The following is a 64,271-nucleotide window of genomic DNA, read 5'->3' as shown; positions in this document are numbered from 1 at the left end:
AAACAACATGCAAGACAAACTGCTCTTGATTCAGAGAAGTGAAATGGCACCATCTAGTGATTTACAGATGAGAAAATCAAGTCCGGAAAGTTGTCCCCTCCTTTACTTTGTCATGACACCATACACACAAGTTTGGAAACAATAGCAAAAGGAAATGTAAAAATAAACATGAATGTTGGAACACTTACTATAGGACATGGAATTGAAAGTGATATTACTCAAGGATTATTTTCCTACCAACTAGATACCCAGCCATTAGTATATTAAAGTGGTTTTGAAGGCACATACAATATAAATTTAATAGTCATGTACTTATGACCCAAATATCTTCCCGGGAAAGCCAAATGCTTTTTAAGCAATGTTAAGAAAAGGTTATTAAAGAGTTTTCTGTCAATTAATGACAACACACATAGCCATCAAACTCCATGAATAAAACCCAGTAACTTTGGATGCATTTAACTCCTCAATGATAAAATGAAGTAAGGGAGCAACCTCTTCAATGAATAACACCACATTGTATTTGTACAGGCACCATGATCCTACGTGTATGTGTTCACTGAGCCATATTTCCAGTGGTTTGCCTAAAAGCTGCCAGCATATTTTGTACAGAGCTACATTTTAATTGCTTCTGTACAGATTGCATACATTTAATAAAACTTCTAGGAATTCACCCACTAGGAAAAGACAGACAACTTGTGTCTCTTTATTTTTTTTCCTCTGTGTTTTTCTTAAGGGAACACATTGAAAAAAACCTTAGTCACATTTTTATCACCAAGTCATACATTTCTCAAGAAGTCATATTCCCTCTCAAGGACTATCGAGGAGGGTTCTTCCTTTAGGAACTGCTATAAAAAAGCAAAGGAATGAAGGAGGTTGTGTAGTGCAGATTCTATACTCTTCATTTTTCACAAATGTTTCCTCTCTCATTCTTTGCTAGAATTGGGTTTGTATTTAATAAACAGAAAGAACAGCTTCTTGTTTGCTAGAAAAATTAAGTCTCTAGCAACTTAAAACAAAATAATCCCACCAAAACCCACCACTTAAACTTTTAGGGTGTCTTACCATAAAAAGGGTTGAAATTACAGTGTCAGAGAATTCCCTTTTTTTCACACACTGTGAGACCAGAAATACTTTGTGAAGACCATTAGTGATCTGCACTTCTGCTGGCTTCTGGCTTACCCATAGCTCTATGGCTGGGCAACGAGTACTACCTATTCATAACAAAAAACCAAGATAAATAGTTTAACTGCTTATTACAACAAGGTTGAAAGCCATTAAGAAAAGCGACAGGAGAGCTGGCATTGCTCTACACTGCTGCAACCCTCAGCAAGAACAAATGAAAAGAAACTTATTAGGGAAATCACAGAAGAGCAAGCTACTACAAGCTGCTACAGGTATATTCCAAGAACATATGGATGAAATGCTTTCTGGTTTGAACATGTACTGGGTCAAACAATTTAATTTTATCCACTAACTTCAACATATGCAGCTGGCTGAGATCAAATTATTTCTCTATTTTTATGAACCGCTTCAGCACACAGATCCCCATTTTAGCTTTAGCAGAGCACAGAAACGTGTATTTGAACAGACTGCTCTTCCTCTGTCAAAAGTGATTTGGGTTCAAGCCGAAATTTCTGCCAGTAAGAATGGTTTTCAGATGACACACAGTCAAAATGGGACTCCTGTAATCAGTCTCTTGAGAACACCTTGCAGAGCTGACTTTAACTTTTTTGAAAACCCATATGATTTTCAAAATGTGATTTATAAAACACTTGTATTTGCAAATATATGGGAGTATTATTTATAAAAATCAATTGTCACTTGTTTTAATCATCACAGAGAAAAACAAAGTAGAAGTCCCCAGACTCTTTTTTGAAATGAGAGGTCCCTTCCAACTCCTACCATTCTGTGATTCTGTGAAATGGTAACTTTTCCAATCTCAGCTACAGATAAAGTCATGCAACTAAAACAACAGATGTTCCTGGTCATTAAAAGGCAGTAAAATAAGAAAAAGACATGTTAAAAGATCTTCTGATTAAAAAATTTTGTATGAATACCCTGAAGGAAAAGGCATGCAAATAAGTCAAAGAGAATACACGAATAAATATGCCTTTTTAGGAGTAGTTGTTACGGTATTTTGCCTTTAAGTAGGTTTCACTGAACTTCTGATAAGCTAACGTTCACCCACTGAGTCAGTTACATAATTAAAAAGAGATAGCTTAAACTGCTCCCTAAAATGAAAAGGAAAAAAGATACTTTCTACTACTTAATGCCTAGTAATAAGGGAGTTCAGTAACATGTAAATTTTAGGACCCTGCATGTCTTAAAGTAGCAGAAAATTTCACAGGAAAACTTGTATATGTTCCAAACCTGGCTTTTGATGTAGGTGGATCTCTGCAGGGGAGGATGAGCTCACGTGTTGGAAACCCCTGTCCTAGATCAAGAATTACATATTTGCTGTGGAGTCTTTCAAGAGGCACTTAAGTATTTGACATCTTTAAAAACAGAGAGAGCATGAACCTTTACATCTTGAATTAGTGAAATATAGTGAGCATGGTAGTATATTATCAGGGTGCAGGGAGTCTTTGGTGACCAACTGAAAATCAGAAGCACAGAGAATTTTTACTAATAGGTAGCATCACTTAAAAATATTCAATGGCAAACACACAAAGATAGTTCAACATGCAGAGGTGCTGACCATCTCAGGCACCTCTATGGCTCAATCTTTGATTATACATTACTAATGTCATCAATTAATTGGCATAGTTATCATAGTTATCATCTTAGTTGCACAGGTAATGCTTAAGGCACTCTGACTGACTTGTTATTTCTTTGCATGCTACAGACATAATAAAGCCTCTACACCAGACATGCACATCTGTCTGTCAGCTGTGAAAAGTCCAGTGGAATCGGGAATTCATTGATATGGAGAAATATGCACTAATCAAAATTAGTGCTGGTCACCCAACGCAAGACAATTTGGAAAGATTTTTGGAATACACATCAGAGTTTTCACTCATTATTTGAAAATTGGAAATAAAATTAATACCTTTTTCTCTTGCCTTAATATACGAAACCAGTCCCTTAAAAGATGACTGGCCGAAACAACCTCATTGCCATTTTGCATATGCCACCTGAATTGTAAGAAGCTACCCATAAAGGACATTTACTGTTGGAGATATTAAAGATTACCCTTCTGTCATAAAAGGGTAATTACAGGATAAGGGTAGTATCACAGAATGTCAGGTATGCAATTGGAGGTCAGTGAAGCAAGCTGTCACTTTTGCACTCAACTACAGTCACTCACCTGACCTTTTACAAAGCAGTCATAAGACAACATGATGTTAAAGGCGATGATACTGCATCTCACTTCTCAGAAAACTTACCTATTAATTTTGTGTTCCCATTTAGACTGAATTTAAATAAAAGGGAAAAAAAAGCCCACTTCTAAAGGTCACATTGAGTATTTCATTCTATATCCTTAAGCAAAATATTCTTTGGAAAGTTTATTAGCATTTAATCACTTTGATCTTAACAGAAAAAGGTGCAGTGTTATCAGTTGAAGAAAACTGGCTGGCAGTAGTAACAATAACTGAAGAAAACTTCCAAATACGTGGTTAAAAGGCAGTTTGCTCTAACTAACTTTTAATTAAGAACCATGATAAATGAAATGTAAACCACTTTGGTTTAAATTATCTTCCTTTCCAAGAGGGCCAACCCTATTCGCTGTATTTGATCTCCAATTTGGATCATAGACCCAAATTTAAAAATTAAAGTTCTGAAGTTTCACTATTTAAGGCTGCAATCATTTTCTTTTCTACTATTAAATCTCTCTCTTGCGAAAGGATGCTGCCACAAGTGAACTGAAGATATTGAATACTTTTAGCTATCTGTCCAGTATGATTTCACACCTAAGAAACCTCCAGAATGGTAAGTATTACAAGATTTTCTTCAAAAGTCTGTCACAGGTAAAGCAGAATAGTTTCTGGGGTAGAACAGAAAACACCACACCAGAGATCAGTACTTTTTCCACACTGATGCTTAATAGCTACCAATTTGCAGAGCAGCAAACCACACGAAGGAAGAAAGCAGTGGGGAGACCAACCAGATGAAAGTCTTTGAATGAAAGAAGTTGGGGGGGGACCCCAAAGAATTGTTATTCAGATTCCATTTTCCACTATCATCTACAATTTCTAATACAGAACTCCATGAGGCAAATAATTCAGTTAAAGAACTGCAAAGTAAATATCACAAAATAAATAAACACTAAAGAAGATTGTATTTCCTATGACATAAAAACCCATTTAAGAAAATCTAAATTAGCATTTTCATCTCTGATGTGGACAGGGTGGTTAAAAAAGTTAACTCCACTCATTCATGCAAACTACATTACTACTGAAGACAAAGGAAGAGGCTAATTACAATCCGTGAGAATATACAGAAATCCAGGACCAGCTTCTGAAAACACTTTTGGTAGAGTCTGTTTCCTAATAGCCTCGGTTCTTGGGAATACCTTCCAGGCACCAAAAATGTAACAACAGTATCTTGCAATGAATTAAAAAGTGCATATGAAAATGGAGGGCCCATCCAAACAGCAGAGCCAGAGTAAGCCCAAGCAGGCCAAGAATTGGACTGCTTGCAGCAGGACTCAGGGCAAAGCCTTCAGAGTGACACATTGGGAACCTCTGCAGAGAAGCCAGCCCCACACGGGAGCTGCAGCAGGGCAGAGGCTGTGTGTCCCAGCACTCCAAGTGCTCATCCACCTGTCCATATTGCTGTCATGTAGCACCGGGAGCTTCCTCGCGAAAGCTCCAGAAGTAACCAAACCTCCGCCACTGCCACACAGAGATCCCTGCTTCACTACCCCCAAACACTGCGGCACGGTGCCCCACGCTCGGCCTGTGCCTGCCATCCCCAGTGCTTTGCCCCAGGAGTGTGACTCAGGGGTGGGATGGTGAATGGGCGCAGGTCCCGAGGATGCATGTGAGGGGCTCGGCCGCAGGTCTCTGAAGGCCGCCCAAGCCTGCGGGGCCTTTCTCCAGGACTCCGCCAGGCCAAGTTTTCTGCGGCAGATGCGCCCGAAGGCATCCAAGCACCGGCGGCCGCAGGGAATCCCAAGAGCGCAGCCCTACAGAAACGCCTTGAGGAGAGTTCGGGCCCTGAGTGAGCTGCCGCGGCCATCGCAGATCACCGTCCCACCCCCCGGGCTGGGCGAGACGGAGCCCGCGTCAGGGCGCGGCCCTGGGCGAGGGGAGCGGAGTCGCCCCCAGGCCCGGCCGCCCCCGCCTCTCCCCCGGCGGCAGCGGCCTGCGGGCGGGGCGCCCCTGGCGGCGGGCGCTGCTGGGCAGGAGCCCCGGGGCGCGGCTGCCCGCTGCGACCAACGCGCACGGCCGGCCGAAGAACAATTCCGGGATTACCTTGTGCTTGGCCGGTGTTTTTTTTCTCCTCAGTCGCTGCGGCATAACGGAGCAGGGTATGCTAACTAGGACACGGCTCACACACTTCCCCATTAACCGAACAGTATCGTTAAAGGACTGTGCATCCCCACACTGGGCAACTACATCTACCAGTGCTACTCTCAAAAATTACTTACAGTCTTTAAGACATGGGGGGTGGCCTTTTTTCCTGCATTTTATTGGCTCGGAGAATAAAAGTGAGTTTTACAAAGTCCTTGCCTTTAGGCTGAAAAAGCTCAGAAGTGAGGTTAGCAGCATTAGAGCTCGGTCTCATTGGACAAAGTATGCTCAGGCTTCCTGGAAAAATAATACTGACCAGAGCTAGTTAGTTGTGACAGGGCCCGGAAAAAACAAAAAAAGGTAAGTAAAGACTTTCAGGTATCCTTGAAAATTTAACATTCAACTTCAAAAAAGACAATTAACTACAAGTGCAATTTTTAACGCTAATTTATTATTTTTTATTAATAAAATATTAATGCTCTTTTCTTTAGAGATGAGCACACGGCCAGTGGTCCAAGGAGTATGAAAGAGTACAGGAAATCTCACAAATTGTGACTATATGCAGTTGAGAAAGGTCACAGCTTGGCTGTTCTGGAGCTTGCCTTTTTCTGCATGGTCACAGTAGCAGCATCACCTTATGCTCTTCTGTAAAGGTGTTAAAGTCAGAAAAGTTAGAGAGCAGAGAGGTAACATTGCCCTGAGAAATGAGCCTTTTTCAAGCTGTCAATCTGTGACCACTGCCTCACACAAAACAAGGCCTCACAGTTCCCATCACAGTATCACACTCTTCTGCTTCATCACTCCAGAGAAGTCTCAACTACAGTAAGTGATCCCAATAATCAAGTCAAGAAAGGTACTTAAAGAGTAAGTAACATTTACAGAATTCTTGTTCACTATGAAATCGGCACAATGTACTCCACTGTAAACTCACACATGCTTTACACAGTTCATTAAACATGTTCATTCTGGATGAAGACGCTTATATCCTGCTCTAAATTTACAACTTTATTTCACAAATGGAAGGAACAGTACGTACTAAATATGTGCTCAGAGGAATTTATGTAACATTTGTTCACAACAGAAGCTTACTGCTGATGTGATCTTCTGAACACAATAAGGTAACTTCAAAACATCCTACAGCACTAGAAGTTATCTACAGTATGTTTTGCATACTATTTCATGTCCTTTAAATTTCTAGATGGCAGGAATAACATTATGCAACAGAAAAGCTTCATCTATGCACCTCTTGAAGACTAGAATCTTTCTAAAGGAAAATTATTTTGAGATATTACATTGATGACTTTGGTATAGTTAAGAATTCTAAAGGTCCTCTTGTCAATCTCAAGGGCTTCTTGTCAATCAAATTGGAAAAAGACTCATTTAGAAAAAAGGTAACTTACCAGATTATAAACGCTGGATATATTCTACATGTGTACCAACAACTTGCCTCTGACCTACAAATACGCACTATTTGTACAGTAATTGCTAGTCTACAACCAAAAATGGATCCAGGAACTGTAATAAGTCACCATTTTAAGCAGTTATGCTTGCTATTGCCTTTGAGCAAACAGAGAATGCAAATATATTTGAAGTGTTTATTGGGATGCAGATATGCGCCACTACTGTGAGAAATGAAGCACTTGAAGTGATTTTAGGACTGCTGAGCACCTATGATCAGTTCAAATCAAGCAGACCTGCAAGATTATGTTTAAACAGTTGGTCCTAAAGCAGAAAACTTGTCTGCCAGAAGCAGTCTGAAAAAAAACCCCACAAATAAACCCAAAGACCCACAACAAACCAAAACATCGTCAACAAATAATGAAGTGTACAAGAATGCAGCTTTCTCTTGCTTACGGTAGAGACAACACATACTTTCAGCTCAATACAGATCATTAGATGAACATGTAAGAAGCACTAACTTTAGAAGCTAGTTGTCATCCATGTTTTTCCCATTTATTCCTTAGGGTGTGCACTTGGATGTCACAACAATTAATCTTGTGTCTTGGGTAGACAAACCCATTCTTAGGGTCACTAATTTTTGTACCCATTGTGAGTTACTGCCAAACCACAATAATTAGAAAGGCAGGAACTACTGCTTATATAATAAACAAATATTTCTGTCAATATTCAGTGTTGAAGGAAGCTGGACTAACAATATTTGTTATACTAGTTCATTGTATTTTTGCCTGAGGTTACTTGAGTCATACCTTTCATATAGCACTGATTTAAAACAGCAAAGAAGAAAATTGTTAACAGCTTAAGGAGGGAATTCTCAATTTGGTGCTTGTGTTTCTATCTTTACTGGCATTGCTCAGAAGTTTCTTTGGAAAGATATATCATGACACTAAGCATCTGGAAATAAAGGTTCCTTATGAAGCTGAAGCACTGAAGTAACAGATTTCAGGAATCACTACAGGATTAGAGGGTATTTTAGGAGAAATTTGAAGATCGGTCAAGCTTAGGAACAAGCAAAGTCATACAAAAAAACCTGTGTGGTTTGCCACTGAAGTTAAGCAAAGCTCTACAGATGCAATTCACCTGGACACCTTTCTAGAACAAATGTATTGAAAATACAATTGGAAATGCCAACTGTATAAAAATTACAGGCAATATTTCATACAAAATGCTCCAAATACTTTTCATTATGCAACTTTTATTTAATACACACATTGTTGTAAAAAAGTTCACATGGAATAATAAAACCACTGGAGTGCCAAGTTTTTGTTAGGGGTTGGGTTTGGTTTTTTTTGTCTATACACATCAATACACAATGATTAGGTTTACAAGTTAACCACATGACAAGTTCACTTTTATCTGCAGGAGCTTTTCACATTACACCTTTATACCAGAGATAAAATGTGCTTAAACACACACAGTAGAACACTTCTATTTCAAAATTAAGCATTTTCTCAAGGACTATATTTTTTATTCTGAATTTAGTAGCTATATAGCATTAAAATAACTGTAATTGAAGTTTTATTTGCAAAAATGTTTGTAAGGCCATAGGAACGCACTAAAATACTTAAATTCACCAAAAACAAGGAAAGAAAACCCAATGGAAATCCTGCTTTTGTGGAAGGAAGAAATACAAGTTTTATTTATAAGAATGAGAATAGCATAAGCAATTCAGTGAATGGAGGAGAAAAAAAAGCTATTATCACCTACAGACCAATCCTTAAGAAGTTTAACATTGCAAAGTTTCAGTTACATTAATAGATAATCAAATAACAGATGCATTTTCACAAATAACGCTTATGCATTTTACATATTATTCGTGTACTTTCAAATCAATTCACAATATTTTAATGTGATATGTATAGCCAAGAATCTTTTTATTCACTTGTGAAGATGATCCACTTAATTCATTTGACTTTGTAGCAGACTAGTATAAGGTACTTCTAATGGGAAAAAGGACTTTTCTGGAAGAATAACTACAGTTAATTAGCTTTTTAGAGACTGTCCCCCCAAATAGAAAAAAAGTGAGCTGCATTAAGTTTGAAGAGTGGTTTAAACTTTAGCAATAACAGAACTTCCAGAAGACAGTGAGTAAATCAAATATTCTACATACACTCAACAGAAACTTCTTGTGCATGTTTTGGCAAGCACAGACTGAGAGCTAAAACTGCAAAGCACTGAGACCAGTTTGGCTTTTTTTTTTTAAAACCACATAGAAAATATTGGTTAAGATACAGTGCACGGATATAGGGCTGAGGAAAAGACTCCTTAAAACTCCATAGCATAAGCAGCATTTTTGTTTTATCGAAATCCACCACAAAATGTTTGCCCTTCCTGAAAGGTAAATGGCAATTTCTGGAACAAAACAGAAATACATTTGCCGCTTAATGAGTAACAATTATATGACTTTCATTCTAATGGACATTAGAATACTAACTAGCTGACTGAGGTATAGTTAAGAATCCTTCAAAATTTAGATTATATAGTCTTGAGCAAAGTAGCAACAGAGACTGCACAAAATCCATCATAGTGGTACCAGAAAAGCCTGTAGTACCCAGCATCTGATGCGTAGGCAGAACATACTTTTTATCACCACCCGCTTGTCTGAAGGGAAACATAGCTAAAAAAATTCCCACTAAAACATACAGCTGATTTGCACGCTAAGATACAGCACATTTTTCCATGTCTGGCAAGGCAGACTGTACACAGAAAGAGGTCTATACTGACCAGAAGTTAGCACACAGATAAAGTGCAGCCACTCAGCCATTTAATACTGCTGGAGAAGAGGGGTGAGGGCAAAACAATGAAGAAAGAGAGAAATCTGCATTTTACCTTATCCATAAGACCACATGAAATTAGAATTCTTCAGTTTCAGCAGGGAACAAAATTGCATTACATTCTTCTACAAATAGAAAAAGATGAACTTTACATGAACATTAAGCAAAGTGAAATATTTACTGCATTATTTTATCATGCAAAAAGTGAATTTCCTATGGTCTTACCTCACATTTATGTACAGTTTAGCACAGCTAAATGTAAGAAAATAGCAAGTTTTTTTTCCTCCCCCCCCTACCCCTTACAGAGCAGATACCCCAATTTGCTGCTGCTTCAAGAAGCATTTCATAGACTCTGCTACTTACAGGCTCTTTCAAAGGGAAGTTCATGGAGACTAATATTGAATGAACATTTAACTACACAGCGGAGACAGGAAAAAACAATAAAAGCATTCTGTAAATGGTGCCAAACACAGAACATGTCAGTTTTGGTTTGCAGACAACCCCTGAGATAAAAATCAAAGTATTACGACACCAAATAAGTCAGAGGTAAACTACTGAAAATAAACAACATTCATAATTGGTGTCACAACACTTTCTGTATAGAAGCACTTTTTTAACCATACAGAAAAAATAACTGCTTTAGTCTGCCCAAGAAAAACATCAAGGGTGGACAGGGGGCAGTTAGGGTTGCTTTTTTGTCTTTTTTTTTTTTTTCCTCTTCACTAAACCTCATTGCCGTGAAGATTTTTCTGTTTTAAGCACTGCAACAGCAGTTCATGAGATTCACCATCTAGTTACAATGATTATTTCTGTTCAACTACATATGGGGACAGGCTGACAACTGCTTACAACTTTGTGGAACCAGCTAACTCATGTTAAACCTTTTAAAACCAAGTCTTTCAGTCTGACACTATTTTGAAACACAACAGGCCAATATTTACAACAGACCCAGAGATGACAAATTCAGTACCTGACTCCACAAAATGAAGCTGTTCTCCATGGTAACAAAAAACTCACTGCTTACAACTCTAGGAAACGTAGTAAGGCAAAAGCAAGCACAGCAGACCTTAACCTTGACAGTGACAGAATGCACCTATCCCCCAATAACAAACATGCTGGACACAAACTTGTAGTTAAAGCTCACAATGGTCCAAGTTTGGCACATCAACAGAACTAAAGCACCTGTTTTAATTGCTCATTGAGGAAATCTTTCAGAAAACGATAAAAAAGTAGTAGAACAAAGACTACACAACACTCAGTTGAGTAAAAAAGGCAACTACGTTTCAACTCTGCTTCTAACAGTCTAGGTCACTGTACCCATTTTGAATGAAAAAATAACTGCTTAAAGAGATCAAAGAGGGCTTCACACATTCAGCATTAACTGTATAACTAATAGTACATTATAGCCCTAATGTGACCCTTTCCTTAGTGCCAGGACCTCAGAAACTATAGCAACTGTACAGGAAGCTAGTTTTTGGGCACCTGATGTCAAGGGTCAATGCTTAGAAACATTAACAAACGATCCTTAGAATTATAATAGAAAAGGAGGTCACCTTTAGAAGCAGTCATCTCTGAACAAATGAATCCAAAAAGAGGTTACTCAAAACTCATGCATTCAGCTTCCACAAGTCACTTAAGTGATAGTGATGAGGCTAATTTGTGATGATGGTTTCAACTCCAGAGTGTACTTCATCATCAGAAACAAAAAAAGGTGCAGCTAGTGTGAGCTAACAAAGGGAAGTGAGGAAAGACACTGTTTATTCAAACAACTGAAAGGTGCATCTGTGAATCAGACCTGTGACTGGCAATTCCAAACACAACTCTGCTAAGCCTGGTAAAGAAAGAAAAGCAACATACTACATTCAGAATAGAAGCCATAGCTTCTGCATGAACAGATTTGCGCATCCGAGACACAAAATCCCTACAAATTCTTAAACACCAATTGTTACAGTAATTCTCATCACTACAGAGTCAGCATCCATACTGAAGTCACGGCCACAGGTGTACAACACAGAAAATAATGGAAGTAAGACTTAATTTTTTGCCTGGCTCTTCTGCTTGAAAAGAAATTTGTTTAAAAAGAGAAAGAAAAACTTGCACAAATCTGTTCAGAATCTTTTTTACAAGTCAAACTGTGCAAATACAAATGTAAGATTGTGCTGTAACAGGCAGTAAGAGGCCAATATGGGTGTGCAAAGTTAAAAGAAACATAGCAGCTTTTGCAACAAGCAATAAAACAGAAAGTAAAAAAAGAACACGAGTTAACTCTTGCATTTGTGTCTCCACTTCATAGCTTCCGCATCTGAGAAAGAAGAGCCTGACAGGTCAATAGGCTTAGTGAGCAAAATCCACTTGGTATTTTGTGTATCGCAGTCTACGTTCAATGGAGCTCTCAGCAGCAGCTTGGTGGTATTATTTCTGAGGCTTTGTGACCCTGTGCTTTCAAAGAAGCAGAAAAGGTTCTAAGTGTGCTGCAGTCTATCATTAGAAGTTCATCAAAGTAGCGTGCATCGAAAGAAGCTGCTCTTCTTAGATCGGTTTTCTGTTATTTTTACTGGCCCACCTGCCCCTGATGAACTGTTGTCATTCTGAAAGAGAAAAAAGAAAATCAACATCATAAAACACAAAAAAAAAAAGAGTCCAGCTTTGCTAGTTAACCTCCTCTTTTCCCTGCCTTGCAAAGCAATAACCAAAGCAGAGATCTGCTGCAACTTGAGTTCCTCAAGTTCTCAGTTACCCAGAATCTGTTAATCACTCAATAAAATTGCCTATTTTAAGAAAAAACATTTATCCAACAATCCAGATCTCAAGTATTAGCTAAAGGAGCACCTACGAAATTGGACACTTAAAAAAGCAAGGATCACAATGTTATGTTTTGAAAGAACTCTTCAGTCTCAAGCTGCTCAGTGATCACGTTCATGTAAAATAAAGGATAATTACGTGCTGATGTGTGATAAAGTGGGATAAAGTTCTGTTTGCTCAAATCTGATCTAGCATCCATTATAATCCTCAGGAGGTTTTTGGTAGGGTTACTACTGAGCCAATTCCTACAGTAGTCATTTCAACGTATCTAGTTTGGATGCCAACTGGAAATACAAACCATTTTTCTGTTGAGCTTTGTCATAATATCCCGTGCAAGTATGAAAAATGCCTGGTGAGGAGTAGAAAGGAGAAAAAAAAAAAGAAAAAATAGTTAGTCAAAAGACACATTAAAGACAATATAGATTTGGATAAGTCAGACACATTAACAATACAGTATTCTGTAGACCACTGCTAACACTTGAAGTTGCAAGGCACTCTACGTAAAATAGCTATTTTACTTACAATTGCAATAAGCATGCTTTAGGAAAAAACAACAACTTATTTTTAGCTTCCATCCCTGCAGTCTTTGAAACAAGTGAAGAAAGTTTACCATCACATATCTCTTGGGGAAAAAAAAAAAAGTTGCTGAAGAACATACTGCATACACTAACATGTTTTCCTCCCCCCTAACTGTATTGTGCATGGCAACTAGAAACAGAGAGAGAGGTTTGAGATTGGCATGTCTGGGAATTCACATTAAGGTTTGTCTGCTTTTTGTCTTCTAGAAGTTTTGCTCCTGGGCTATGATGTTATTTGATTCTATATTATATTATGATGATCGGGGGACTGGAACATCTTTCATACGAGGAAAGGCTGCGGGAACTGGGGCTGTTTAGTCTAGAGGAGACTGAGGGGAGATCTTATTAACATTTACAAATATCTAAAGGACGGATGTCAGGAGGTTGGGACATCCTTTTTTTCTATCGTAGCTAGCAAGAGGACAAGGGGTAATGGGATGAAGCTGGAACACAAAAAGTTCGACTTAAACATAAGAAAAAACGATTTCACCATGAGGGTGAGGGAGCCCTGGCACAGGCTGCCCAGGGGGTTGTGGAGTCTCCTTCCTTGGAGGTCTTCAAGACCTGCCTGGACATGTTGCTGTGTGACCTGATCTAGGTGAACCTGCTTCTGCAGGGGGGTTGGACTAGATCTCTAGAGATCCCTTCCAATCCCTACCATTCTATGATTCTATTTACACTTGCAACATCCCTACTGAAAAAAAAACCCAAACAAACCACCCATAACCTACTTTGGGCAAATCTCAGTATCTCAGATTTTAATGTATAAAGGAACAAAAACTTCTGTAGCAGAAACACTCTGCAATTCTCCAGAAGCAGAGCAAAGCAAGATTTTAAGCTATCTAGAAATATCAAAAAGTTCCAGAATGTATAAAAAACTGTAAACATTTCCCCTCTCACTGTGTTTAGAATATACCAAAGACAGAAGCTCATTTAATGCAAAAAAAAAAAAAAAAAAAAAAAAAAAATCACAATGAATAAAATTAATTCACGTCTGATCACGAAAATATCACGATTGGGTCATCTCTCATGAGTTAAGCATTTTGTGGAAAGGAGACTAAATTGTTACTCATTGAATGTCTAAACCAGATGTGGTTTTTAATGCTTTCTTTACTGTTTGTGCAACAATTAAAAAAATACTGAAATAGCCAATAGTCATTTGGAGTAAGCACAAACTAATGTACATTTTATGACCTACTAGAGTTAAAATGAAATTGTAGTCATGCCACAAAAGAGCAAGTCAACCACCAGGAGGAACTAACAGGAAGAGAGACGCTTATTATTAGGAAACTATTGCTCTCCACCAGTGGTACCAGCTGCTAATGTTCACACTTCTGTTATCTGCTGTACGAATCATAAAGACACTAAGAATCAGGTCAAGCACTACTCCAGATGCAGCATAATGCAAATAAGTCCATTCTAACTACATGATACAACAATCATATTGCAATCAGAAAAAAAAGCTTGGCTGGCACAGCATCAGTCATGTTAACTATCTCTTTAGTTTCTAGTTATTTTGTTAAATGCATGACCTGAATTAAGCACATGGTGACTTCTGAAAGACTTCTGAAAATCCTTTAATCTCATCAATCCACATGGAATAGCCTTTGAATTATTAGGTACAGGAACAACATTCTAGAACAAGTCTGCCTTATCTGAATTAATGAATCTTAATGTAACTGTTTCTTGATATCATATTATTTTCTTGTCCACTTTTCATAGAGTTAAGATCCTTCCTCCACCCTCCCTGAGGTGATAAGAATGATTTATGGTAAGATAGACTGGAGATGAACTACTCTTCCTTCCAATTCTATTTCCCTATGCTGTTATAAATAGGAATCTTGTAGTTTTAGCACAAAATTTATTTTTGGGAAAACAGATTGCAAGTCTATAGATAATTTTAAGTCTTTTTTCTCCTCTAATATCTGCTTATGACAGTCTGTCCTGACGTTCCAGGTTAATATACAAATCTTCAGCCTCATCCGCGTAGCATGTATTTAGCAGTAACCTGAAGGCTCCTTGACACAGTAGCATGTAATTCTGAAAGTAGAGAATCTTGAATCCAATTACCAGTACAAAGCATTGTTCTAGTGTTACACCTATTATCTGTCCAACAGTATTTAACTAATTATAGTGATTTAAATAGCAAGACACAGAAGTCTAAAATCTAAAATAACAGTAAACGACTCTTAATACTCATCTGAAAAACAATTCCAGACATGACCAGAAAACAAGAATCGCTGATTTTACAGTGCCTCTCCAAACATGTAACAACACTGGAGATCCCAGGAGCACAGCTGGAACTTCAGGCCCCAGATCACGTCAGAAAGTCCAGCAGATCATGAAACATGTCTCCACAGTAGTAGTTCAATAAACATAGCTAAGCGTAACACCAATCTCTTACCTCTTCCACATTTATGCTGGATTTTGCACTTGTCTCCAAAAATTTGATTCCATAATCAATTGCTAACTGGAAGAGAAGTTAAAGTTTTTGAAGTTCCTTTGTAAAAGGAATGTTTCACAGAAGTATATAACACTGTAGATGCTGTATGTTGCGTTAAGCTTTAAAAACAAAACCAAACTATCTTCATTTCTACTTTAGTTGTGTACATAATAGATTTTATAGTATTCTTACTTGCCTGTTTGTTCTTCACACCAACTAATTATTTAAGCTTAAGTAATAATGATAACGACAGGAATAAGTAACCACCATGGTGAATTGAGTAAAACATGATCAAACTATATACAAAGCTTTATATTGAGATTTAGAATACTTCATGCTATAGTAACATTCTTTACAGTATCTTCCTCTCAAGCCAACAGCATCATTAAGTTTATTCAAACTTGATGACAAGTGTTATTTAAAAACAAAACAAACCTCAACTCAATCTGTCATCCTACATTACATAAAAGTTTTTGAAACAAGAGGTTTGAGCCCATTATCTCTCATATGCCTAAAACATACCAAATACTTATCCCCTCAGCCAAAATCCTAAGAAACATAGGCATCTAAAGAAGGTAAGTCACGAAAAATTACCTTCTCCCCTTTTTCTTTCGAGACTTGTCTTTTTTCATTCATATCACATTTGTTGCCCAGGATCATTCTTTCTACATCTGAAGAGGCATGCTGAAAGAAAAAAAAGTAATCTCTCACCAACAAAGTGCATCATTATTTAAAAGATTCTAGTGTCAAACTCATCCACAACTGAATATTTTGTTTTTAAAAAGCTACCTAATGTGAAAGGATTACTGAGAAAGAGACTGACTTTTGACATGGGTAATTTAATAACTGAATATTAAAATAGGTTGAAATTTGCCAATAGTCAAAAATATAGGTAAATAAATAGGTAAAATTTGCCTGAATATTACTACACATCAAATACAGTACCATGAGCTCTGAACCAGGTTATGCACATGCTCAGGCATTTGGCTCTTGTGGAAATGTAACAGTACCATCTTTACTTCAGTGGCACATGGACACCTGCGATATTTGGTTGGAGTATCATGATGTGGTATATTTGCATTTTTAAAGTAGATTATTAACAAAAGAATTTTTAAGCAATAATCACTTCAGCTAGAGAACTTCAACAAGAAAACTCTTCTGGCCCAGTCACTATTGGATCAAATTGGTCACTAACACAGAAATTTTGCTTAAGAGCTAAAGAACAATACTAAAAAAAAGTCCATGGATTTTATGTTTAAGGAAAAAAAAAAAAAAAAGGAGAAAACCAGTAAGGTTCTGTTACCTAGCTACAGCTTCATTGACATTAAGCCTTCTCCTCTAACTTCATAAGGAGCTATCCCTACTTGACAGTATGTCCCATTAAAATCATAGAATGGTAGGGGTTAGAAGGGACCTTTAGAACTATAGAATGGCAGGGTTGGAAGGGACGTTTAGAGATCATCTAGTCCAACCCCCCTGCAGAGCAGGTCAACCTAGATCAGGTCACACAAGAATGAGTCCAGGCGGGTCTTGAAGACCTCCAAGGAAGGAGACTCCGCACGTTCCCTGGGCAGCCTGTGCCAGTGCTTACAATAAGGTAGCAGGAAGGAATCTTACCCAAGACCAAACAAAAAGATCAAAAATCTCTCAGACACACAACAGAATAACAACTGACTTTAGATAGATCTGTCATAATTTCAGTGAAAGGTAGACACCTTAAGATCTTGCTCCTTCCCATTCTTTAGACCCAAAAGTGAAAAAAGAAAAGTCAAATAGTAAGAGCAGTTTCAAAACAATTTATGCTTAATTTATAAACTTTTCTACCTTCTATTCTGAGATAAATGGGATATTTCGCCATTAATAATCACCGTTGCATTCACTGCTCAGTCTAAAATTGGCCATATGGGTTGGCTGCTGTAATGAAAGCAAGTAATTACTTGATAATTAGTTGAACGAGTAAGAAGTACTTTCCAAAGCACCTACCTCCTCTATGTTTCTTATCCAGTTTTTAATGTTGTCAAAAGACTTTTCATTTGTGATGTCATACACCAGCATAATTCCCTAAATAAAATCAGGAAAATCTAGTTAGACAAGCTCACAGTATTGGTTGACTTTTGATGTATGCCTTTGGTTTGATCAAACTTGCTAGAAATTCAACATACTACTTAAGCACCTATAATCCTTTCTCAAAGCATTATGCCATTGCTGAGAATTTACTCAAATATTACTATTTAACATATTTTGCTGCTGTTTAAGGTCAAACACATGACCTATATGACGTTTAAATTATTAGCCTACAGTCAGGAAAAGTTTAGAAACTCTACTACAACAGCAACCAGGATTTTTAAAGTCAATTTTAGAAGCAGAACCTTTAAGCAGTCAAAGATGACAAACCTGTGAGATCCAATCTGCCAGGGCAGTAAATACTTAGAGCAAAGCTGACACAAAGTGCTCTCCCAGAGGCTTTAGCTCCTTCAGACAGCTATGTACATACACTAGCATGGGCTCTCAACAATTAGCAAAGCATGGGAAACCACCCAACAGATGCATTAAGGACAGATTGCCAGATTGACCTCCATTCCTTATTGCCTTTCCAGTCATTCTTTGTAGAACAAAGAAAACTGACTGGGAGGTGGGGAGAAGACCATGTCAATGCCAAAACCTTTCTAAGTAGGGAAGCTCTAACAGAGTCACAACCAATTACTCTTTCTTCCCATCTGTGTTTTTTAACAGTGGAGTTGTTTGGACCCAAAGCCAGACTATGTATGGAACAGACCTGTTCATACAAAGTGTAAGAACCTGCAGTAGCAGCACACCTAGTGATCAGCAAGTTGAAATTAACAGTGTCCCAACATAAAGTATCTCAAATCACTACATTAAGAACCATTACAAGCAGTTGTACCACAAAGACTGAAGGCTCTAGGTCAGTCATTCTCAATGGAGGAAAAAAATAACAGTAGCTTTTGTAGGACTGTAGACTGTATTTGTAGCCCAGATTTTGCATTCTCTACTGGCTGAAGGAAAAGTAATTTAGTGAAACAGACTTTTAATATTAAAATAATTCATGACCTATTTTTCAAACATTTTAAATATTAAGGGGTTGACTGCATTAAAAAAAAAAGTCTGATTAAAGCTTGGCAACTGGCTTCTTATTATAATCTGTAGAATTTTAATTCCATTAAGAGACAATAGGTCTTGAAATTTTGTCACAAAAACAGGACTAGACAAAGTACCAGTAGGTTTAAAAAATGAAAATAAAAAAAACCCACAAAACAAAAAGCCTCCAGTCAAACCACAAATTTTATTCCCCACCTCCAAAGTGACAATTATCCAATTCTTCAGCTAAAGACTTATATGGTGTAACCTTTCAAAGAGCAAACCAGTTACACTAGTTGTGCCTAGCGTTTTTCTGAAGTGAGAGTACTCACCATGGCTCCTCTGTAGTAAGCTGTCGTAATTGTGCGGAACCTCTCCTGGCCTGCTGTATCCCTAAAATTCAGCGAAAATGAGTATTTGTTGGAGGTGATCTTTACACTCTTTTGTACTTAGAGATATCTTTTTAAACTGAGTAACAATGTATTGATACTCATTAAGAAAAAATACCATGTAGAAGCTGTTTACACAAGTTTCTTAACCTCTCACCATCTTCCTTGTCCTCAAGCTATCCTCTTTATATCAGTGGTTATAACAGCTCCATAAATATGGCACAAAAGCATTTAAGTTGTCATAAAAACAATAAAACTCTGCACTACACAGCCTGTAGATGCAGCTCTGATGCATTTGAGTCCAGCATTGAACAAAAATTAAAACATGCATCAGTGAAATATGTTAGGAAAGTGCATCTTCTCACACAGTTGGCTATTGAAGTCAGCCACTATACCTTAGTGTGCTAATATTTATCTTAGATGACTTCAAAGCAGTATCCTGTAAGTGAACAAGATGACCAAAGTGTTTGGCTACCAGTCACACCTAGGGGGAGCAGAACCCCAAAGGCCTGACCAAAACCAGTTTTTTTACTTATACAGAATATTTGTACCAATTCTGGCACTTCACTTCCTTAGTCACAAGAATGCTGGCCTGCATGTTAGTATCACAACTATCTTTGCTAGAACTTGAGAAATCAACATGAGCCCTATATTCACCAGAGTACTTAAGCAGTTTGGCATGGGTAATAATGCTACTCCAAAAATACTCACCTGCTGCTATCAGGAGACTCATCTCTACTAACCCACTATGCAAGGAGTGGGAGCATTATCACTCACCTTTTCCCCTCTGAGTACAGCTACGTATCAAAGTATCAGAAACTATTACATTATTAGGTTGCACATCTTAGTTTACAGCTCTGGTGTTAAGATTTCCTTTTCACACAGTATAGCTAAAAAAGAGCATTTAAGAGGACAGCTTTTGATAAAATGGGAAGCTACTGTAACATTTGCATGTGAACAGGCTGTTTCTTGTGTTACTCAAGCAAAACTACTCCAAGAACAAGACCGAAGAAAGCACAAATCTTATGGACAGTCAAGGAATAAAAGGTACAAAACTTTTGGTACCCCAAGCCTCAAAAGCTATGACGATTAATACAATCCTCACTGAAAACTTACAGTACTTTGGATTACTTACCATATTTGTAGCTTGATTTTCTTTCCATCTAATTCTATTGTTCTGATCTTGAAGTCAATTCCTGCCAGAGAAAGGGATACACTAAGTTTTGCAATAAATGAAAAGGAAGTGTTCAGTTTCTTTTTGACAATTTGGTAAGAGCAAACTTAGGCAAAATAATTATTCTTAAGTTGTCACTGCTTCCAAACATTACGAAGTGCTGAGGATGCACAAAGGTTTTCAGCTGCATCCAACATGTCAAGGGTAAATTATTCTGTGCTCTGAAAACAGACCAAACCCAGACTCATTACTAGCATTAATCAAGATTATGAAAGGAAAATTTAATCTCAAAAACTTTCTACTTTATCCTGATAAGGTCAACAGATGCAATATGTAGTTTTTGTAACTTTTGACTAGTCCCTGCAATTCAAGTCAATTCCCCAGAATCAATGCTGTCCATGAGGAAAAATACATACTATGACCCCTTACTTCCTTTTCAAAACTAGCATCCACTTTTAAAAAGTGATGTTTAATGCAATCTAATCACATATCCAAGTAACAGATAAAGCATCACAGGATATAAAAGCTGTACAGAGTTTCTGAAGGCAGCTGAAGTAGACCACAGATAAAGACATAGATCACCACTTTGGTAGTAACTTAGATTTTCTAGGAAGCTCCAAAAGGTATTAAGAAAACACTTCCCATCTTCCCATCCACCTCATCCCCCTTACACTTCCACACAGCACCCACTAGTTCTGAAATTTTGAAGACATATTTAAAGATATGGATTAAAAAAAAAAAAAAATAGAAGGACTTAATGTCTTCTAAGGTTTAGAGGAATCAAATGGATCTATGAATTAAAGCCAAGATTTCCAAACAGACTAGCTTTAACCCTGCACTATTAACTTTTGTGTCTCTAAACCTGTACTATAGCATAACTCAAACTGAGACTGCCTAAGTCCCACTGTCAGATTTTTGAATTCTGGGACAGCCACCCTCATATAACCCCCTGATCTGTTTTGAAGCTAAAATCTTATCTTTTTCTTCACTGATCTTAAATAGTTACTTGGTATTTAGTCATAGTTAGTAAAAGAATGAGAGGGAGGGTGTGTGTAAGGTTATTTTATTTAATTTCTTCTCTCTTTGGATGTAATTTCAGTGACAATTATCAAGACTATCTTATTTGAGAAAATGCTGTTTCTAGCTTTAAGAAGTGATTCATCACTTAAACAGGAACCTATGGGATTTTTTAGTATACTGCAGTAGCATTTGAATCTGAAATAAGGACATTCATTAGCTATTTGACTTTCATTCTTCTTGCATGTGATATTAATATTTGAATATACTGGAATTACCAATTTTCAGCTACTTAATCTTGATGTGCTGTGGATATGTACTTTAGCTCATTAGTTAGAATACAAATTATGAGCAGGAGTATCACATCAGCACTTTTCACAATATATGAAGTTAATTGCATTAATTTAAAATGCTATGACTACTGCTACAATTGCAATTTCTCAAGATTCCCACTAGTAGATTTACAGGCAAAAAGTACTTTCATTAATTCACATGCTTCTAAAAATGACATAATAATGATGTGTACTCTAAAAAAGTCCTTACATGTAACAAAAGTTTGGCAAATGTTTCCATTTCACATTTAATAGTGTTTTTTGGTCTCCTTTACTTTAAAGGTTTTTCTCCTAACTAGATGCAACACGTGCAGAAATCACAGGTAATTGCATTCAGGTCTGAAAACAAATAGCTTTTGCTCATTTTTCTTTTGGCCTCAAAGATCATAAAGCATAAATACAGATTTTCTGGAAAGAGTATTGTGTCATGGACAACAGCAAATTAAATCAATTTTAAAAGCTCCTTCGTGTCTACACCTGAAGACTTAGAATTAATTCTAACAACTACCAGGAAAACTAGGTTCAGAGACTACTGTGATTTAAAGGTAGTTATGTATGTACTGTGAACTACTGAAGCCAAGACATCAGCAAAAACAGTGAAAGACACTTGTAGGCATAGTTTTCTGAGAAAGCTTGTTAGATATTGACTAGGCAGTTACACTGCAGTTTGATATCTTTGTGCACCAATCCATGCCTTGCGCAGACTGGTTTCTTGCAGTCACTTCCCTCATGACACCAAAATGATATATAGAACCATTGCTTTGATCACCTGTAAAATTCAGAATCTGCACCAAAAAAGAAAAATCTTGTCAGAACTTAACATTTCTAGTAGGAACTTCACCAAAATGCTCAAAAAAAGATGAATGTCAAAGCTAAAGAATAATATAAAAGGGAAGGCCATAATATATGTTATGATACTAACAGCTGAACAAATGCAACTGCAACCTTTAGAGGCTAAGATGAACTAGAAACTGGTGTTTCCTTTGTTCTTTCACTTCAGTAACAGGAAGTGGTGAGCTGCAAACATTCATAGAGCAAGCCTGGTGACATGTGCTACCACTTCCTGCCAAGAACACTTACATGGCTAAGCAGGAGCAATGCTTTGGTTACAGTTACATTTAAATTATGCCACATAAAACACTCCAATGATTACAGCATGTCAAAAGCAATTATTGACAGAAAGTTTCCTTTATTAATAAATTCTTACTTTGCACAGTCACACACTGGTACAAAAAGTTTGAAAAGATACTTCAGTCTAACAAAGATGAGTAATTCGTGAATCAGAAAGTTCAACTGCAAAGGATCCCACAACTTCCACAGTTTTAAAAGTGTAATGTGCAGTGTTGTTTTCTTCAGTAAGCAAAAAAAAGCCCAGAGACACATGGATGTCTATCTGAAGTTGGATTTTAAAAGCTTTTAGAAAGCAGAGACACAGATTAATTTTCAGAATGCCAAGGCTAACAAGATAATTCTTTTTAACTGCTAAAGCAGAGTTGTCTCATTGACACAACTGTGCCCACCTAGCACGTCAGAACATACTAAGTATGAGTAAGCTGAGACCTGAACTGTGCATTGGTTAGGTCTGTAATTGCTTGCTTTTCCCTTGCAGCACGGAGTAAAAGTAGCTGGGGGTTTACTGTTCTTCAAAAATCCTTTTCAGATCCTTGTTAACTATAGGCCAGGGATGCATCCTCTCCCCGACTTTACTGAGGATATTTTTTCCCATAGCTTACAACAAAACTGTTGAAGAATATACTGAGCAGACAAATCTGCACACTAAAAAAAGTCAGGGACATGATGCCATATTTACCTTGTATTGCTATGCAAAGCTCTTAGAATTAACCAGCTATGCCATTGTCAAACACCATGTAGCCAAATACAGAGCCCAGGGAGACTGCGTCACCTACACTTCTTTTGGCTTCTTTAAGCCAAGAAGTTGGGTTTATCTCAAACCAAAAGTTCTTCTGCCACTTCTTCCAGCACTCCACTTCCTACTTACACATTCGTCCTTATTCCAGCCAATCTAGGCAGTCTTTACCCACAATTAAACTGTAATGCAACCATTTTAAAGGGACGTTGGGAAACTACTCTGACACAGTTCTTACAGGAAGGTAGGGACAGCTGAGTAGGGATGTTGAAAGACTTCATTTTGCTCCATTAGTTTTTAAAACAGTAGCTTACTCTCACTGTATCACTGTTACTCTTTTGTTCTCTTATCTGTGACTTTAACCCTGTAGTCATCAAGAGCTGGAATCTCAGGTTTTTCAATGCTACAGAATCAGTTTCAGCTAAGTGTCTACTAAAACTTTTCCCTTCACAGTAACATTATTTGCATTTACAGACTATCTTGTTTCTTAAACACAATTTCTGTTGCACAAAATGCTATAGCACAAAGAAATCAAAGAAAAGCATTCAGGATGAAGCAAATAAACTGTTACAACAGTACCAGCAAATACATCTTCAAGGTAAAGGTTTTTCTGGTCTTCAGTCTGCTTAGCAAGTAAATACTTGGATTATTTGAGAACATGGCCCTTCAAGTAATGAAAGATAGCAGAAAAGAAACACATACAAATTAATGTAAAAAACCTCAGGAAGTATAACTAAAATCACTTAGTAGCCACTATCAAGCAAATATCAGACATCTTAGTATTTAGCTGTATTACACAGTTAATCAGTATTTTAATCTTTCACCTGGCTCAACATTATTTTGCAGCAGCTGGACCTTACATATGAGAACGCTGTATGATCAGATGACAACTTCCACTGATATTAACTCAAGTTGATTTAATAGGTTTCCCATTTCAGTAAGTTCATAAGAGTCTGTATATTTAATAAGATCTTCTGGTGCAGCTGTAGCAAGAAATCAGCCAGGAAATCAGCCCCTTTCAGGATGCAAATAAATGTTAATCTCTATCTACCACAGTAGAGTATTTCTCCATCTCCAGCAAAGCAATATTTCATTAAAAAAAAACCCCAAAACGCTCCAATGTAAAAGCATTTTTAATAGTTTTGTTGGGATTTTTTGTGTTTGTTGATTTGTTTGAGCTGAGCTTGCTCTAACTTCACAGCATTGGTCCTTCCTATCCTACTGTGTTTATTTGTATGGTTGTAGGGCTTTCAATTTTTTTCAACTAGCAGAGCTAGAAGGGGAAATTTTTGCAACATATACTGCAAGACACAGTACACAAGTCTTCAAGATATACAAGAGTAAAGATCACTTTTCTGCAATCACTCATGAGTTAAGGCTGAGTTAAAAGCAATTTAGAAATGAATGAGCAGATCTGTAATTCAAAAAATGGAAGGAAGAAGATGCACGACTGAAAATCAATATGCTTCACCTTCAGTTTGCTGAATTCCGAGAGTTACTTGGAAAATACTTCTCCATATAGGCTCTGCTTCTTGTGAACAGCAAGTGACTAAGTTGGAGAGATGAATATCAGAACTAGTAAACAGTAGGTCTTCTATAGCACAGCAGTAGGTATTCTGCTGATTCTCCAAAAGGATAAATTTGAATTTGAGAGTGCCATCACAAGCCTGTCATCTCCAAGATATTACAGCGGTATGTGTTACATAATCAACTGCTACCAGCACATTTGCTTTTCATTATACTTTGAAGAGTTGTAAGCCATTGGTACATGGAAGCTCATTTATATACCTTGCTCATATTAGCAGTGATCACATACGCAAGCTCCCTGTGGATGCAGGTGAACAGAGCTGAACAATTTCAACAATTTCCATGCAGATTCCGAGCACAGACAAACCTATAGGACAACACTCTTCCAGAAACTTGTTCTTTTCCATATGCATCTAATAGCTGAAGGACATCAATTTGTTCCCATAGATTTTCCCCACAAGTCTACCCAGGATTTCTATTTTTTTATTTTATTCTCAGCAGTTGGTATTGCAGGGTTTGGGTTAAATACAAAACTGGGGAGGTTTAATGCTGTTTTTAAGGAAATACTCTCTTGTGCTACATCTCAGTCTATAAAAGCAGATATATGAAGTTTCAGAAATGTGCTTTTAGATTAGCTCTTTCTTGAAGGATTTCAATAAATATAAAAAAAATGACCAAGTAGGAAACAAGATCGGTGTAAAAGGCAGGGTGGGGAACACTTGCAACACAGCCATGTGTCATACAGCCTCACACAAAAGAACAAAGTCTAATCATTTTGAACTTGAACACTTGGCTTTAGTCCCTAGTAACATCTGCAAAGCATTTTCAGATGATCTCAGCAAAGTCTTGTATCACTATGTAAACTAAAGACGCAGTAGTCTTTATTGCGACTATTCAAAAATACAGCAGATTAACATGGAGTAACACACCAGAGTGAAGGTCAACATTTTTTAAAATTGTAAGATAAATTTACTCTAAAACTATACAAAAGTACAATCAGTTTTATTCATCCTTTCACACTGGAAAGGGATAAAGCCAAGTTCTATTCTTTCTAGTCAGCCCATAAGGATCCACAAAACACTACTAAACTCAGAGAGGGCTGAATACAGTCCTTCAGGTTAACTGGCCTTTCTTCACCTTACTATTCACCCATACAGAGAATCTCATATCAGTGTCCTACACAATGATACACTGAGCAATGTTTTGCACATTTAAAGACAGTACTACAGTAAGGTTCTTAAGTTTAAACACGCTATAGTGGCATAATAAATGTATATAAATGCCTAAAGCAGGTAAGACAATAAAGAATGACAATGCCATGTGTGTATATATAACAAAGGCAGTTTCCTGCTTGTAAGACCTTGAAACTTAGTACCATGATCAGATCAATACTCCTACTGCTAAGCAAACTACCACTTCCTTCAGCATGTGTCTCCTCAGCTACAGATACTACTCTAAGATTCCTTAAGATAAACTATTGTCTATTTGAAAGAGAACAAGGGATTCAGAATACAACTTGTAATCACCAAAATCAGATCAACCTGTACTTCGAAACACTAAGGTTTTTGACAGCTCAACAACCTATAATGTAATCTGATTATCACTCCAAGACTTGAATCCAATGTTTCTGAGGCACTTGCTTGTACCAGTGCTGAGTTCTGCCACCCCAACCATGCACTGCAGTGCTCCCATGTGAACTAGAAGCTTCTGCAAAGCAAAATTCTCTTTTCAACATTTTGAGCTTGGAATTTCCAGATTGTTTTGAGCAGTCTTTGAATTGCATGATTTTAAACACCAAAACATTTGATCCAAGTTTAAAGACTATAAAACAAAACAATAAACCAAAACAATAGTCGAAACTTATTACTGCATGACAAATAAAGTTACCAACTGTTGCAACAGTCCACTTGAAAAGGGCTGGGTCCCTGCAGAATATCTTTTCGATTTTACAACTTGGGTAACTACAGCTCTACAAAAGTGCACAGAAATTCACCTCTCTCTACTTTTTGATCTATTTTGAACATAAAGTAAGCTACACTTGGTGGTAACTCAGTTTCATATAAAATAAGTTTGAAATAGATGAAAATTGCACTAATGACACAGACAGTAAAGCTTGTTTATTTTAAAGATTATTTATAGACTGACTGTCTCTAAGAGGAATGCACTAACTTAGCTGCTTTGAGAACATACTCTTTTCAAGCTGATGTGCAACTGGAGAGCAGCAAATGTTAAAAATTAGCCAACAGACTTGACTTGAGGCTACAGTTTCACAGCTAGCTGAAACTAAGGTAGCTGCTACCACTGAAGAGTCATGAGCAAATCTTTTTCAATAAGGTTAGTTTACATCCAGATGAGTTACATAATTCAGTTTACCATCATCTGGAATGACAACTGGTGGCATAACTTAGAGAACAGGCAGAGTCACAGCTCCCCTCCTTTGAGTAGCAGACCACAGACTTCACTGAAGTAATTATTAATACAGACCACAGGATTGCTCACAAGTAGCTTGCAATCAACTCCAGTGTGGATTTTACATCAGGATATTACTTGACCAGCTGCAGCTCCATGCTAGTACAGGAATCACTCTATTTCACACTCCAACTACAGCTAGATATGGAACAGAAATGGCTGCAGCCTCCTAATTATCCAGTCCCAAACTCAATTAACTTGTAACACAGCAATGGAAGATTTGTGCATCTGTCATCTACTTTGATGTTCTTCTTTCCTTCAGGTCTCTGCAATGTGCAGCATATGCCTTTCCACCCAAAAAGAAAAAATCCCAACTCTGCCACATGTTTCAATGGGTAACACCACCAGATTTTCCCATTTAGAATGTGTCTTAGGAATGTAAGTATTTGATAATTCTCTCAGAAGTCCACTGATTAAGATGATATGACATGATTAATTCTTATCAAAAGCAGTTTAACAGGTAAAACAAACAAACAAAAAAGTGAAACTTCCCACTCCAGAGCAGGAAAAGACAATCCCACATCTCCTGCTTGCAAATCAAACACATTTGTAGATTTAGAGAACAGAATATGATGTCTTGAACCAAAATAACTCTCCATGAATATTGCTGTCAATAAAGAAAACCCCAACCTTGCTTAATCCAGAAGATAGCATCTTAAACACCCAAAAAGTCAAATAAATACCTTGTTAAAAAATCCAATGTAACTAATACTACCCTATCATCATGATTTAAAGTTCATTGTTTACTATTAATGTACTACTCTTCAGTTGTGATGATGAGAATAGGTCAAAAAAGGTTAGGCTTGGAGTTTTTTTCAGTAATTTTTGGTCTAGATGGACCTACATGACTGTTCAGTGAGAAATGCAGATGACACTTCTTTTTAAAAAAGCTTCTTAAACTTTTTGGCTCCCACGTCATCACTTGATACTGAACTGGTTACTTGGAGTGAAGAAATAAAGAGTGTTGGTGGCCATGCTATTGTCTGTTTATAACAGAAGGGCTGCTACATGAACACTAAGCATTCAGAGTGTCCCAGAACTCATAAAGCAAAGGAAGGATCGGTAAGTCATTGATCACTTAGAAATAAAACACCTTTGCATGGTACAAATAATGTGTTTTACCTTCAATTCCAGCAGTACCTGATAGGTGCTGCTTACATATCCCATCAGCTGCAGATTCAAGGCAACCATGGAAGACTTGACTGGAACAGTTAGAATGTATAGTTAAACACCACTACAGCCCAATAACTTGGGCTGCCAAGCACCCTCTTGACAGATTCACGGATATGAAGATAAGGTCAGAGGAAAAAAAGTTGAACTGGGTAAAGTTAAGGCATGTATAAATTATGCACAACCACAATGAAGACAGAAGTCATTAAAAAAAAAAAGATGAACAGTGACTAAATTTTTAGAAGTTTTATAGGAATGCTGGAACATTCCACTCATTAAACAGACAAAATCTCAGAGGGCAGAGACATGCTAAAAATGGATGGAAAAGTACATAGAATATGGGTGTTACCAGCAACATACACAGAGATAAAAAGGCAAAAAAACCCACAAGCACACACCAACAATGGTAGTGTGACAGTTCTTAGCTCTGTAACTGATCTTCTGGCCAAAAGTTTTTGGTTATCCAAGAAGATCAAAATGTCTCATCCAGTAAGAGTTATCTTTGTTAAGATAAATCATCTAATTAGGAATTTCAGTTTGGAGTCTGAAATATGCTCTTGTTTTTAGGAAAAAAGTGTATCATGTACCTAGTGAAGCAGAAAAATCAGGCCAAAAGTCAAAGCAGATGGTTTAAAGTTACTGAAGTTATTTTTAAAGATGGAGCTCTCAAAAGACTTTGGAAACATCGTTTCTATCGGAGGCTTTTTTAGACCCATGTTTTTACATACGGTAACTATGTGGGGTTTGTTTTGTTTTGTTTGGGAAGCAAAGTACACAAAAGGATAAAGGGATGATTTACTTAATTTTTTTATGTAAATGATGAAATAGATTTTTTGAAAGGCTTTTACTACCTAAATTAACATGCAAAACCATTTCACTTATTAACAAACACCATGTTTGTTTTTCTGCTGCATAAGTTTTATTTCACTATATTATGCAAGGTTCTTCTAATGGCTCCTTCATCTCCTTTTCCTGCATTGCATATTCTAAGTACTCCTCCTCTAGCCACTTCTGCTAAGCCACAGAAGGTCTCCCAGCCAGAAGCTACTCTGACTTGCGTATCTTTCCTCTTCCTTCCGTGCTTGAGTTGACACAGATAGCTTACTTCATCTTTAATCCCATCAGAAGTCACACCACACTGACAAGTTCTTTTATTTCAGTAAAGGAAAGCTATTTCTCTCTGGCAGATGAAAGAAAGGAAGATTATTTTTTTTTGGCAGGAGCAGAGAGGGGGTTAAACAGTGTATGTATTTCCACTTCAGCTTTGCCCAATTTCTTCAACTCAACCCGTTCTTCTCAAGTTACAGATTTGGTGCCAGACTCCTAGTGACATCTCTGCTTTATACATTCTTAGATGTTGTCATACACATAAGAGAATGTCACTGATATTCAGCATCAGGTTTTTTCTTTGGTGCCCAAAGAAGAAGAGCCTGCATAACAGCAGCAAAGCTAATACAGATCATATTAAACTTGGTCAACTGTTGTCCCCCGCAGAAGAAAAGTCTTCTGAAATATGCAGTACTTGAATTGCCTTTAAAACTATATACAATCTCATCAGAAGTGTCATAGATTACATTGAAGAGGAAAGCTTACTATAAATCACAATATTAAACTGGTATTACATGCCATTATTGGTCAAAAACCCTTTCAGAGACACTAAAGTCCATCTTACTGCAAAACCCTTCTTGGGACAGGAAGTTGCTGACTTCAGTTTTGCATTCAAGTCAGGCAACTAAAAGCCTCTGGATCAACTCTGCTTGTTCAAGCATGGTACACAGTGCACCTCCATTGAAGTTGCTATTACTCAATAGTTTATTTACATTAGAAAAGGTATTTACAGTCAGCTTGATGGACTGGGCACTTCAGCTATGGTAAGATGTCATTAAAGACAGAAAGCAATATAACATCCTTTGAATTACAAAGAAACATCTAACTTCTATCACAAAACATGAAACAAAGAACCGCTATAAAGACTGCATGTCTTGTTCATCACCTATTATGAATTTCAGTTAAATTCAGTTTAAGATACATTTCTACTAAAAGGATGTCCTCTTGTAGGTGGATTAGGAAAACCTTCCAAAAAACAAAGGCTCTGTGTCTTCAACACCTCCCTTAAAGTCTGTATCAATCAATACGATTGTTCCTCCATTCACTTGATGTTAGTCGGTGCTCTTAACTTTGTATTCAAACCAAGCCACAAAATCAGCTCTAAGCTGCTCTCCTGTCACTCAAATAACCACATAACACATAACCAAGATGGACTTCCACCTGCCAGTTAGGAATAGGCATACCACAGTTAGACATCTGTCACGCTGCTTCAGAGTAACATGGGGCAAGAAAGCTGCAACAGCATTTTTCATGAAAGCTGAACAATTTCACTTGTTGGCCTGTTGCAGCACACAGTAGGCTAACACAATCTCATCAGCAGATGAAAATCAAAAAGTCAGAGATGTCTTTTGATACCAGCGAGGTGTTAGTATTAAATTTAAGGTTAACAAGTGACACAAATATCAATGCTTTCAAACCCATAATGTATGCAGCTACAACATGTTCTGACCAACATCAGGGTAACATCCTGCTGACCACCCATGACATATCTTCAAATCAGAATCATTCTTCCAGTTTCATATTTACCTCCATAACACTGTCTGCCCCTACTCACATGTAACTCCTCAATCTCCTTCTCACATAGCACAGAGAGATTCTCAAATTCCAGATCCTACAAACCTTGAACGTGCCCTTCCATTCTGTAAATATCAATAATGGTGCCACCTGAGACACTTAAACAGCTCTCAGTCACTTCAAAGTCTTACTTGCAATTCGTTTATTATAATGACCATTAATAAAGTGCTACTGACAATGCCTTCCTAAATCTTCCTTCCCATTGCTTATCTACCACCGATGTGCTCAAATTTAATGGGAGAAAACAAAACAACAAACCAATAACTAACCTTTTGTCTATCCTACAAGTAAATAAGAGGAAGAAGAGTAGAAATATTCAGTGAGGCATAATTTGACTTGACTACACTAAAACAATTTCCATTACACATTATAGACATGGAAATTTCACTGCAAAAGGGAAGTTGATAATTTTGCTTGTCAAAGGATTTTCAAAGTGTTCAAAGGTCAGCATACACGTGCTTGATTGCTGGAGTAGTGTCTTATTTTGCAAGATGTAAGCTAAGGAAAAGTTACTTCTGTAAAATAGACAAATTATCTCAACTCTCAGATACAGTACTGTCTTGTATGGGCAACTTCCTGACAAACGCTGATATCATCTTGGATTAAAAAAATAAATCCAACAAATTTTGTTCCAGAGTCAGCAAGCCTTTGTACCAAGTCAGAAATGCTATCAGCTAAAAGACACAACTTTCCTCTCCCAGAAACCAGATTAAACAAGAAGTTGAAAGGAATGCAAAGAATAAACCATATTATTTGGAATGATAAACCAAATCCAGTTTTACCAGACAGCACTACTTGAACAGCAAGTTAAGATACCTGGAGATGGCTAAATTAATGCTTCTTATTCTCATACACCACACTGAAACCACTAGCAAAATTCATATAAGATAGTGCAAGGTAAGTTTTGCTCTAGGAACTGCCGAAGTGTGAAAAAGAGCTGACTCAACTGCATTTTACTTTCCATGTAGAAGAGTGGAAAAGCAGAAGTCTCCACTTAGGATGCAAACTAAACATAACCTTACATAAACACATTCCTGGTGGAAAAAAAAAATGTTTAAGTTTTTATCCCATGTTAACAGAGAAAAGCTGATCCTTACTAGGCACCACAGCAGTGTTTTGACTTACCAATCCTTTAGAAATTTTCCAAACAGAGCCACAGAACCCATATATAAAAATAAAATACAGTTGCTAAAGGCCAAGGATCTGCCTTGCTTAAAGTTGCTAAGGGTCAGTCTATGTTTTCTGAGACTGAAAACACATCACCTGGAATAACCAAAAGGATCATACAAGAGAAAGATTCCTGTTTCACTTTCTCAGAAAAGTTAGATGAAGGTATTAGTTATGACAAGTAGTCAAGACAAAGATAGAAAGACTCCTGCGTCAAGAGTCAGTTAAAGTAGAATTTTATAAGTCTGATAAATTATAAACATACACACACTGCACTTTTATCCTGCATCTTACACAGCTGTTAGCCACAGGACACCAGGCTCGAGACCTTACTGTTTCAATCACTAGAGCATGACCAAAGCCTTGAGAAGAAAAGTCAAGGGACCATTTGCAAACCTTGGAAGCAACCTACAAGGATGTAGCCTTACAGGCATGTTTTGCATGGCAGCAGAAGAGAAGGGAATCTGCAAAGTACAACACAAGACAGCAAAATAACTACAATTCATTATTGACTCACTTCTTTAATATGATCAAGTCTAAGTAAAACAAGCATTCTATAATAAAAGCAGCATTTCCATATCCCTCTCCTACTTTCTTTTTCATTTTGTTTTGGAACGGGTTTCCATTGCTCTTGTAATTGAACTGTTGTGGTTTAACCATGGTTTAACTACTGAACAGCAGCAGTTGGAAATTGTTAAGAAATGTATTTGGTGCTTAGACATGATACGGGCTCTTTCATCACAGTCTGCTTTAATTGCTGAATGCAGAATCTTAAACTTTTAGCTGTTACAACTTTTGTTCTAACCCCATGAAGTTAAGAAAAACCTCTAAATGACTCACCTTGCTCACAAATTGCATTTACACATATCACATTAAACAATAAAATGTAACACATTCAAAGCATATGCCTTCTCAGACTCCTACAGTTAAACCAATTCTGATCTTGTCAGCCAAGAAAGACCAGAGAACCAGGGCACCATTAAGGGCCCACAACATCATGCGTGCAAATTAAAATCATTGTGAATTGAAAGCACATTGTAACAGTAAAACCATCATTCTGCAGAATCCACTTTTTGGATAACATACAAACAAAACAGCCTGGTAGCTCATACTACAAGAAGACTCGGTGTACTCAATTAGGAATGTTAATCTAGAAACCTTAAAACTTCAACTGGCCGATGGGGCCTATTTGGGAAAAGCACTGCATCCCAGTATCTCCCTCTGGACCACAGTTGGCTATGCTTTATCAGCCAAGGAAAAAAAAACCCAGGATTGTTAGAAGTGGAATGCTCCTAAGCTCATCAGGCATGTTAGTTATGGTTGGAAAACTGACTAGCATTCAGCAGTCACCACACACTCACAGGGAGAGAGCTTCTTCAAGAATAAACAGGTTAGATCTATGTGACTGACCTAAAAGTAATATAGGTGATACATGAGGAAAACTGAAAACACCTCAAGTATTTTTACTTAAGCATACGTCAGCACTTTATGAACAGTTTCACTATTTCCTGCGTTGTCAACTTTCCTGTTTGTAGGTCCTATGCTAAAAAATAAAAGGGATTGGAAGAAACAAATTATAAGAAGGAAAACATAACTGTTAAATCATAAATACTACCTGTGGAATCAGAAGTATGTCTCAATTATGAGTTAGTGTCTTCAAGTTGAACAGTGTTGAAAACAAGAACGTCATGAAAGCATATGCAAAGCAAGGAAATGAGAGCAAATCCTGTGTTTACTAAATAAGGTAAGGAAAAACAGTATCACATTCATAATCCTCAAGACTTCAAAGTGAACAGGTGAGAAAAGAAATATCAAGAGGCTAAGCAGTTCAAAAAACGTCAAGAAAATGGTTGGAAGACAGACACACCCATTTATGTTAGCTATCTCTTTAAAAGTATAAAGAGGTATTTTATATTTAGCACAGTACTAATGTAAGCTTTAAAAAAAAACAGACAGCATTTAATAACATATACTAAGCCTTTTATTCTACCACTGAAACACTAAAATACCCTGTTAGATAAAATGCTACTCAGGCCTTGATTAACTGATGTTACTAAAACAGCTTGTTGAAAATGGTTGCAGAGAGAAAAGCAACATGCCATTTTAATTCTTCTGAAATATTTTTTGAAATGCAGAAGATCTGTTCACAAAGCTTTAAGAAATGACAGTTATATCTCATTTAGTCCATCTCATTTGCCTAAATATAAATTTGTTTCTTCCCTGTGCACCAAGTTCAGCACAAAAAAATGCCTGAAAAGGATACAGCATTCGAGTAACGCAAGCTATGCATTAATTCAGCCCATCTCTAAATCACTTTCCTTCCAATAACGAGTCATTCTCTTACTGCTATTTTTCAAAGCCAGCATTAGTTTTGTCCTCTTAAATACTAACCACCTCCACTGCAGTTTACGCCTTCATCCCTAGAACAGTGTATTTCATTTTTATTTGAAAGTGACCTGAACTATGAGTAGCTAACCACGAACCTCATCTTGTCAGACTGATGTTTCAATTCAGCAATAACTCAGTGAAAACCTTTAAAGTTTTGCCTGTTTATTTCAGCGGAAAGTATTTCTAAACTGACAAATCTTACAGAAATAAAAGGCACAGCAGTCTGTTTTGATATATCACATCTCATTGTTACTCGGAGGTTAGTTCACCAAATTTGTAACCAAACTCAACTTCTGTCAGTGAGGTTCCCAATTAACCCATAAGGAGCTCCAAACTCTAGTCGACTAAGGAGTTTCAATAGAACCACCTCGAATCTCAAAACCGTGAACACGTTTATGAATACAGAAATGTATTTAGAAGAGTTCAGAAGAAAAAAAAAGCTTAAGATTCTCTTGCGAGAGCAATTTATTCTGTCACCATGCAGCACAGCACAAGTCACAGTTAAACAGTCCAAGCTCTCTGCCACTTTCTGAAAACTTACATCTAAACACGAAACGACCAATAACGGAACAGCAAGAAAAACTGACAGAATGATCATCCCGTAACTCCACCAAGTGCAACCTTATGGGTTTTGCACAGGACTCGGTACGGATGCAGCCCTGCACACGCCATTGCTCGGGCAGCCCCACGGAAACATCCTTCTCTCGCTATCAGCAGACAAGAGGCGAGCGGCCCCAGCGCTGCGCGCCGCCGAGGTCCACACAACTGTTGCTGGCGCCGGGACACGGGGAGGCGCCGGTGCCGCCAGAGGACCGGCTCCTGACCTGCAGGTCCCTGCCAGGGGCCGCGCCACCCTCCACACCGGGGACAAACCCTTCCTCCGCCCAGCCTGCCCTCACCGGGGCCCCAACGGGCCCCCATCGCCTCCACCGGGCCGCGGAAGCAGCGCCTGACGAGTGCTGCCGGACTGCGCTCCCGCTCCCCCGGCGGCGGCCCGGCGCGCTGCTCGCACGGGGCCCGTAACGGCCGCGGGGCTCCCGCCCGCTCCCCGCGCAGCGGCCACGCACAGGCCGCCGAGCGGCCCCTGCTCCGGGCGGCGAGACGGGCGGCGCCCCCCGCCCTCCCTCCTCCTCTCCCGGCGGGAGGGCCCCGCCAAGAACCCTCTCGCCCCTGGGATGGCGGCGGCGACCGCGGCCCCTCACCGATGGTGGAGATGAACGTGGTGTTGAAGGCGTCCTCGCTGAAGCGGAAGAGCAGGCAGGTCTTGCCCACTCCCGAGTCGCCGATCAACAGCAGCTTGAACAGATAGTCGTAGGTCTTCGCCATCTTCCCTCGGGCTCGCCGCCGCCGCCGCAGCAGCAGCAGGAGGGGGCGGCCGCGGGCAGGCAGGAGGGTGGGAGCGCAGCGCAGCGCAGCCCCGCCCGGCGCCCACTCACGGAAGGCGGTGCCGCTCGCGTCACGACGCGCCGGAAGCGCCGCGAGCCCGACGGGACATGTAGTGTGCGGGCGGCGCGGGCCCGAGGGCCGGGCGGCGCTTCCGGCGCTGGTACCGCCTCGCTGCGCCGCTGCGATAACCAGCCTCTGCCCGGCGCGCTCCGCTGCACTTCCACGTGAACACAGATCGAGTCTGTAGATAAGAGTGTTACAAGAGGTGACCAAGCAGACAGCGTGGCTAGCAGCACCAGGGAAGTGATTATGTCTCTATAGTCGGCACTGGTGAGGCCGCACCATGAATACTGTTTCCACCATAGGGACACTGAGGTGCTGGAACATGTCCAGAGATGGGCAACAAAGCGGGTGAAGGGTCTGGAGCATGAGGAGCATCAGAGGGACTTGGAGGTGTTTAGTGTGGAGAAGAGGAGGCTGAGGGGCTATGTGATCACTCCCTACAACTACCTGACAGGAGGTTGTTGTGAGGTGGGAGTTGGTCTCTCAGGTAACAACTGATAGGACAAGAGGAAATGGACTCGAGTTGAGTCAAGGGAGGTTCAAATGGAGATGAAGAAGAACTTTTTCACCGAAAGGGCTGTTAGACACTCAACAGACTGCCCAGGAAGGTGGTGGAGTCACTATCCCTGGAGATATTTAAAAGACGTGTAGATGAAGTGCTGGGTGACATGGTTTAGCGGTGGCTGTGGCATGTGAACTTAGTGGTTGAACTTGGTGATCTTAAAGGTCTTTTCCAACCAAAACAATTCTATGATTCTATTAAAACCTACATGCACAGACACCAAGAAAGTTGAGGATACAACTGTTACGTCTGAGTCTTTGCATTCTTGGTACTCAAATGGCAGTAGATGTGCGAGTTTTCTGGAAAGGAACACATGCATCCTGATTTTGATGACACCCGGAGAATTGTGACCACTGAGCACTCAGATGGTCTCATTCTATGATGGACTGGGCTGAATTCTCTTTGGAAACTAGCTAGGCGTGTAAATAAGAGTCATGTATTTATCTGCTCAAGTGACATAATGGCGTAATAACTGCATATCACAAACAGGCACAGGTCAAATGTGAGTGTATATGTGGCCTCAAATGTTTACGTGTTGCTTTGACGTGTTGTTGTCAAGTAAGGAAGAAACTGTTGTTCATACAACAAAAGATTTTTTTCTCCCAGTCTCAGGTAGCCATGAATATTCTAGAACAACATGTGGCTATTTTAGAGCACTTCAATAAACACTTTTCCCCATCTTTTTCCACTGATAATTATCTCTTGGTGTGAGGCTGCCTCATTATGTATTCATTACACTGTGTTCCTCACGGGATGTCACAAGGCACTATAAAAATAAATAGCATTACTGAAACACTTTAAAATGACAGTGAAGAGCTATTGCTTTAATTTAATTTAAAAATTGTAGCTTTTAGACAAGCTATAAACAGAAATCTCTTGTGCTAAAAACCACTACAACAGTTGTCACTTCCTTCTTGGGAAAACAAAGAAGAAAGAGCCGTTTCCCCAAAATCATTCATTAAGGGACTGTCATTCTGCAAGGTCTGAGCCATGAGCTTCCTTTTCATCTTCCTCCAAGCTTCCCCTCACCTCCATGCAGGAACAGCCCTTTGGCACACACTGGCCAGGGCACCTCTCCTGCCACTTACCCAACTGCCTGGAGTAAGGCCAGAGTGAGACCCTGAGGGCCCCTGTGATTTTTCCTTAGCTGCAAGTGTTTCAGGCACGCTCTAGATGGGATTGAGGGGCACAAATGTGATTCAGATGCTTAACAACAGTCCAGAGATACCTGCCCGTAAGTGTCTTCTGTCTGCAGCCAGATCTCTAAGTTATAACCCAGCCTACAACTGTACAATGTCCTTTCTTACTTTTTTGGTCTTAATTTGACATAAATATAGGAGGAGTTCTATATAGAAACAAACAGGATTAGTTTTGAATATTAAGGCTCTCTCATAAATGGTCAGCCTCCATATTCAGACCAAAAATCACTCCATTACATTAACCTACAATTTGATGGGGTGAAATAGAGCTGAACTAGTCCAATGCCTGGCTACTGCTGTATTTATCTAAAGCATTCTAAGGAATGGCTCTGCAAGAATACCTTCAGCCATTATAAACCCCGAAAAAGCAAAATCTCTTCTGCTCCTAGTTATTAATTCTTCCTTGTTAAGGGTCTCAGTTTTATGGTGTTCCAGGCCAATATATGTCCGTGATAAGAAATCATCAATAACCCAATGACAGATCTGATGAAAATCTCTGTACAAGGTGAATTCGGTAAGAGTTTGGCATGAATGATAATCTGACTTCCAGTTAATTGGATCAAAATCTAATTTTGTATCATAAATGCTATGTTGTGATTCAGTAAAAATGTCATTGCTTGTTTGACTGAGTCCTCTGAGAGACCAGGATATCATCTGATAGAGCAGCATCAAGGCAGCAAAACAAGAATGGGGGGAAGTGCCAGTTCTGGGTTTTTTTACACACTTGGAGACTTCTGCCCATTTTGGGGTGGAATTTGGAAACATGGCTGCTTGGTTCATTTTTATACTGTGTAATTAGTAGTTGGTTTGACATGTTAAGATGGGTTGTTGCAATACTTATTACAAGATTTAAGTTTATAAATGATAATGGCAACCTGTCATTGAAGCACTTAAACCAAATTGGTTAATAATGTCAGACTAGCATGAATAATCAAATTATAGGAAACTGCGAATGAAAAACTAATCTCTGAAACATTTCCCCATAACTGTATTTTCACAGACATGAGTTGCTATGTATTGTAATTACAGCCATACTGAAGATTACCACACAATTGCATTTCAGCACTGAAGAGAGTAATTTTGGGGTTAATATTCACTCTTGAGTTTTATGGAACAAATAGGCTTCCATATGTCTCTGGAGCAATATGTTTGTGATCACCATCTGTTACTCAAGAGTAGTTTTATAGAAAAATAATGCAAATTACTTCTCTTTTTAATTACACTGGTGCTTTGCAATATTGCATTCTGTTCTGATTTGGAAAAGTGCCAGTTTGCCAGATTCTAGGGACAGATGTTTACTTAACCATGAACTTTAAAAACAAGACATAAAAATTAAGAGCTACATTTGTTTTATTTTCTAGAATATGGAAAAACTATAATTGTACAATTGTATACCTTGCAAATATGTTAGTAAGGCTTTGAGGATTCCTATCAAAGCTGCTAAGGCTCACTAACAAGCTCACTGTTCCATGAAAATACTTTGAAGCCCAGTCTTTGTTATTGCACTAAATTGGAAAAGGCAATATTTGTTTTGTATTACATTACACTCAAATGTATAAACTCCACTTAAACATTTATTTTTTTCTGACCTGGGAAAACCACCGAGAGGAACACTGAAGTAGGAAACAGAAAATGTTTGATATTATGTTTACCTTTTGTCAACATCTAAAAGCAGATAGCACCATAACAGCAAGATGCTGAGTTGTACATCTTAAAAAAGCAGAAATAAATGCAGCCCCTTTACAACCCCTAAATAACTGCCCTAACAGTTTTGTCTGAATACTACACCTGCTCATCCAATAAACAGATGTTGAGTCCCAACCAAGATAAAGCAGAATTCCATTAGTCACTGAGGTGTATGTGAAGTGCATCTGTTAAAGCACTCAGTTTAAGAAAGGCGCTGATATAGACAGCAAAATGCAATTACTTCCTCTATCTCCATCCAGTAAAATCAACAATCTTTACATACATATAAAAAAATCCCAGAAAATACTAGTGACTATAATACTAACATCTCGTTTTTTAAGAAAAAAGATATTACATTGCTACTTCATTCCTACTTTCATTTTCACTTTCTTGAATGACAGACATCATTGCTTCTAGCTTTCAAGAACATATTTTTCCCCTCAAAGGTAGCACTTGTTAAGTAAAAAGGGAACTGTATGAACATCTGTCTTTAATCATATTCTCCTGTTTAACACATACCAAATTGAAGGAGATTCTGCATCTTACTGTTTAAGTACAAGGTTTACAAAAACCCAACAAACCAATACAGTTGGGAGAACCAGGATCCTGTTATTTTGGCACTAACTGGAATACACAGGTCCAACTCCTACAAAGAAAATCTTTTGAGGCAGTTTTGCCCCAAATGCCACCTAACCACAAATCATTAACATGAGCTTTGCTCCTTAGTTTTTGGACTCTGCCAGCTAACATGATAATATGTTTTATGTTATATCTTTAACAACTCTGGTTTTGGCAGGTGCCTCTGCAATTTATTACTATTTGATGACCATCATGTGACATTCCTTTAAAAAAAAAGTCACTTATCCCCCAGCTGCAGTAAATACATCTTTCACTGCAAGCAGATACTCCTGTGCTCATTCTACACTTTGTCTTACTTAATTTGATATGTTGATATGTCCTGCTTTTAACTCCTTTGCTTTAAGGAGATCAATGAATCAGTTTAATTTTTGGTTGTCTTTACAAAGAACAGTACTTTAGTGATCTAAATGGATTCATTTTCCATATGTTTATGCTGCAGAAATTAATATAAAAGAGGTTAAATCAAGTCATTATTGGAAAAAAAAAATCTTTAAAGCATGGACAGTTCAATTCTACAAAGGAAAAGCACTATAAGAGACTTATGTGTAAGTTCCATTATTTTCAAGGTTTGCTGTTAGGACAGTGCTAAAAATGGACCTTCTTCATGTTCCAGTCCTAAGCTAAGCTATCTCAGCAAAGCATATTTAAATCAAGTTACTACATGCCATGCTTTACACCATTAATTTAAAATAAATTAAAATGATAGTATTTAATTCTTCAGTACAGATAAAACCATAGACAGTGTTCCAGATCAAACATACCATGTGAAGTGAACCTACTTATTTTGAGTGCAGTTTAGAGCTGGTTAGCGCATGGAAGTCTAAATGGTGTTAATGATGTTACTGCAGAGACACTCATCCAAATGTTAGTATTCTAGACAAACCACTATAAGCATTATTACGGTGAAAATGGCTTTTTAAAAATCAGTCAGTACTCACTTCTCAGTGACCACAGTTAGCTTAAGCAAGGGTTTGTAGTAGCCCCCCCCAAAGCCTCTATAACATCAGATACCAAATCCTCAAGGACTCACAGAAACTCAGCTGCAGAAGGCCACAAAAGGAGCAGAAGAGAGTAGCAGTGGGTGCTAGCGGGCCCTCTGCTGCCAGCTCCCTTGTTGCAGGGGGGGCTTGCTTGCTGTACCAGCCAGGCGGGAGACCACCACAGTGAGTAGCATCAGAGACACAAGCAGCTTTTCAACCACAAGAGACTGCAGTGCAGAAAAAACCACAACTGTCATGAAGTTGTTTCTAAACATCTCCAGATTAGTTTTCGGAAATTTTCTCCTGTCATTCTAGCAGATAATGTTTCTTATTCTCTAAAATGACATCAAAATCTTTGTTTGCTGGGAGAGGGCTGGAAAGGGGAAGTAATTCTCTTAGACCTGAATCTATCTCTGCCTCTGTAGGCCAAACCACTGTGGCAGACTGCATTTCTTTTCTCACTATCTTGCAACTTAAACTCGGTGCTGCGTTTCTGTTTTCTAAAGAGCATACTTCAAAAGAATCTTATGATTGAAGGTAATGTATTAGATTTGACTCATTCAGCAGGTCACTGAACTACAAGCAGTTATAAAAAGGAAATGAATGTTCAAGTAGAACAAAAATAGAGAACCAAACCCAGGAATGTGTCCAAAACACATCCTGTTTTCAGATCATCCTGTGTGCCCCTCCTTCCACAGAAACCGATTTTTAATGTAAACTTCAACTTTAAAGTCATCCTCAAGCATCAGAGGCTCCATGCAGGAAAGTCAGTTAAGAAGGGAAAGCTAGGACAAAATAGTGAAGGCACCTTAGAAGCTTTGTTTTTCTTTGTTAGTGGTGCTTGATACATTGTGAAGGTATTTTCTTAAACAAAGATAAACATAATTCTCCTTCAGATACTGAATCAACAGCCTTAACAGATTCTCCCTTTCCCCTTCGGCTTGCAAATACATAATATTTTAAAAAGACTCAAAGGTAGTGGGAGCAGCTGAGACTCAATAATTGGTTCTGCACTGCTGACTGATTTATGTTCCTAGCTTCACAGGACAGCATGCAGAGGAAAGTATGAGTCAGAGCCTTTAATATGAAATTCCCCATGATATAACAAGAAATACATCCAAAATACCTCTCTGTGTGTCATCACCACTCCAGCGCGTAAGGGAGGATTGCTAATATAGCATTACAGTGTTAAAAGTCAATAGTTGTGGGGGTGAGAGTAAGACAGTCGGTATTATGTCTTGGAGCACTACAACACATGGGTCTATTACAGCAGAACAATGTAGGGTTTTGGGGTTGGAAGAACGCATTTTGGAAGTTGTGTATAGGGTCAGCACCAGAGAGGCCATCCCAGCTTTCAGAATATTGCTGTCAGAAAGATACGCCTCTATAAAATATACCCTTCACTTGTGCTCATGGCAAACTTCAAAAATCGTTTTAGCTAAATATATCAGTTTTCTCTTCAAAAAAGGATGTGACTCAACATGCTGCCGCTGTAGGCTTTGGAAGATTTCATGTTAAGCAATTTTTGTAAGGTCTATTTGTGCCACTTACTGGACTTCTAGTGAATTACACTTTTAATTGTTCCGGGCTTGATTAAATTAAATCCAAGTGTTTACCGATTATGTTTGTGATTATTTTTATTGACTTCTGGGGAAAAGAAAAATCACCGAGCCTCTTACTAAAAAATTAATGACAAATGTCTTTTTCATTTCCACGATCTGCAGTACTTTTCTCATCTCAAAGCCATTTTAAGCACATAAATGACAACTAATAGAAATTCTGTGTGGGGTGGGAAACTGCAAAAGAATATGCAAAGAGGTTCAACTTCATGCAACGTGTCATTTAGTACAAAACAACATATAGGCAGCAATTTAGTCAGTATCTGATATAAAACTAGACAAAACTTCTCGATCGCACATACCTGAAAATTCCCGTGTCCCGTATTAATCTGTGGGAGGGGAAAATGAGCAGACTCTTTGAAAAGGGAGCTGTAGTCATTTTAACACTGTCTGTACTTGACGGGTTTTTAAATGCCAGCCAGAGCGCCTTGTGCGACTGCCCTACCATAAACACCGTCATGGCCATTACAAAGTGTCTCATGCTTCTTTTTCCTGCAAAGTGCCATTTTGGCTATGAGAAAGCAGTAGGTGCGTCACTGTGGGCTCCTGCAAAAAAAAATCCTCTGCGACAAGTCAGCTGCAAGTGCTCATACTCTGCGCTAATTCTTGATTAAAGGCAAACAAACTGCGTTACGCACAAGGCCGTGACTCGACAGCGTTTCTGCGGTCACCCCGAGCAAGGTCCCGAGGAGCCCAGCCTCCCGCCCGCTTCGGGAGGCCCCTCAGCCGCCCCGCCCCCGAGCGCAGCAGCGCCCGCGTCCGCAGGGCGCCCACGACAGCTCCGGCTCCGACTCCGGCTGCGGCTCCGCGCCGCCAGTGCGGGCGCCCCGAGTGGCTCCGTCGCGGCCATGCCTGTGAGTTGTTTACCGGCACCGGCCGCGCCGTTCCGTGGGGCAGGAGCCGGGCCAGCGGCCGCTCCCGGCCGATACCTGCCCTCGGGCCTCCTCGGGCCGGGGCACGGGCCTGCGGGGCAGGGCGGGGAGCGGGGCGCCGCGGCCCGAGGGAGCAGGCGGCCGAGCCGCCTCCGGAGCGGGAAGCGGCCGCGGTCGCTCGGGCTTCTCGCCGTCCCGCGGGCGCTGCGATGGCCCAGGAGGGGTCCGGCCGCCCTCCTCGTCCCCAGCCCTGCCGGAGAGCTTGGCGCTGGCGCCGCGCCCGCGCTCGGGCGCGGAGGGAGGGAGGTTCGGTGCGAGCAGCCTGGGCGCCGTCTAACGCGCCTTGCGTTTTCTCCCCTGACCTGCCCAGCTGGCCAAGGACCTCGTGCACCCCTCCTTGGAGGATGAGAAGAGAAAGCACAAGAAGAAACGTCTTGTGCAGAGCCCAAACTCCTACTTTATGGATGTAAAATGTCCAGGTAACTATGTAAAATGTTTAGATGTTACAGAAGGATGCGGTTCATCTTCATCAAGGGTCGGACTTGGGGTTTTTTTTGTTTTTTTTTTAATCTAAATGTGGTTTTTCTCTTCTGTAGAGGCAAAAAAAAAGTCTGTATATTTATTTCTTTGTGTTTTTTTAACAGCAAAGTGTTCTCAGCCTTTCTCAAAAGTGAATTTAAATTTTTGTTTTCTTTTCTGGAGGTCTGGCCTGTCCTTTTTTTCCTTCTGTCCTTTTTTTCCTTCTGTCCTTTTTTTCCTTCTGTCCTTTTTTTCCTTCTGTCCTTTTTTTCCTTCTGTCCTTTTTTTCCTTCTGTCCTTTTTTTCCTTCTGTCCTTTTTTTCCTTCTGTCCTTTTTTTCCTTCTGTCCTTTTTTTCCTTCTGTCCTTTTTTTCCTTCTGTCCTTTTTTTCCTTCTGTCCTTTTTTTCCTTCTGTCCTTTTTTTCCTTCATGGAATCCTGGCCAGTAGGGAATAAACCAAACCTCAAGGTTTGCATGTATAAAAAGTGAGATTAAATAGATGCTTTAAAGCATCCATGGCACAAGTTGCAAGTAGAAGATGACGTTGTTTTCCTTCCTTTATAAATTGGTTGATTCTGGAAGAGCAGCCAGTAAAAGTTTTCATAAAGACACAAACAGGCATACAGGGACTTTGCACACAAGATAAAACATGCAATTGCCTTCATCCTGTGTGGCTGTTAAGAAGTGAGCTGATATCTAGCTTACATATACAGGGGTTATATTTAAGGTGTTGCCTGTGTCTGCTTTTCACAAACTTGTCATTACTTTGGCTCTGAAACATCTGTATAACCAGCTTCTTTATAAACTAAACCATGGGACTTTCTAGCATTATTGCAGTGGTATGCTTTACCAGTCAACAGGATCTTTGATCTGCACAGCTACACCCATATCAAGGCACAGAAATTGTCAAGTATGGTAACTTATCTCCCAGAAATTACTGCAGTAGAAGATGATAGCAGTAAGAAAATGCATAGGCAATACAATAATGGTCATCCTGACTAGAGGCTGTATTCAAGTTTTTTTATGTTATTGTTCCTTAGAAGCTTAGATTTCTAAGAAGCTCAGAGATGTTGTTTTCCATCTAAAAGTGAGGTACATTCATTAAACCTGTATAAAAGTCAAGTGTGGTTACTTTTTAAAAATGTAGGGTTGAAGGCTAAGCCACCATTTTTTTTTTACAAAACCCTTTCTTGGAAGCTGTGTACATGCAGGTACTGACACAGCTCATGTCAACACAGGCCCACAGCTCATCTGCCTTAGTGCTGAATTAATTGGTTATTGAGTTTGAGGGATATATAGAGCAGAGCAGGAGAGCTTCAGTAATGACTCCTAAGCAGGAGGCACTGAATATATCAGCCAGCCTTCTGCATCCTTTGGTGGTGTTGGAAGTTGCTACCTAGTTACTGAAATGCATTGAGCTCCTTTCCCTGCGAAATCCATGAAGTTAAAAATTCATCAGCCAAGAAGTTCACAATCATGGGAGGAAAACAACATTTGCTATGGTTAGATTTTAGCTGCTGGTAATTCTTTGCAACCAGATTTGTGCAGTTCCTATTTGTTATTTAAACAAGGCAGAAATCTGTTATTCTGTCTAATAGTTCTCTCTAGCAACCAGCTCTCATATCAGCTTTCTGAGCACCTTCCTCACAACATATACTCTGTCTTGTATTTCTGATCCACACATGCTGAAAATGAAATCTGTGTTCACCTTTATTTGTCTATGTTCTATATCCACATCTAGATTAAATCTTTTACAAGTTTTCTCTCCAAAAATTTCTCTCGGTTAATTAAAAATACTTTTTGGGGAAAGAATGAAAGCAGTGCAAATGCCTTTGTCTAAGTAATGTATGAAAGTGATTTCATTCTTAAGATGTTGTAGGGGGAGTGTTGCTGATGTCAGTTCTTGCATCTGCAATTACAGAACTCATTCTGTGCAAGTGTTCTTGTTTAAGTACGATGCTAGCTTTGTGGAATGCAACCAAGAATGTGCCTAAGGTACCAATTATTAAACAGAAAGCAAACACAGATTTGAACAACAGTGTTTATATTCACAGCTGCCAGAGTTTGTCAACAGCAACATTCTATGATTGCAAATTAAATATTTCTGTAGCTAGATGGGTCTTCTGTTTAGCAGAGAAGAATAGTCTAGAACTCGGCAACTCTTTTTGCAGGAGATATACAGGCTAATTAGGGCTTGTCAGCTATCAGGCTCTGTTGATTTTCATATGGGAGTCATAACAGTTTCAGTTAACTAACTTGCTTTCACATGCACGTTAGTAAAAGCAAGTACTTCAGACCACAATGACAATGTTTTGCTTTGTTTTACTTGGTATGCTGTCTAATGAGATATAGATCAATTTTTGGACAAATGTATTTAGAGTATCTGATTCAATTACACCTACATTAAAAATCATGCTAGAAATAGGAAATAAATAGAAAGTTTACTAATGCTGTTTTGCAGGATGCTACAAGATCACTACTGTATTCAGCCATGCTCAGACAGTAGTTTTGTGCGTAGGGTGCTCAACTGTTCTGTGTCAGCCTACAGGGGGGAAAGCCAGACTCACAGAAGGTAAGGGTCAATGACAGCCTAAATATTTCACTTACATAAATGCATTAGTGTATTTATAGGCTGCATATGTTTCAGTTTTGATTTTGAAAACTGATACTGGAATGCTTGTTCTGCAAATTGCTTACAGGGGGCTAATAAAAATATTGGTAATGGGCTCTGTAATTGCAAATTTTTCTTTAGATTCCTGTTTTTAAATGCCTAGAGAGCTACACCAGGCAGCTAAGTAGCTACCTTGTTATCAGACACATAGGATTTTAGGTACTGGGACTTGTCACTTCCTTTAGCCCACCTGTAATAAATACTGCCTATTTAATTCTGAGCTAAGTGTAGGGAGTTAAAAAACACTATTAAAGGAGTAGGGTACTTTTGCCAGGCTAAAGTGATTCTGTGCTGCTGCTGGGTAGTGGTGCCTTGCCTGTTTGTTCTTTAACAGTAGGCAGTTGATGTTAATTTGTTTTGTATGCATTGTAAGAGAACCACTACTGATTCTATACAGGTAACTGGTATATCACCAGGTTCATGAAATGTACCCCATTGTCTGGGGTATGTGAAAAACACTCGAAATGCTTGAGGATTTTTTTTAAGAATTAGCAAATGCAAAGGTTACTAATATTTTGTTTAAAGGACGAGAAGTAAATATATAAGCAAATTACATGTAGTAGTGCTTATACTGTGTGTTACTATATGGATGTAGTTTGTATGAGGATAGAATATCTGAAGTAAAGCTGTTGGGCAGTTGAAAAGGTATCGACGCTCCTAGCAGCTGTTTCAGTTTGGGGTTCGTATCAATAAAGGACAGAACAGTAGACTCAAATTTTAAAAAGCATCTGAAGAAAAGAAATAGTACACCTTAGCCTTATTTAGAGATCAGTTATATAACAGTGATGTTCTGGTTAAGTTAGAGAACACTCAAAGTGCGAGATCTTCATCTCTTGTGGTAGATGAAAAAGAAATTTATTGCATGACTTTTCCTGCCTCAGTTGGGTGGACAATTTTCTAAGGCAGTCTTAATTTAGGGACTATTTATACTGATGTGTTTTTTTTTTTTTCTTTTGCAGGCTGTTCATTTAGAAGAAAGCAACACTAAACAATTCAGCATGTGGTTTTCGATCTGTGCTCCTGAAACTTACCAATTTAAAAATGTCTGGTAATACAACAATGCAATTACAATTGATTTTGTAAAAATTACATGCTACTGGTGACTAATGAGCTGGAATCTCTTTTTCAATAAATGAAGTGCAATTTTTTCCTGTGAGTTTGCAGACAGCTGAGCTCTATTTTTTTAACAGTGTATTGTTAATTGGGTGGTGTCATTGAATATAAAAACTTTGAGCTTTCTGCATCCTTCCCCTCGTTAATCATCAACTACAGCAGCGTAATGTGTATGGTGACAGAAAGAAGAATGTAGGAGAATGCTTTATTACTGCAGCTACCCTAACTGCAAGGGTTGCAAAGGCTAGATAAGATTTTTAAATGGCTCATTTGCTTTCAACATTGCTTCAGTCTATTTACCATGCTGAGTAAGGTGGTGATAAATAAAAATATTAAGTTACTCACATTGAGCTGTTTTTCTGGAAAGTGTTTTTTTCCCGTCTTTCTAAGCTAGTCACAAACCTGCATTTGATACTCTATACTGAGGTTTCTACATGGGGGGAACAAAACCATCTTTTGCAACTAAAAGCATGAAGTATAGAGAAGGTATATAGTATACAAGCAACAGTAAGTCAGGAAACTACACTAACACCTGTGAATGGTATCCAGTCATTAAAAAAACTTGAGCAAAAACATGCATATTTTCAGCATTAACTACTGACATTAAATAATTGCCTTTTTGTAATAAGGTAACACATTGTGTTTAGTTTTTAGAAGCCATGCCTTTCAAAATGGCTGTTAAGAAGTGTGTTGCCTTTTCAAACCACAAAAGTCCCATGCAAACAAAGTCTTACACGTATCTTATTTTACTAAATAATAAGTTAGGTATCAACACACCTTTCTAAGTGTCAGGTGTCTTTGTGAGCTAATTAATGTTACACGTTGCTACTTAATTTGTATTCTTTTCATAGGTTTTAAAACTTTCTACTGAAAAAAACCCCCAAAGCAAACACAAACCCAACAAACCCTGATATTAGAATTCAGTGCATTTCCAATATAAGATTTATTTCAGTTATGCAAACAATGAACACTTATAATTCAGAGACCAAAAGTAGGTGTTTGATACAGAAATAGATGCCTTAGTATACGTGCCTTTTAAAAAAACTTTTGTGTCAGTGCCATACAGTGTTTTCACAATAAAGATTAATTAAAGAGAAAGTTTGTCATGAAAGTTTCCCACACTTAATGCCAGTCTCAAATAACTGGTTTCGGAACAAAGATCAACATAGCAATATTAATTCACCTGTGACCTGAATAGATAGATGTGCTAAGGCCAGATTGATTCCTAGTCTCCCATATCTCTGCCTTCACCCTAAAAGAACTCAAGATTAAGTAAATACCAAATCAGAGAAAGTGGTGCATTTTCTCCAGCTACCTGAAGTTTAGACACCATTCTATGATTCTAGGATTCTATGATCATTGCATCTCCAGTACTGCACAAGTCACGTGTTTTAAGACTTAAGTTACAGGAGATAAAGAACTGTCTTGACTTAAGCTGGGATAGAGTTAAATTCTCTTCCTAGTAGCTGTACAGTACAGTGCTGTGAGAATAATGTTGGTAACACTGATGTTTTTACTTGTTACTAATAGCACTTCTCCTAAGTGAAGGCTTTGTCAGTTTCCCTGTGCTCTCCTAGCAAGGAGGACATTGTACTTGGTCTATTGCTATTCATGTATTCTTCAACATGAAAACAACACAGAACTACTTTTGTTCCCTGGCAAATGGGCAATGACTTCTGCTGGTGCATGTTTACCCAGATAGTAGGTGCTCAAGACTGGAAAAAAAAATGTTGCTGCTGTAGAAGATGCTCACCTCCAGTACGTCCATATTGGAACTGTCAATAGCAAAGGCTTCAGTGGAAGGGTAGGTAATTTATTGCCTGACCAAAAGTATGTTTGTTCAGAAAGGCTGACTCTGTTGTTTCTACTGATTTGATATTCTTGAGATAAAACAGAACCCATTATTAACAAATTTAAAAAGTGAAGTTTTGGTGAGTGGGACAGAAATTACATGCAAATACTTAAGGTGTAAGCTCCCAGTTTTAAGGCACAAGAAGAGTTATAACTAAGGAGTACTAACCAGTCCTACTAGCTTCCTACTAGCTTCAAATAAGTGTTAGCAAAACACTGACAGCTCAAAATACTAGATTTCTTAGTTTGCTGGTCACACTAGCATAGATATACCAGGAACAAAGATGGCAGCCTATTGTTTCATCACAGGGCAGTTAAGGCTATCTTCTGCTAGCTGTTATCTCAGACACCTTGCTCCTTAAATTCAGAGAAGCAGAGCTGCTAAGCAGTGCAGGGATGTTAGGTATTCAAACGTTTCCTGAACGTTTTGTCTCAGCCTGGAAATGCTGTCTGATGTAACTGCAGGAGAAGGGGAGTGGGGGTCAATCGTGGAGATCTTCCATGCCATTATGGAATATATATATAAAATTAACATATTCAGACGTTATTGCTGAAGATTATAAAATGCCTCTTTGGAACTCTATCACAATTTCTTGTTCAACCTTTTGCAAAAGTAACTCCTTGAAGCAGATGTCCAAAAGGAAAAAAAGATGGTTTTCAAAAAAAACCTATCCAAATCTGTGAGACTTCTACTACTGGCTTCAAGAATGGGCTTTAAACATTATGAGTTGAGTTCCTAATTCCTGTATCTAAAGGAATATCTACATTACAGAATACAGTGCCATTTCTGGATACCAAAGTTAGCACATGTATTACTCAAACCAGCGAGCCAGTTTGACAGCTTGGTATGTTGTCCCATTTAGGGATATTCAACTGTTGAAAGAATTCTCTTATTTCTCAGTAAACTAGATTCACACATTCTCTGTGTCCAATAAAAATGGGAGAGAGAGGACATCTAAATAGCAAAAAAAGATTTTTACTGACATTATCTTCATGCTTTCCTAATTCTTAAATCCACAGCTCTGACAAAAGTTTACTTCTACTATAAATCTGCATTCTGGAGGTAGCTTCAAGATTTGGGTTTTGTTTTGGTTAGGTTTTTTTTCTTCTTTTTAAGCAAATATGAAAAGCACTATATGAAAATATAAAAATCAACAGTAAGCCCCTTTTTCTTTAAAAAGTAATACTGAACAGTTTTGGCAGACTGGAACTGTGAGGATAATGAATTATGTCCTTGTGTGCTCAAAAGAGGACGTGAAATCTTTCAAAGGTTTAAGGTAGATAATTTGTTGTACTTCTCAGTGCAAGAAACCAGTGCTAGTTTTTTAAATCATGGTCAAGTGCTTGACTGGATGAGAAAAAAACTTACTAGTATAATGGTAAGACAAGTACTACAGGAAGTCAAATTTGACCATTACATTCTCCTTTTCTGTAAGTCAGGAACTTCCCTGAGAGATGAGTTCCAGTTACATGTAAGTTTAGCACCACTAGTAGAAGTTACGCTATTTCTTCACATATTGTTAGTGACTGTGGAGTCTTATTACACCCTTCTCCATTCATTTTCATGTTTCACTACAGTGAGTTCAGTTGTGTGTTATCTCTTTTGTTTCTATATATTGTGCCCATTTTTCTTTATCAAACTCCCTTGCAATCTTTAAGGCAGTGCTGTTGAGTGAAACTGATTGCATATTACAGATAATGCTAACAATTACTCCTCTAGGTGGTGCAATGAGCCCCGAATCTGTAGCTTCAGAGTTCAGCTCTTCAGGAAGAATTAAGAGGACGCTACTTGCCCCCACTGCACCACCTGTATGAGATGCATAGTGTCTCTGCTGCCTGCAACAACCATATTGTTGTTTTTTCTCTACTACAGCCCAACCCATTGCGTATTTACCATCCCTGTCCCATGATACTTCTGTTTTTGGCACTGGGGTCCACATCATTGCAACTGTGTCTGGTTTGAGGTACCCAGGAAGAAGTTTGCCATTAGTGTTTTTAAATTGTCCGGCTTGGTAACTGTACAACAAGGCATTTCCAAACTTCAGAAGGTCACCTACTGACGACAGGAAGCCACCACCAGCCCACTTGTAAGAATTGTCCACATATGGTGCATTTACCAGTCGTCCCTTTTTGTTGTAAACATAACACCTAGAATTCAAGGAGATGCAACGTGTCATTTTCAGATACTAGGCACGATTATTCTAAGCTGCCCTACCTTGAAAGGACAAACTGAGCCTATATCAGGTTGTTCTCATAAAACTTCACACTTTTTTAGACTGTATTTTACTTAAACTATTTGTTGCAGAAAAATCAACAGGAAATTGAGACAGGAAAACAAAAATTAAGGTCACTTCTCAGGTTAGAAGCTAAATTATAGTTTCAATAAAAGTACTCATCCTTCTACTTACTACTAGAATATACAAAGAGTAAAGGCAACATACAAATAAGAGATGTGACAGAAATCTATAGATCTGGCAGCACAGGATTTTTCCTCTTTTAAGAAAGAGGAATCCTACAACTACCCCACAATTATCAGACACTGCGCTGAAATTTCACGGAAGTCTTAGGTGGCTGCTCTGAGACAGTAGTTTCCATTTATGGGTGATTTCCCCCCATGACCCATGACAGTTGTCACATATTACAACAACCAAATATTCTGGAACTACTAAGAAAAGTGAGAAGCACAAAAGAGTCTTGCAACACCCATCATTAACTACCAACGAGAATTACAGAGTGAACTATCAGGAACAACACAACCAGAGCACAGACTGAATTATAATTTTGAAAAAAATCCCAAACCCAAACCAGTCCAATCATGCCTGGATTCATTTTGTACAACATACAAAAGGAATGTTGAATAACTATTTAATCTGATGAATTTCAGCTTTTGGCCTTTAGACCACAAGAGGTTCATGTACAACTTGAAAGAGCTGTGAAAAGGAACCATAAAGAAAAAGAAAGAATTGGGGGGGGGGCTGTGAGGCATGGGGCAGGACAAGCCCCCTGTCCAACAGGACAGGCAGACATTCCCTAGCTGGTCTGCAGTTAGCAGAAAACTTGTAGGGAAGTTCTGAAAGCCAAAATCAGAGACTGAAGCAAAGGAAGAGATGGTCCAAGACTACCATCAACTCTGCCAGTGATTTGGTTATCTCTGTGTCTCAATCATCAGTTTTCTGACCACAACAAAACCTGTCAGGACAACACTGAAATGCTTGACTTACCTCCAAAACATCTAGAAGAACATGAATTTTTAAACATTTTCATGTCAGTGAGATACAGTATAAATAAACCATTAGACAAACCACAGCATGCCAATATGTTCTAGTTTGAGGCACCCAGCTAGCTATTTCTGGAAGCAAAGCTATCACATTAGCATCTCAGTTTTGCTTAACAAGTAGTCTATATAAAGACCTCCAAAACAGTGTCTGTCCCAAATCTTTCCTCCCTACTATATTTCAGTTTATAGAAGGATTAATATACAAACATATATTTAAACCAACAGTGGAGCATCTCCTTTGTGGTGAAAGACTGAGGGAGCTGGGGCTCTTTAGCTTGGAGGAGACCGAGGGGTGACCTCATTACTGTTTACAAATACATAAAGGGTGGGTGTCAGGAGGATGGAGCCAGGCTCTTGTCAGTGATGTCCAATGACAGGACACGAGGCAATGGGTACAAGCTGGAACAGAAAAGGTTCCAAAGAAACATAAGGAAAAACTTCTTTACTGTGAGGGTGACGGAGCACTGGAACAGGCTGCCGAGATGGGTTGATGAGTCTCCTTCTCTGGGGACATTCAAAACCCACCTGGACAAATTCCTGTGTGACCTACTCTAGGTGGTCCTGCTCTGGGAGGGGGGTTGGACTAGATGATCTTTCGAGGTCCCTTCCAACCCTTAAGATTCTGTCAGTTTATGAGAGCTTCACTAGCATCCAGATCTACAGCCAGAAGAGCCTCCGAAAATTTGCAAACAAAATAAATATCAGTACAAAGCATTTCAGAATACAAAAGTAGACCTATCCCTAAAAAAGTACAAACTACTCTCTGTGTATCCATGTATACACACACACTTGAAATACACACTATACAAGTACTATAAGCCTTGGATTCAGCATGTTCATCACCATTTTCATTCTTTGGGAGTACTTTAGAAGCCCAGCTTTTGAAAACTTTCAGTCTCATTTTCATGAGACTTTTTTTCCATAACAATCACAAAATCACAGAATGGTAGGGGTTGGAAGGGACCTCTAAAGATCACCTAGTCCAAGCCCCTGCTAAAGCAGGTCCACCTAGATCAGGTTGCACAGGAATGTGTCTAGATGGGTTTTGAAAACCTCCAGAGAAGGAGACTCCACACCTTCCCTGGGCAGCCTGTGCCAGGGCTCCCTCATCCTTACAGTAAAATAGTTTTTCCTTAAGTGGAATTTTTTGTGTTCCAGCTTTTGTTCATTACCCCCTGTCCTATCATGGGACACTAAAGAAAAAAGTGTTGCCCCATGTTCTTAACATACACTTTTTAAATACTTGTAAGTATTATTGAGATCCTCCCCTTAGTCTTCTCCAAGCTGACCAGCCCCAGATTCCACAGCCTTTCATCATAAGGAAGATACTCCAGTCCCCTGATCATCTTGGTGGCCCTGTGCTGGACTCTCTCCAGAAGTTCCTTGTTCATCTTGAGCTGAGGAGCCCAAAACTAGACACAGGACTCCAGATGAGGCCTCATCAGGGCAGAGCAGAAAGGGAGGAGAGCCTCCCTCAACCTGCTGGCCACATTCTTCTTGATGCATCCCAGGATGCCATTGGCCTTCTTGGCCACGAGGGCACATTGCTGGCTCATGGTTAGTTTATTACCAACCAGGACTCCCAGGTCTCTTTCCCTCAGAGCTGCTCTTCAGCAGTTCGACCCCCAGTCTGTACTGGTGCATGGGGTTGTTTCTTCCCAGATGCAGGACTCTGCCCTTGTCCTTGTTGAACCTCATGAGGTTCCTCTCTGCCCAACTCTCCAGCTGGTCGAGCTCCCGCTGAATGGCAGCACAGCCTTCTGGGGAATCAGCCAGTCCTCCCAGTTTGGTGCCATCAGCCAACTTGCTGAGGGTACACTCTGTCCCCTCATCCAGGTTGTTGATGAAGATGCTGAACAAGACTGGCCCCAGAACTGATCCCTGTGGAACTCCACTGGCCACAGGCCTCCAACTCGATTCTGTGCCATTGATCACCACCCTCTGGGCTCTGTCATTCAGCCAGCTTTCATCCACCTCACTGTCCACTCATCCAAGCCACACTGCCTGAGCTTTCTGATGAGGATGTTATGGGAGACAGTGTCAAAAGCCTTGCTGAAGTCAACGTAGAATTATATCTGCTGCTGTCCTCCCATCTAGCCAGCCAGTTATGCCCTCATATATTCTCTTATAATGGGAAATACTTGTTTCCTATTCTGTAATTTTATGTGCTATTTACAGAACCAATACCATATGATTAATTTTGGAATAATCTTAAACCACTTCATTTAAAAGTCTGGGAAAAATATTGAGATGTCACACATTGTAAATTCAGTTGCATTAAGAAAGAGTAACAACTATTGTAGGAAAAAAAAAGTTTAATCCTTGTTTACCTTGCTCTGTTATATATCATTGCTTCGTTGTCATCTAGTACAGTTGATAGCATATCCAAATCACGAAACATTTTTAGCATATAATCTGTAAATTTTTGTCCTGAAACTCTCTCCACAACAGCGCTTAAGAGAGTAAAGCCATATGTTGAATACAAGAACTGACTACCTTGAAGAAATCCAACAAGAAAGGGGAAAAAAAAAGTTAGCTGCATTATGCCTAAGTGGAATCTGATGGACAAAGTTTAAGTAATCACATGTGCAAATAGAATTATATATAGCAATGAATAATTCATTAAAACTCTCCCCTCCCCCTCATTTTAATATGAAGTGAATTATAAGGTTACGATACCAGACCCTAGGAATTTCAGTACTGTAGCACACACAGGTGCCTGTTAAGTGCAGGTAGTTCCAAGAAGAGTACTAAAACATTTCCAGGCATCTGCATATACAACCAGGTTTCACGCCAAGATATGGAGACTGACATGCAACATCCTTTCCACCAGATTTACCATATGGTTCTAAGAAGGATGCCTGGATTTGGAAAGCTGAAGTAAACCATAACATTTCTTCTTAAAAGATGCCCATTTACTGTGTCTTGTTTGTGTGTCTATACCCTAGGGATGGAAGACTCTGCTATCCTCACTGCATGTGAAATAATTTGAAACAATTTGAAACACAAATTTCACTATAAGAGCACATTTTGGTCTAAATGACTAGAAACTCACCTGGTTTAAAGAATAGAGGATCATTTTTAAATATCTTCAGTGATTCAATCACACTTTCAAATTTTTCCTTCAAATAATACTCTTCTTGCTCAAATTCCTTGTCTCTCCTGCCAGGTTTTGAATTTCGGCTTTTCACCTCACCTTCGTGTTCTTTCCTTGGTTTGACAGAATCAGTCTTCTCAATCCCTTTGCCATCTTTTTCTTTTTGTTCTTTATCCTTACAGGGTTTTGTTAGCTGAAATGCTCTGTTTGCCTTTTCCTTTTCTTCCTTTACTTTTGTAGAATCTTTTTCATAGTGACGAATCCCACTCAAGTGTGAAACTAACAATCTTGTAGTAATAGCCACCTAGGATGAAAGAACAATATTTACAGGTGAGCTCTCTTCATTAAAGACATGATGCACACCAAATCTCCAGAAAAGTAAAATTCAATGTGACAAGGAACAAAGTTACAAGATCTTTTAAGTATCATGTATTACACTCACTTAAAATATTTACATATGCAATGTGCACACTACACATGAGAGATCACAGAATCACAGAATGGTAGGAGTTGGAAGGGACCTTTAGAGATCATCTAGTCCAACTCCCCTGCAGACGCAGGTCCACCTAGATCTGGTCACACAGGAATGTGTCCAGGCAGGTTTTGAAGACCTCCAGAGAAGGAGACTCCACACCCTCCCTGGGCATCCTGTGCCAGGGCTCCGTCATCCTCACAGTGAAATAGTTTTTCCTTATGTTTAAAAGGAACTTTTCGTGTTCCAGCTTCAGCCCATTACCCCTTGTCCTGTTGCTAGATACAATAGAAAAAAAGGGATGCCCCAATTTCCTGACACCCACCATTTATATACTTACAAATATATGAGATTCGCCCCTCAGTCTTCTCATCTCTAGGTTAAATTGCCCCAGTTCCCACAACCTTTCCTCATAAGGAAGATGCTCCAGTCCCCTGATCATCTTGGTGGCCCTGTGCTGGACTCTCTCCAGAAGTTCTCTTGATCTGGGGAGCCCAGAACTGGACACAGTACTCCAGATGAGGCCTCACCAGGGCAGAGTAGAGGGGGAAGAGAACCTCCCTCCACCTGCTGGCCACAGTCTTCTTGATGCATCCTAGGATGCCATTGGCCTTCTTGGCCATGAGGGCACATTGCTGGCTCATGGTTAGTTTATTATTAACCAGGACTCCCAGGTCTCTCTCTCTGCAGACCTGCTCCAGGAGGTCAGTCCCAGCCTGTACTGGTGCATGGGCTACACTTGTCCTTGTTGAACATCACGAGGTTCCTCTCTGCCCAGCTCTCAAATTCTCACTGAATGGCAGCACAGATAAAAATGATGATTTAAATTTTCTAGCATTACTTTTTCCAGCAGTAACTATCAGTACTTGTCTAAATCATTTCTGGTGTTTTACAGAAATGGGTCCAGACGTGGACACTTGTACACATGTAACTGTGTAATGACAGGAACAAAAATCCCCAAAAGTGTTACCAAAGAATGATTACATACCTTTTCACCCTCGTAGAGTTTTTCTGGAAATTCAGGGACATATTGCTGCACTGGAGCATCTAAATCCAGTTTCCCCTCTTCCCACAATTTAGCAACAGCCATCATTGTAAGACACTTGCTAATACTAGCAATTCGCATGATCGTCTCTGGCTTACATACTACACGATTCTCCACATCAGCATAACCCAAACCTTTAAGAAAATAAAAACACTGTGGTACATATTTTTGCACAGAGACATGCTCAATGAATGATTTGCAATGCATTAGGCTTACTGGCTGCTTCAAATGTTTTTCTTCTAGCTGAACTGGAACATTATGAGATTGAAGATTAAGCCAAAATTTGCACTTCTGAGTTCAAATACTCACTGTATAAAAACCAAAGAAATCAAAATCTAGACTATAAAATAACTAACCAACAGTCGTAAATATTTCTTTCATTTTCTGAACTAATGGTTGAAACTGTGAAGGGTCTTATTTTGTCAATACAAAAACTGAGCAATGAAATCATGCACAAACTCAGAGCAATTACCTAAACTGTAAAGCTCCACAGAACATTAGTGTTCTACACTGTGTTTCAACATCACTCAGCATGACTTCAATTAAAAGACAGCTTAAGAGTCTCCAAACCAGTTTTTTCCTATGCAACGAACTCACAAGTCTGGTAGCAAAAACTGGAATTTCTAAGGCCTGATCAAGCTCCCATACTAGCTTTCAGTTGAGAGAGACTTGAGGATACCGTGTAAGTGATGCCACAGCATAAAAAGTAATAAACTTCAGTAATGGCATATTTGCTGTTTTCAGTACAAGCAAGGTCTGCAAGCAATACATGCCTGACTATAAAACAACAGTCTAATAATGAACTATTCAAGGAAAAAAACCCTTGGCAAAAGACAAGAAACAAACCAGATGACATGTCGGTTGCCCAAGACCCTTTCTTTTATGTCAAGTTGCTACTCCAGCACTTGCAAGATGGTTGTGAATGCAGATGCTGGAACTCTCAATGACATTACTTTTCTAATCAGTTCAGCAGGCTTAGGGCTCTGTTCACAGACTACATGCAGCTTACACCTGTTTCTATTTTTGCTCCCCCATGAAGAAGGGAGGAGTGCAATAAAATGAGCTAGAAGTCTGGTATAGCAATGTTACCCACCTCCCAGCTGCCTTACTGAGGGCATCAGGGTAGTGTTATTCTCTATAACCATACACAGCAGGCCACAGAAAGCTCTGGTGTGGCTTATGCTCTCACATGTAGTTGTCTTGCTACTGGATCTGGCAGTCTGGTGATAAACCACAACCCTGGCACTAGTTCCCTCAGGCACTTTCCTGCACATCAAGGAAGGCAGGCTGCAGAAGTCTTACAAAAACTTCTGCTTTCATTGCTAGATAATCTGAGACTAGAAAAAGCTATCTGACTTGAGAAAGTGTGTGGTTAAGTTTCTAGCATAGCTTTCCTATTAGGTGATATTACAAAAGGCACCAGAGGCTCTCCAACTCGTTTCTGCCCTAATGAAAGAGAAATAACAATCTATGATCAACTTTCTGCATATGTAAAAGTTAATGCAACAAAAGACTGGCAGAAAATGTTTTTAACAACCTTACTCCTACAGAAGTTTTTTCAAATTCTATAGCACACTGATGAAATATGTTGCCATTTATTTATTACTGCCATTTAAGTTGTCAAAAAGATCCAAAACACATCATGAAAATTGGTGGGTTTTTTAAGCAGTACTACCAGGATCTATTTAAAACTAAATTGTATAACCAGAAAAATCACTTGTGATTTCTGGAAGGGTGACACTGTTAAATATCAGTACCTTCTCAGTAAAAATCTGCACCTTGGCCCACAAATGGGAGACTGATCATCAAATGTGAGCCATTATTACTTTGCATATTAAGATCCTGTGGGGAGAACAGTTCTTTGCCTCCTATACACAATTCTACCAGACCACTGTACAGCTATGTGCCTAGTGTTTAAGTATATTCACAGGGCAATCTGAAAAATTAACGGAAGAAAGGTTAAACATAACTACTGAGATGTACTAGCACATGCAGGAAGTTACTAAATTATCAATTCCTGGAAATTTTTGAAGTGTATCAAGGAAAGTATCACTTAATATTTCCTAGGCATCTCTTTCTGGCCATTGTCTGGAGACGGGGCATCACGTGGATGAAATCCCAGTCTGATCTGTATGCCTGAACCATTAAGTTTTAAAACATTCATTGCTTCCCAACAGCATCCGCAACTACTGCAGCCATATACTAACCTTCTGACCAGACCTCCTTTCCATCTACAGAAACTCCAACTAGTATACCTGGGATTCCTGCTTCATCCTTTCAAAAAAAATAAAAAAAGACAAAAGACATTAGGAAGGATCTTCACAGTTAAAACACACCTTCTTCCAAACCCTAAAAATGCAAAAGCCATCTTACAAATACATGTGCATTTTGTTGTCACACTACAGTTGAAATTTGGTTAAACACTAGTTCACAGAATCAGAGAATGGTAGGGCTTGGAAGGGACCTTTAGAGATCATCTAGTCCAACCTCCTTGCAGAAGCAGGTCAACCTAGATCAGGTCACACAGGAACGTGTCCAGGTGGGTTTTGAAAACCTCCAGAGGACTCCACACCCTCCCTGGGCAGCCTGTGCCAGGGCTCCCTCACCCTCACAGTGAAATAGTTTTTTCTTACATTTAAAGAAACCTCTTATGTTCCAGCTTCATCTCATTACCCCTTGACCTGTTGCTAGGTACAACAGAAAAATGGGATGTCCCAACTAGCTGGGCAGAACTGGTATAAACTGCTTTTGTAAAGCAGATATTTTAATCCAGCAACTGGAGAAAAATATATCTAACAGTAATTTCATGAAATCAGTGATCATGCCAAGCAAGAAAAATTGAATAGAAACAAAACATCACAGAGTTAATATGTGACCACAATATTAAACAATCCCCTTGCCTCTCTCCTACCTACAGCCTTGTTCTCAAATACCCTGCAGTGTGCCGCCCCGCGGCCAGCTCCCCCCATCCAGCTCTGCCTGGCCTAAGCGTCCCCAGCGCCGACACTGCAGTAAGGAGATAAATACTGAGATGTTCCGTCAGACCGCTGTCGTGACATTCAGCGACTCCTCTGTGATCGCAGAGCGCGAACCCAAGGTATCTCCGCAGGAGCTGCGAGCCGGCCGGGCCGGGCCGGGCCGTGCGGGAGCAGCTCCTCTGGGGAACGCCGGCGGTGGCTTCGCTTCGCACCGCACCGCACGCCTGGAGGGGCCCCTACAAAACATCTCCCTCCGCAACCGAAAGGTCGGTCTCACAGCGATCGCAAAGTGCACGGCGACGAGATGCAAGCCCAGCCCCCTCACGGAGGTGACGGCTGGCTCGTGCCGCGCCACAGCGGGAGCGACCCCGGGCCGCCCCGCAGCCCCGCTCGCGCGGCACCTTAATCCTCTGCAGCAGGTCCCTGCTCCTCTCGATGGCCGCGCCGAAGCCCCCGGCGCGCGGCCGCGGATTCGCCTCCGCCTCCCGCGCGCCGTCAATCTCGCAGCCCGCCGGCGGCGGCGGCACCTTCACCCCCAGCGCGAGCCCCAGCGCCAGCCCCCAGCCCCAGGGCCGCGCCCTGCTGCCCCCTCGCCGAGGCGCCGGGGGCCGCGCGGGGGCCGCGACCCGCCGCAGGGCCCGCGCCAAGCCGTACATGACGGTGGCTGCTCCGCCCTACTCGCCAGGCAGCTGCAGCCGCTCCCGAGCGCTCGCTCGGCCGAGGTCCGAGCGCATCGAGCGAGGCCGGGGGTGCTGTGGCGCGGCGCCCGGTGGGGCCGCAGGGCCGCGTGTGCTGCTGCTGCCCGTGGCGGCCCGAGCGCTGCCGAGGAAGGTTGCTCTGAGCGGCACCAGGGCGCTCCGGCAGCGTAAGCTGCCTTTCACCAGCACTTCCATTGCGCTGGTGGGTGTGTAAGAAAAGGAGAGCGAGCAGATGAAGGGTACCTTAAGCCGCGAAGTGAGTTCTAGTGTTGCCTCTGCACTCCGCAGCAGTGGGACTGCAGGATGAAATGAAAAGGCCTGCTGCTAAGCTTATGCCAGGCAGAAGTACAGCAGGGCGAGCTAGGCTAACGCCAAGGTGAAAACTTTTAACTGCAGGGCAAGCATGTTTGATCTAGATTAACGAGGAACTACAGGTGATGGATTTTAGAGTCAGGTTGTAGCCCAGAGCAGTGACAACAGCAGCACAAATATCCCCTCACAGGAATAGTTGCTCACCTTAGACAGAAACAATGGAGAGATGACAATGCCATCCAATTAATACTTTAAAACTCACTCAAAACCTTCAACGTATTTGGTTTCCAATAAACTTTTCAGAGGTCTCTTTATTGATTCGAATGTTGAGCAAGCAGCAAGCTAAGCAGACTGGAGTGACCAAGTAGCGATAATATTACTCAAGAAGGCAGAGGAAAAAGAGATCACTGCACCAGCAGATTCAGATTGGCAGGTAGGCAGCATGTCAGCTAGATCAATGTCCCATCCAAGGATGTGTCCAATAACCAAGACTCTTGTGATCTTTGTCAAACAGAGGAGTCTGCAGGTTTGCGACCCTCACTTTATCCTTTTATGACAATTAAAGAGATTAAAGGCAAGTCCAGAACTACTCAATTCTGCCAGCAGAATTGTTAGTCCACGTGTCTACTGAGAACATCACAATATCTTCATTAGGAGGAAGCTACTTGGACATGCCCTTCCTGTATGTCATTGCTGTGAAATTACTAATTGCAAGGATGCAGATCATGTTAGGTCCAGAGGTCAAAAAACACCCTCATTAACTGTTCATTTCAGTCTTTTTAAAGCTCTCTCATTGCTCTTCTTTTGATTTTCAGAATATCTAGTCCAATAGTCCAAGTGCAAGAGGAGAGGATAGGATGGGTCTGGTTTATATGGACGAAGCATGCCATGCTCCAAGATGAGTGGAAAATTCTAGAGATGATACCAAAAGCAGTAGCCGTTGACATACTACAGAGAATGCAATGTCATCGAAACAGTTGAGAAACACTCGTAGAGGCCTTTCTTTTTAACCATTCAAAGTCAGTCCTCTCAAGAGAATGCCTTAGACTGGACTGTTCTAAGGACCTTAAGCCCTGTAATCACAAATTATGGATGCAGATGTGTCATTACACAGCAATGCAGAAAGATCAGACTGTCTTGATTTTGCAGGGGTTTGCCGTTTCTTTCGTGGAGATTTTATGGGTTATTTAGATGGTGACTTAAACCTGATGTGTACATGTGGAAGGATTCTTGAACAACAGCTAACAGCTTTTAATAATGGCCACTCCATAAATGTTACAAATGTTGACAGAGAAGAGCTAGTAAGCAGAAGCAGGAAGTCTGTCCTTTTAAAACTCTGCATATGCTCTGCAAGGAGGAAATTTTGAGATGCTAACCTGGGGAGTTCAATCTCTTTCATGTCCAATGATCTCAAAAACCACAGGATTTGGCAGGAAGTCAGGCCAAATAGCTTTCAACACTTGAAGTCAAATGCAGACCAGATGCTACACTTTTCATTGCAGGCATTTATTTCTCATTAGTATTTTCTCAGTAAAACTGTTGCATATCACAGTACTTCATACCCTACTGGTCTATGCTCAATCACTTCAATGGGGGCTGCCTTTAGAGTCTCACCATCAAGAATCCTTTAAGGCTTTACAGCCTTTAAGTAAGACAAGCACCAAAGGCTCAACGCAATGAGTTCTTACAACAAAGAGCTTTTGAATCTTCCTAGTCATCCTACTCTTGTAGTTGCACTCTACTGTGTTCACTGCTTTTTCATAATGCTGTTACTGTGTGAGCTGGAGAACAAGGTAGACAGTAGCTTTTGCAATGTTCTGCAGTCTTGTAGCCCACCATCAAAGGTGTAATATGCTCGTTCTGCTGCTAGTGGGCAGCAGCATGTGGAAATACCAGGTATTTGCAAATCATGAGGCTTCAACTGTACTTCCTAAAACATGACTCTTTAAAAAAGAATGAATCTACAGGCATTTTGAAAACAGCTTCATCAATTTCTGTGAGTGTTTTTGTGGATCCTGATGTCTCAGCAACATTTTACAGATGTTACTATGGCTGCTTCTGCTCATTGGTCTGGACTTTGACCACAGTGTATTTGCTATGATGATCTCATTTGTTTTTCAAGCTCACCAGAGTGACAAAATTCTACAGTGACATGCCTCTAAATGTAACATTTCTGTTGAAATGTAGAAGATGGGTAATGTTTTTAACAAACAACAACTAAAGCTTGAATGATGGGAAACAAGTGATGCCTATCAGTATTCCTCTGATAAAGGGCTGGTCAGTTCTGAAATCATGAGTCCAGCTCTGCTCTTTCACACTATTAAATACTATTTACAACTGCCACAGACTAAAACTGGAACTTGCAGGTTGAGTTTGTATGAAGGGGCTTTAAAAAATTTATAAAATAGCACTGTAAGGAAACTCTTTTATTTTGATTTATTGT

General features: G+C 39.5%; 3 protein-coding genes and 1 long non-coding RNA gene across 6 annotated transcripts; 1 reads left to right on the top strand and 3 right to left on the bottom strand.

Moving 5' to 3' along the window:
• Positions 1 to 8,089: 8,089 nt before the first annotated feature.
• On the bottom strand, positions 8,090 to 36,241 carry RAB8B (RAB8B, member RAS oncogene family). Of its 2 annotated transcripts, XM_061999889.1 has the most exons (9): positions 35,992 to 36,241; positions 20,132 to 20,192; positions 18,940 to 19,000; positions 17,495 to 17,572; positions 16,106 to 16,195; positions 15,473 to 15,538; positions 12,789 to 12,839; positions 12,252 to 12,276; positions 8,090 to 9,813 (listed from the first exon to the last, which is right to left on the bottom strand). In XM_061999889.1, the coding sequence occupies exons 1-9, from the start codon at positions 36,113 to 36,115 to the stop codon at positions 9,767 to 9,769; spliced, it is 603 nt and encodes a 200-aa protein (XP_061855873.1). In that variant the 5' UTR covers positions 36,116 to 36,241; the 3' UTR covers positions 8,090 to 9,766. The 2 variants fall into 2 exon arrangements, with proteins under 2 accessions (XP_061855873.1, XP_061855872.1); XM_061999888.1 differs by having other exon boundaries at positions 8,090 to 12,276; positions 35,992 to 36,240.
• A 4,766-nt stretch (positions 36,242 to 41,007) lies between these two features.
• LOC133625765 (uncharacterized) lies at positions 41,008 to 43,583 on the bottom strand. Its single transcript, XR_009819067.1, has 2 exons — positions 43,226 to 43,583; positions 41,008 to 41,531 (listed from the first exon to the last, which is right to left on the bottom strand). It is a non-coding gene; the product is annotated as an uncharacterized LOC133625765 (long non-coding RNA).
• Positions 43,584 to 43,643: 60 nt separating this feature from the next.
• RPS27L (ribosomal protein S27 like) lies at positions 43,644 to 48,448 on the top strand. Its single transcript, XM_061999890.1, has 4 exons — positions 43,644 to 43,777; positions 44,166 to 44,274; positions 46,776 to 46,886; positions 47,945 to 48,448. The coding sequence occupies exons 1-4, from the start codon at positions 43,772 to 43,774 to the stop codon at positions 47,971 to 47,973; spliced, it is 255 nt and encodes an 84-aa protein (XP_061855874.1). The 5' UTR covers positions 43,644 to 43,771; the 3' UTR covers positions 47,974 to 48,448.
• A 529-nt stretch (positions 48,449 to 48,977) lies between these two features.
• LACTB (lactamase beta) lies at positions 48,978 to 61,474 on the bottom strand. 2 transcript variants are annotated; one of them, XM_061999886.1, is made up of 6 exons: positions 61,220 to 61,474; positions 60,048 to 60,114; positions 57,784 to 57,974; positions 56,282 to 56,627; positions 55,557 to 55,722; positions 48,978 to 52,097 (listed from the first exon to the last, which is right to left on the bottom strand). In XM_061999886.1, exons 1-6 carry the CDS (start codon positions 61,472 to 61,474, stop codon positions 51,533 to 51,535), a joined length of 1,590 nt encoding a protein of 529 aa, XP_061855870.1. In that variant the 3' UTR covers positions 48,978 to 51,532. The 2 variants fall into 2 exon arrangements, with proteins under 2 accessions (XP_061855870.1, XP_061855871.1); XM_061999887.1 differs by lacking the exon at positions 61,220 to 61,474 and adding an exon at positions 60,886 to 61,213.
• Between the last annotated feature and the right edge of the window lie 2,797 nt (positions 61,475 to 64,271).

Source organism: Colius striatus, chromosome 7, assembly GCF_028858725.1.
Source record: "Colius striatus isolate bColStr4 chromosome 7, bColStr4.1.hap1, whole genome shotgun sequence".
In the NCBI taxonomy this organism is placed as follows: domain Eukaryota; kingdom Metazoa; phylum Chordata; class Aves; order Coliiformes; family Coliidae; genus Colius; species Colius striatus.
The sequence above is the reverse complement of the archived record's forward strand: the minus strand, read 5'-3'. Positions and strand labels throughout refer to the sequence as shown.

What these genes read in the sequence shown, in the direction of transcription:
- RAB8B (XM_061999888.1), bottom strand. Translation starts at nt 36,115, where the DNA reads ATGGCGAAGACCTACGACTATCTGTTCAAGCTGCTGTTGATCGGCGAC. An exon ending in GGATAAGAAACATAGAGGAG is followed by an intron (nt 16,196 to 17,494) that starts GTAGGTGCTTTG and finishes TTTTTCTTTCAG; the next exon opens with CATGCCTCTTCAGATGTAGA. An exon ending in CCAGCATAAATGTGGAAGAG is followed by an intron (nt 12,840 to 15,472) that starts GTAAGAGATTGG and finishes ACTCCTCACCAG; the next exon opens with GCATTTTTCATACTTGCACG.
- RPS27L (XM_061999890.1), top strand. An exon ending in TATGGATGTAAAATGTCCAG is followed by an intron (nt 44,275 to 46,775) that starts GTAACTATGTAA and finishes GCTGTTTTGCAG; the next exon opens with GATGCTACAAGATCACTACT. An exon ending in GAAAGCCAGACTCACAGAAG is followed by an intron (nt 46,887 to 47,944) that starts GTAAGGGTCAAT and finishes TTTCTTTTGCAG; the next exon opens with GCTGTTCATTTAGAAGAAAG.
- LACTB (XM_061999886.1), bottom strand. Translation starts at nt 61,474, where the DNA reads ATGTACGGCTTGGCGCGGGCCCTGCGGCGGGTCGCGGCCCCCGCGCGG. An exon ending in ACCTGCTGCAGAGGATTAAG is followed by an intron (nt 60,115 to 61,219) that starts GTGCCGCGCGAG and finishes TTTTTTTGAAAG; the next exon opens with GATGAAGCAGGAATCCCAGG. An exon ending in AACTCTACGAGGGTGAAAAG is followed by an intron (nt 56,628 to 57,783) that starts GTATGTAATCAT and finishes CTTTCATCCTAG; the next exon opens with GTGGCTATTACTACAAGATT.